This window comes from Pelobates fuscus, chromosome 1 (genome assembly GCF_036172605.1).
Source record: "Pelobates fuscus isolate aPelFus1 chromosome 1, aPelFus1.pri, whole genome shotgun sequence".
NCBI lineage: Eukaryota > Metazoa > Chordata > Amphibia > Anura > Pelobatidae > Pelobates > Pelobates fuscus.
Genome location: NC_086317.1, coordinates 392585483 through 392657571, shown reverse-complemented (window position 1 = coordinate 392657571; position 72089 = coordinate 392585483). Strand labels below are relative to the sequence as shown.

Below are 72089 nucleotides of genomic sequence, written 5' to 3'. Positions count from 1 at the left end.
GGTGTGTGAAAATCAACTTGAATTGTAGGTGAGATGGTGGAGCTACACTGTGTGCAGAATTATTAGGCAAATGAGTATTTTGACCACATCATCCTCTTTATGCATGTTGTCTTACTCCAAGCTGTATAGGCTCGAAAGCCTACTACCAATTAAGCATATTAGGTGATGTGCATCTCTGTAATGCGAAGGGGTGTGGTCTAATGACATCAACACCCTATATCAGGTGTGCATAATTATTAGGCAACTTCCTTTCCTTTGGCAAAATGGGTCAAAAGAAGGACTTGACAGGCTCAGAAAAGTCAAAAATAGTGAGATATCTTGCAGAGGGATGCAGCACTCTTAAAATTGCAAAGCTTCTGAAGCGTGATCATCGAACAATCAAGCGTTTCATTCAAAATAGTCAACAGGGTCGCAAGAAGCGTGTGGAGAAACCAAGGCGCAAAATAACTGCCCATGAACTGAGAAAAGTCAAGCGTGCAGCTGCCAAGATGCCACTTGCCACCAGTTTGGCCATATTTCAGAGCTGCAACATCACTGGAGTGCCCGAAAGCACAAGGTGTGCAATACTCAGAGACATGGCCAAGATAAGAAAGGCTGAAAGACGACCACCACTGAACAAGACACACAAGCTGAAACGTCAAGACTGGGCCAAGAAATATCTCAAGACTGATTTTTCTAAGGTTTTATGGACTGATGAAATGAGAGTGAGTCTTGATGGGCCAGATGGATGGATTGGTAAAGGGCAGAGAGCTCCAGTCTGACTCAGACGCCAGCAAGGTGGAGGTGGAGTACTGGTTTGGGCTGGTATCATCAAAGATGAGCTTGTGGGGCCTTTTCGGGTTGAGGATGGAGTCAAGCTCAACTCCCAGTTTCTGGAAGACACCTTCTTCAAGCAGTGGTACAGGAAGAAGTCTGCATCCTTCAAGAAAAACATGATTTTCATGCAGGACAATGCTCCATCACACGCGTCCAAGTACTCCACAGCGTGGCTGGCAAGAAAGGGTATAAAAGAAGAAAATCTTATGACATGGCCTCCTTGTTCACCTGATCTGAACCCCATTGAGAACCTGTGGTCCATCATCAAATGTGAGATTTACAAGGAGGGAAAACAGTACACCTCTCTGAACAGTGTCTGGGAGGCTGTGGTTGCTGCTGCACGCAATGTTGATGGTGAACAGATCAAAACACTGAGAGAATCCATGGATGGCAGGCTTTTGAGTGTCCTTGCAAAGAAAGGTGGCTATATTGGTCACTGATTTGTTTTTGTTATGTTTTTGAATGTCAGAAATGTATATTTGTGAATGTTGAGATGTTATATTGGTTTCACTGGTTAAAATAAATAATTGAAATGGGTATATATTTGTTTTTTGTTAAGTTGCCTAATAATTATGCACAATAATAGTCACCTGCACACACAGATATCCCCCTAAAATAGCTATAACTAAAAACAAACTAAAAACTACTTCCAAAAATATTCAGCTTTGATATTAATGAGTTTTTTGGGTTCATTGAGAACATGGTTGTTGTTCAATAATAAAATTAATCCTCAAAAATACAACTTGCCTAATAATTCTGCACTCCCTGTATGTAACAATGTGTTGCATCCTTTCAGTGTTAAAAAAAAACAGGAATATTCACATGTAGGCAGGGCAAGCTAGCAGCAGATAATAGCGGTCCTGACACACCAGTAATAGCAGGACAAGGGCCACCACAAAAAGTAAAAACAAAAACTGAGAGTGTCATTCCTCTGGCTGAGTGCTCAGTTTTGATTTTTTAACTTTTTGTGGTAGCCAGATATAATGCACTAGTATTAAACAAACCAGACATTCTCCTGGAACACTGGCTCTGAGGGGCATCCTTTTATGAAAAGGTCTCGCTGACCAGCCAAATGCCCTCTCACTGCTGTGTTTTCTGTACGTTGGGCGGGGCAGATCACTGCAGACACTCTCTCGCAGTTCAAGACTAGTAGGAATGCTTACAGTGAACTGCACCTGCCACAGGTGGAGACCAGATGCTCCACCCACTTAACCACAAGAGAGTCCATAACCTACTGGACCACCGGGGAATATAAATTGTAGCCCCCCCCTCCCTGACTAAATATTTAAATGTGTGAGAAGGCTGCACTTAAACACAGCCTCCCTCACAGCTGGTTACACACTGTCACACTCATCTCATACAGATATTCAAACACAACCAACCAAATACATCACAATAAGCCTCACATTTCATACGTGGTCAACCACACACATTACACTCAGCCAAACTCACACACTGTCATAATACACAGCCAACACACTCCTGGATAGGAGTGCAGGGGGAGTCCGGGCCCATCATTTGCCTAGGGCACCAAGACAATTTGTGACACAGCCTCTTTAATTGTAATGTTCCAATTGAGACTTCACAGCTCATAATATTATATAACATTGTGGAAAGATTGCACTTGACACAATGATCTGTGCCTAAAGTTAATTTCATTATTTTTCAGGAGGGAGCTCTCCAGCTTTGGTGTTAAGGTTTCCATTGTGGAACCAGGTGCTTTCAAAACATCCATTATAAGTTCGCCTGCATTTGAAGGTTTGGCGCAAATATGGAAGAATCTTCCTGCTGAAATTAAAGAGAGTTATGGAGAACAGTATTACAAAAAATGTGAGACTCTGTTTCTTTTTATTTGGGGTTAGAGGTTAGTAAATTGTAGCCTGCGCTACTCGGGTCATTATACTTGCTTGGAGGCTTCTTTCTTAATTTCTCCAGATTAGTGTGACTTAAAAAGGTTGAATTGGCACTGTCACATAGTCACTTTGAAAATGTAGAATTTCAAAACTTAATCCATAAAGCCCTAACCTTAAAAGGATACTATAGCTCCCTCAACCTCTCCCCCCCCCCCCCCCCCCCCTCACGCTCCCCATGGCGCTAGGTCACGACTCTGCCTACTCTGATCTTCCTCGAAGAGCGGGCACTAATGCGCATGTGCTGTGTGTGCCACATGAGCATTAAACTTCCCCATAGGATAGCACTGGGCAGAGCATGAGGACGTCCAGCATCAGATAGCGGACAAAAAGTCTGTTGGGAACCAGGAACCGCCTCCAGTGGTTGTCTGGTAGACAGCCACTGGAGGCAGACTTAGTGCTGCAATGTAAACATTACAGTTTCTCTGGACAGTGCACCCAAACCATTTCAATTAGTTATTTGGGTGCCCATAGCGCTCTGTGAGTGGGGTTGAACAGACACACAGAAGGGCTGGGGGAGAGACACACAAAAGGGAGGGGGGAAACACACACAAAGGGGTTAGAAATAGATGCCTGCTGGCGGAAGAAAGAGGTCAGTCACAATTGCCAGCGCCAGCCTGCCGGCTAGCCACAGCAGCCAGCCTACCTGCCAACCAGCCACAGCAGCCTGCCAGTCACAGCAGCCAGCCAGCAACAGTTATTAAGGTTAGAAGAGACAGCTTGAGTTGGGTATCACAGAGCTTTGTTATATCACTATATTGTTAATGGGGGTACCATTTTAGAGAACACAATCTCTAGGGGACACTTATTAACATGCAGTTTACATATTTGTGGAATGAATATTTTTTAAAATATTTTTTAAAATTGTGGGTGTTTTTTTTACACACACTGCATTCCCTGCACAGACGCAGACACACACTGCATCCCCAGCACACACTCAGACACTATTCTATTCACTACACACACTGCAAAGCATAATGGATGTAGTCGTGTTTTGGTGTGCATGCCATTAGTGAGGAGGGGGGGCAGCATTTCATCAATTTTTATTTTTTATTTTTTACGGTACACCTGAGGTGGAGTATTGGGCAAGCTTAATTTCAATTATAGGAGGGGTTATCAAATGTAATTTGGGGTTAAAGTCCGTAGTCCACATACCAACGGCCCCTGGGGATGGGATCGAGCCAAAAGTGGAAGAGAGTGGTGAGATAAGTCACACAGGGACATTTAGAAAAATAAACAAACATACTGCTGAAAACAACAATGCATGCACACACAGTAATGTTCAGTAAAGGACACTTATACATACACACACACAGCTTACAAATACTTTTTTGCACTTACTAACACGTCATAAAAATATTTAAAAACTGCATCTGTACACATTAATATTATACACAAATGTTCATTTGAATTCACACACATCTGTAAATACATTTCTGAATTACAAATACATTGATTCTCTGCAAAATACACCCAGCTTACACCCATATGGCATTGGTGAGCTGTTTGGAAAAAGAAATGTCACTGATTAGCAATTTTGGGACAACAATGGTGCACACAAATTGCACTATTAAGTTATTTGGACACAAAAGTGGCACTGATAAGATGGGGACAAAGATATTTTGAGACTAAGATGGCACTAATTAGCTATATTGGGACAGAGATATGGCACTGATTAGCTATTTTGAGACAAAGATGGCAAGCTGTATGTGGACAGAGGCGACACTGGGAAGCTGGGCACAAATATGGCACTAATAAGCTTTTTAAAGCGGGCACTGTAGGAAGTGGGTGACATGTGACCGGGGTTGGAGGTGGAGTGATTTCCTTAGAAAATGGGTGTGATTAGAAGTCTTATGTTTGTAAAGGGGCAATATAGCCACACCCATGGGGGAGGGGGGCGCCAAAAATATTCTTGCACCCAGGCGTCAATGACCCCAGGATCGGCCCTGTGGGTGCCTATAGTGTCCCTTCAACCAAGCCTTGATATGTTATTTTAATACAGCCATCTTTGTCTAGTCATGTGTAATACTAGACTAGCAGAATCTGAGTATGTACATTTTTCAGTACTAATGTATTCTTTTTTGCTCATATAGTTGCACAGACTTTTCAAGCTCTGGCTGACGCAGCGAGTTCGACATTCTACAAAGTCTCAGACTGTATGGAACATGCATTAACTGCTTGTCACCCGTGGACACGTTACTCTGCTGGATGGGATGCAAAGTTATATTTCATTCCTCTTTCCTATTTGCCAACATGCATATCAGACCTGTTATTATCTGTGTATTTACCAAAACCCTATCGGAGGGTGGAGTAGAAGCCATATTTACTGGAATCTTTTACGCACAAAATTGAACGCACAAAATTATTTCACAGTCTATTTGTCTATGTTGCCTTGCAGGGCATAGAACAGTGTTACAGACACATTACATTTTTTACAAGCAAGTATACTGGATGTTAACTCAGAATCATATAGTAACACAGTGTTTCTTGTTACTGTCAACCTGGCTTTGATAAACAAAGGTAAAGCATCAGGGCTAGTGCTAACTTGGAGAGAAAATAGAGATGAATAAATATATATATATTTAAATATTTTCAAAATATTAAACTATCAAAAAATATATAATACAAAAAAAATCAATATTTTACAAACAAATATATTAAAATATTTTCAAAATATTAGAATACAGAAAATGTTCACTCTAGTTTGAGAAGTCCTATTAATGAACATGTTATCAAGCATATGTTTCTGATCAGTAGACAAACAGGGCATGTAGCGCTTTTAAACATAGCCATTAATTTTTTACATCTTTTTATACTGATGGAGCTATATTTTATGTCATTTTAAAACATCAACATCAATTTAGGTTACTTTCTACAGTTAACCATGCCTTATGCCCATAGCTATTGTGATGTTGGTTTTGATGTTGTTTTCTTAAACCATTGCATTAAAAAAATATAATATAGTCAAGTGACAACCTAGTAACCTAGAGATTTGATACGTTTTGGTAGCCTAGTAAACATGTATTGTTCTTTCATGTCATATGGCTTTTGTGTGGTGTGTGTGTTAATCGTTGGAAATAAAAAAAATGATTTGGGGGTGATTACCTACTTTTCACATAAAGATGGTACTAGGCTATAGTCAAATTGTGTTTTTAAAGGGCAATTACCTTTTCATGTCAATAAATGCAGTCTATTATTATCATAATACTGGTATCTATTTTTATTGGAACATGTTGGTGTCTTCATTTGCTTACCCCCTACTATGAACATACTTTTACAGTATTATAATATCCTCTCCAAGCATTTTTTTGTGTGCAAATCATTATATGTTTTAAAGTTTCTTCATAAATAGTATAGGGCAAGAGTGTCTGGGTGCCATTTTGCGTTCATGGCTAGCCCCCTCGCTTCTTTCCTCCAGCTACCATTGACTTCATTAAAGTTTGCCTGACAGTAGGTGATATGGTGAGAGCATAAGCTGAAGCACTCAGCCTACCACTGGCCACCCTTTGAGATAAAAACACGTACTATTACTTTAAATGGGCAACAAGTGATAGGCGTACTATTGTCTACCATTGCCTAGGCTGCATTACCCATTGTACAACGCTACGGAATTTGCTGGCGGTACATAAATAATAAAATAATAATAATAATTAGTTATACTCCCTGAAAGAACTAGACCAAGTTTCATATAAATGATGTTAATAAAGAAAAAGCGGGTTTAAGTACTGGTGGTATAAAATAATACTCAATATAGTGCGCTGGTGACACCATCTGGTGGTTTTATGAACAGCAGTTAGACCCAAATTATATTAACAAATGTCTGTCTATTTTTCTTTCAGCTCATTATGTGGCTATGGAATTTGCAATTCCTTTATCAGGTCTCCATAATTCCCTGTTTAATTAGCTATAGCTGACTTCTATTATGTGCTATGAGCTTTCTTTTAATCAGTTGTTTCAAAATGTGTATGTTTTTTTTTTGTTGTTTTTTTTTTTTTCAATTTAGGCCATGGTTCAAGTAAATATAGAATTAAGCCCAGAGAATGGGGCATGAATAAGCAGGCATTGACACTGCCCTCCTACAAATTCCTCTCGCTCACATTATTAGTGAGTTTCCATTGGCCAGGCTCAATATTTTTTACTCACTTTTAACATTTTCTTGTTTTAAATAAATCTAGTTGAGTATGGTGGGCATCTGAGATACATTACCGAGCACCCTAGCAAATATTTATTTGGTGATAGTAATAAAATATAATTAACAAGAAAGTAAAAAAACAACTTCTAAGTATATATATACTGCATTGGGTAACAAATATAAAAGAAACAAACTGAAACCAATGTGGGGTATTCCAAGAAATGAATAATGAGAAAATTGCATTTAAAACCTTTAAATTAGACAGACCAGAGGCAGATAGTGCATGTAAAAATATAATGAGCTAAACTATAAAATGAGAAAATGATAGCCAAAGAGAAAAAACAAACCAAAAGTACATGAATTTAAAAACAAAATGATAGGTGTGTTAGTAAATGTAGTTCAGGAGAAGGCAGAAATTCTATTTTTTCTGAATTTGAGATAACAACACAGGAGAGCGATTTGGGAATTGCTATAAACAATAAACTAGGCAACAATGTGCACTTTCAATCAAGCAGTTACTAAGGTCAGTAAGGTATAGTCTCAGGGCCGGTGCAAGGATTTTTGGGTACATAGGCGAAGATGTATTTTTCCGCCCCCCCCATTCAAAAATAACATCTTCACCTATGTGCCTCTTAACCAGCCCCTCTCCCCGTCCATTATTGGTCCCCTCCCTTCCCTGTCCCTTAGTGTTCTTCTGACAGTCACACACACTGATTGACACTCATTGACAGACACACTGATAGTCACACACAGACTCAATGACAAAGATACTCTCACTGATTTGACAGACACTCACAAACACACACTGACAGACACACACATACACTGACACACTCACATGCAACACTCATACAATCACTCACAGACACACATACACTCACTCACGCACACACTCACAGTCACTCACAGACACATACACTCACTCACGCACACACTCACAGACACACATACACTCACTCATGCACACACTCACAGTCACTCACAGACACACATACACTCACGCACACACTCACAGACACACATACACTCACTCACGCACACACTCACAGACACACATACACTCACACACAGTCACTCACAGTAACACATACACTCAGACACTCACACACAGACACTCACACACACACTCACAGACACACTCAGACACACAGACACTCACTCACACACTCACTCACACAGAGACACATACACACTCACAGACACTCACTCACACACACAGTCACTCACAGACACACAGTCACTCACAGTAACACATACACTCACTCACGCACACACACACACACACACACACACAGACACATACTCACATACACTCACTCACACACACACACACACAGACACATACTCACAGACACTCACTCACACACACACTCACACACACACAGACACTCACACAGACACTCACACACAGACACACAGACACACACTCACAGACACACACTCACAGACACTCACTCACACAGAGACACATACACACTCAGACACACAGACACTCACTCACACACTCACTCACACAGAGACACACACACTCACAGACACACAGACACACACAGACACTCACACAGACAGTCACACACACAGACACTCTCACACACAGACACTCTCACACACAGACACATCACATACATTCACAAATTATTTTAATACATAAATCATATCCACCCAGCCTCCCTACCTGGAGAGCTGGTGTGGATCATTCCCTGGGGTCCAGTGGGGCTGCAGGGCGGCGTGCGGCAGGGCTGCGATCAGGCACTGCGAGGGAGCTCTAACCTCTCTGCTCTGCTCCCTCGCGGGCTGTCTGCTGATGCCGCGGGAGCCAGAATATGACGTCATATTCCGGCTCCCGCGGCATCACAAGACAGCGCGCGAGGGAGCAGAGCAGAGAGGTTAGAGCTCCCTCGCAGCGACTGATCGCAGCACTGCCGCACTGGGGGCGGAGATGGTGGCCGGCAGGAGGGAGAGCTTCCCTCCTGCCGGTCACTGAAATCTTGCGCCCCCGGAGCCGGTGCGCCCTAAGGCGGCCGTCTGTGCCGCCTTATGGACGCGCCGGCCCTGTATAGTCTAGCATAGAAAGGGGCATTAATTATTGAAATGAAAATATAATTGTGCCACTTTATAAATTAATGGTAAAATCACACCTTGAATATGCTGTACAACTTTGGACACCTGTTCTAAATAAGGGTATTATGGTACTAGAAAAACCTCAACCAACTTTTTTAAACTTTAGACTTTAAAACTGTAATTCAGTCCTTCCAATATTTGTTTTATAACTTTTTCTCCAATTTATTTTGTATATTTTATTCCTATTTAATATTCTTATTATTAGTATTATGTATACATATAGGGTATCAAAGGAAAGCCCTATTTCTCCTTATTAAAATATGTATATATAATATGTATGAGTGCAATTAAACAAAAAAGATGAAATTGCAGCTAAAGTGCAAAAAAGGTCACAAAAATGTCTTATTAACAAAATAGACTTAATATTAAAGGGGTTAACCACATAGCTCTTTTATATAATCTGGTTGGTAAATAGCAGTCACAAGCTGGTGCTATTAATAACAGCCATTAGATGACCGCATAGTTCCTGAGTGTAAACAGAGGCCTGATGGGGTCCCTGTGTGGACCTGGAGCTCTGGCTCTGATCTCTCTGTACACTCCTAAACTCCCTCATTTCATTGAGGGAAGTTGTGATCTGTACCAATATCAGGTACAGACCACTTTAAAAGCACCCTCCCAGTCCACCCACCCCACCTCAATGACTCAGAGCACGACAGCCAGAGACATGAGCAACAGAATCATGAAGGTGGTCTGTACCTGATACTAGTACGGACAATGGAGCTTAGCCACCGGACCACCAGCACCAGCATGCCTTCCAATATTGGGCCATGGGGAGAGCAGGGGGAAATCCGAGGGCAGGACTTCCTATTGCACCACTGGTGATGCCCATAATGGGCCCACTCAGAAAGTAGGCCACTGAAGGCCTGGCATCCTAGTGCCTGCTGTACAACACTCACACGTTGCATGAAGTACTCACACTGTACTGCCAGAGGACAAAATCAGGATAGTGGCACAAGACCAAAAAATTGGGACTGTCCCATTTTGGCAGGCAAGCACCAGGGATCCAGCTCACTCTTTATTGGCCCACCAGGGTCCTGCTCATGCTCCACTGGACCACCAGGGAAAGTAAGCAAGGGGGAGGGGGCAAAACATACATGTACACACAAAACACAACATACAACATTCATACTCCCCTACAGACACACACAAAAAATTTATCCACCACACACAACCAGCTCACACAGACACATTGTCAGGTCCCCAACGAATACATTCTACTACTGCCAATCACCACAAACTACTCACCATCTCTGCCTCCTCTACTGCATCTCCACCTACTTTATTGACATGGCAACAGTGCGCTAATGTCATGACATGTCATTCAGCGCACACTTCCATTTTGGAGGTGTGGTTAAAACACATAAATAAATGCCAGAACCAATGTTCCTTGTCCTGTTGTGGTTCATTGCTCCCAATGGTGACTTGGCTATATCTTTGACTATTCTGACCTGGCTTAGTTTTCTTGCTTGTCTGATTCCTAGATACAGTTGACCTTGGCTCATTTATCTGTTATTCTTTCCTACATGAAGCCCGACCACCTCCAAGGATTGGTAACAAAATCTTTTGTCTGATTCCACTGAGTTGTATGCTCTGCATGTTTGGGTTCCTAATCATAACACACATTCAGCCTTCCCTCTTACAGCTATCAGCCTCCTTAGCATCCTTAATCCAGCTCTGCTAACAGCTAGTAGTTTATAACTGCTACAAATTACTAAGAATGTTACAATATTGTTGCTAAAGTTTTGTAGGCTATTGTTAATCGTAGCTACCTCTACAGATAGCAACCACTTGGCACTTGCATATTAGCGGCTTGATGGTAAAACACAGAAACTCATGTCTGAGGATGCAAACTTCACTCTGTGGGGCAAATAGTGACAGACTAGTAGCAGCTGGTTATTAAAAAGGTGATGGTTGTAACAATACTTTTTGTTTCAACAGAATATCTAGGGATTTACAGGTCCACCTTATTAATTTATAGGCACATCCTACAAGTAATGGGGTGTGGCCTGTAGCAACTGGGCCGCAATAGCTAAGTATTTTAAACCCCCACTAAATTTCTATGCAGTGTTCGGAATATGGGGTAGGTCAGAAACAGGTCTGCTCTTATTCCCATTAGTATAGTACCCCATAATATTGCCATGGGGTGGGGTATTAACAGTAGAGCAGCTGCTGGCTTCTCAAAAACCTTTGATTTTATACCTACAAATAGTTACATGGGTGTCGGGTTGATTATTTTATGGTTTTTATTTTTACTTTTTTTGTGTCAGCTGGGTTGTGACAACCCCAACCCACCAGACACCTCAATCTCATTTTACATTTTATTTTTATTTTTTTTACTATTTGCATGCTGTCAGCAGGAAACTAGTCCAGGTTTCAGTAATTTCACCTGCTACATAGCAAGTTCATTTATTTCCCTGTTTTGCCTTTGGGTAAGATCTGACAGAAATCCTGTGTAATTGAGAGTTTGATGCATGCAAACTAGAGTCCGAATGTTACCGACTAAATGGTGCTTATAACTTTTAACTTATTTTGAGTGGCTCTGCCATTAGTAAATATGAGAATCTTGAAATCCTGTAACATTACTTTCATTTTAGATGAATAAAGACATTTTTTATTCTGATCTGGAGTACCAGACAGTTCTGTCTACTTAAAAATATTGATCTGTGACACATCAGCGCCCACTGCTTTAGCTCTGATGGCTGTGGGAGTAACAAAAGTCAATGTCAAAATACAATCATACGCAAACATAAGCAATCAGACAAGCAGAAAAATAGCTGGGTCTGAGTCAAGTTTTGGGGGTAGTCAAATAATCGACAATTTCAGATAAGCCAAGGTAAGGGTCAGGGGAAAATGGCTGGGTCTGAGTCACGTTTTGGGGCATGTCAAATATTCAGCAATGTCAGGTAAGGTAGGGGTCAGGGAGGGTATCAAAAAAATTACCAGACCTGGATCACGCATGAAATCAGTCACAAGTAAAATGCTAAAGGTAATGTATACTTATGACCCCTTGTTTTTAATTATTTTTATAAAGATAAAAGTGTGCAAAAAAATTAGACGTGATACCTTCTCAAGCCAGATTTACATGTCATATCTTGCAGACATAGTATTCTAAAGTGTCTCTCTCCTGCCCCCCCCCACACACACACACACACACACAAAGAAATAAAGTGAGTTTACTAAATGTATTAACTTGACCAAGCAGACATAAAACCCATATATTCATTCTTAATAAGCATATATATATGTATGTGCAGGTTTCTGCTCATGTATTTTGCTTCAATATGTGAATGTAGTGAGTGTATGCAGCTGTATAAACACAGGGGTTAAAGATTATGGCCCTGATTTAATAAGCTCTCCAAACGATTCAATACTGTAAGAAAAACTTTACAAATGATTTATCTACAGAAATCACCATGAAAGCCTATGGGAAATCTTGCAGATAAATCATTTGGGAAGCTTATTAAATTGAGGCCATTGTTAGGAGTGGTTAGGGTAAATGGGGGTTAAAGGACCACTCTAGTGCCAGGGACCCCCTCCCGCCCGACTCTGGAGAGGGGAAAAGGGGTAAAACTTACCTTTTTCCAGCGCTGGGCGGGGAGATCTCTGCCTCCGATCCTCCTCCGTTCCGCCCCATCGGCTGAATGCGCACGCGCGGCAAGAGCTGCGCAAGCGCGGCAAGAGCTGCGTGCGCATTCAGCCGGTCGCATAGGAAAGCATTTGCAACATAATTTTCAATGGTGTGAATGGTTTGCGGAAGTGACATCACTAAGTGATATTGCCAACCATCTCCATCCTCGATTTTAAATGGTAACATAATTTTAAATAATTTTAAATATCCAATGGTGTGAATGGTTGGCGGAAGTGACATCACTAAGTAATATTGCCAACCATCTCCATCCTCCATTTTAAATGGTGACATAATTTAATGGTGTGAATGGTTGGCGGAAGTGACATCACTAAGTGGAGGATGGAGATGGTTGGCAATATCACTTAGTGATGTTATTTCCGCCAACCATTCCCACCACTGGATATTTAAAATTATGTTACCATATGAAATGGAGGATGGAGATGGTTGGCAATATCACTTAGTGATGTCATTTCTGCCAACCATTCACACCATTGGATATTTAAAATTATGTTACCATTTAAAATGGAGGATGGAGATGGTTGGCAATATCACTTAGTGATGTCACCTCCGCCAACCTTTCAAACCATTGGATATTTAAAATTATGTTACCATTTAAAATGGAGGATGGAGATGGTTGGCAATATCACTTAGTGATGTCACTTCCGCCAACCATTCACACCATTGGATATTTAAAATTATGTTACTACCAATGTACATTACGTAACTAAACATCACTGATGATTGACAATTTTGTCAACAAATGGAAATTCTCTACCACAGATGTTTTCTCTTGTAACATATAATGTAGAGTGTAACCCGTTTTCCAATTTGTGATTAATTCCACACCATGTGACTTCAAGAGGAGGATCCACAAGGACTTTCAAACATTTAAAAAGAAGGATTCCTGAGGCTATCATGCAGCTACTGAGGAAGCTCATAGAGTGAAACGCGTTTAGCTGATTATTCTGGACTTTTTATTGGACTTTTATTGGATCTTTTTACTTTCCAAGTACCCATTTATTTTGTTTTTAATGCATTGTTAATAAATGTATATTTACTATTTTATACTTTAGTCCAAAGTCCTTTCTAGCCACCAGGAACTCCATTGGGGAGAGTGCTATTCCCCCTCTAAAGTAGCACATTGTTTATCAACCTCAGAGCCGGGATTTCAGGGCTCTGCAGAAGGTGAGCACAACTATTTATATCTCATAATACCATTATAGTATGTGTAATTCTACACAGTTGTTTTTCTGCTTTTCCTCTCGTTGTATACTCCTGGAGGGATACTACCTGGGATAAAGGGGTGTGTTGCTGCCCTAAGAGCATAAAGGATCCTTTTTCGGAGCCAATACCATATAGGCTCCTGTCCATGTGAGTGGTTTCAGTCATTACTTACTACCAATTATCCATTTTTGGAACATCTGCACTATATTTTTTTGTTTCTTGTTTTTTTGTTTCCTTTTATATGTACATTCAAGTTTTTCAAGACTGTCACTGTACCAAAGGGGTGAGTAAACCCCTCTACTGTTTAGAGCGCTCCACTTGTTTGGTATAATTTGTATACCTTATTTCTGTATATTTGTTTTTTATTGTGGGTAAGAGGTATTCCACTTTTAGTGTTGAGCAGCTTTTACATTTTGGGCACTGTAAAGAAACACTTTCTATCTCTTTTATTGAGGTAGTTTTCTCTATTGATTCAGTAAGTAATATGACCTATTCCCTGCTTGAAAGCAGTAAAAATATTAGTTTATAAAAGTGCCAATTTCTATTGAAATATGCTTTTTTTCTGAAAAATGTAAAAGAGAGAACACACTTTTCACACATAGAGCATTTTAGCAAGCTAAAATTATTTTTGGTCTGGAGTGTCCTTTTAAGGTAAAAAGTTTTGGCTGCAAATGTTTAAATGTGGGACTAAGGTATGGATTAGTTTAGGTTTTGTGAGGGTTAATTTAGAACTATGGAAAAGGTTTGTTATGGGCATGTGAGGGGTTAAGGGTTATACTCAAAGAACAATTGGAAAAACAAACAAAAACAAAATAAATCTCCACAGTCCTATCTGTGTGAGTGAAGGTATTAATTAGAGGGGCTCTGGTAGCTGTCCTCTTACTTATTGCCACATATCTGATCGCGGAACTGACACCTTGCTACCACCAGCGATATCTGATCTAGCTTCCACTGAGATTTGCTTAGCCTCAGATCTATAGCGGCTTAAGCGTTTAGAATCTTCTGCACCTTGTCTATGTAAATCAATATAAGCGGCAATATACAGCTATTTAGCCAGGTGCTTAAAATATGTATCTGGGTAATTTGGGCAAGGTGGGGTACTAGTGAGAGGATAGAATTTTGGGTAAGGGGTGCCCTCGAAGGCACTTTAGTTTGTACTACATATCCAGATTAGGCATATCTATTATCTCCCTTCCCTGTCTACTTTCTATTGACGTATAGTTACTATTTTAGTAATCTCTTTAAGTCCTACATATTGAGAGTATTTAATATCTTTTCTTTGCATATCAATGTGCCTTCATTCTTTCACATAGTACTATAACTACTTTAGGTACTACCAATTCCTCATGTAGTACTATAGCTACTTTAGGCACTACTTTAGGCACTATGTGTAGTTAGCAGTATTTTACTCCTTTAAAGTGGAAACAATTTTGTTTATAATTACTTTTTCTATATATGAGGTTTATTTTAAACATTGCGTATTAGGTGTATTTATTACCTATTTTACTGGAGCAATAAAAGTTAAGTTTGAATTAATACCTTCACTCACACAGATAGGACTGTGGAGATTTATTTTGTTTTTGTTTGTTTTTCCAATTGAATTTACCATTAAGGTGTTATCTCCAATTTTTTCACAAATCTCCCATTATCTATCACTATTCCTACAAGTGGCTCTTTCTTTTCTTTTCTTTTTGTATTTATACTCAAAGTAGTCACCCTCCTATATCTTCTGTAGTCCAGTCAGCCTACTACAATTGATACAAGAGCTGTAGGAGATGTTATACAGTGTGTATCACTCAGTGCTGTCCCCACTCCTCCTGCATTTCCTATTTGAAAGGCTGTTAATGGGCATTGGGGATTAATTCCTTCCACTTCTTGTCCAGCCCAAGAGTTTGACTGGACTACATAGACAACGGCCAAGGTTCTTAATACTTATCTTTGTCGGTCCGCAACAGCTCAAAAAGGTACATTATAACTACTGAAAACAGGCACCCCTACAGGACATTGTTTTCTAGGCAGGTGCCTACCTGCTTGTGCTATATTTCATTTGAGGATCATGACAACTTAGTCTATGTTCCATATATGGAGGTCCTAGACTTACCCTAAACCAAGGAGCTGAACGTTCCCCAAAGAGATGCATTGATTTAATTTATCTCAATGAGGAGATGCTGATTGGTGCAGCACAGCTTTTTGCTGCACGTGCGAATTAGCCTCCCAGTGCTTTCCTATGTGAAAGCATTCGATTTACTAAGATCGTAATTTCTGAAGATTTCAGAGCGAAGTGGACGAATCAGATTCAATCAAACTTCCTAAGGGCAAGCAAGTATATTCTTTATATGTCTGATTAAGGTTTGAGTGTGTTTCAGTAGAATAAGCAAATGCATGGAAATAGGGTAAGAAATAAATTCTGAATGTTTGGAATAATAAGGAAAATTTATTTCAAACTTACCATAATTTTCTTTTCCTGGCTATTTCTTGTGGCAGCATTACTTATGGGTAGCTCCTCCCCAGTCGTCACAGCACAGGAATTCATTAAATAAATTAATCAGACTGCTAGGGATAAAAGGTCCCTCCTCCCCTATACCCCAAAGTCTATTTATAAAGCTGAAGAACAAAATAGGTGGAAACATGATGCCGCCATGAGAAATAGCCAGGAAAAGAAAATTACGGTAAGTTTGAAAAAAAAAATTCTTATTCCTGGCTAATCATGGCAGCATCACTTATGGGTAATACCCAACCTAGAAATTTACAGGGAAAAAAATATTTAACGAGTCAAAGATAAGACAAAACACCTCTACCAAAAGAAGTGGAAGGAGATGCTACATCTAGCTTATAATGTTTTATGAAAGTTATAGGAGAAGACCAGGTTGCTGCCCATTGCATGGAACCTCTGCCCAGTTAGCCTATGAAGTAGCCAGAGCCCTTGTGAAATTAGTTCTTGTTATGTCCGGAGGTGACAGATTAGGTAATAAGCCTTTTAAATAACTACTGCAATCCAGTGCTTTAGAGTAGATAACAAGGCCGGCTCACCATTTCTTGGTCATGAAGGAAGGGGCAAATAGTTGATCAGTCTTCCAAAAGGACTTGGAACATGATAAATATTGCATCAAACATTCTCTTACATCTAACTTGTGATGTCTTATTTTCTCATCAGATGCTGGATTGGGATAGAAAGAAGGTAAGACCACTTCTTGAGACATGTGAAACTTAAATACCACCTTAGGCAAGAATTCCTGGTTGATCCTAAGCTTCACCCCATCATGAAAAATTTGTGACCAGGACTCGGATTTCGGAAATTTTTCTGGCAGGAGTTATAGCAATTAAGAAGAATGTTTTGTAGGTGAGAAGTGTAGTATTAAATATATCCAGTGGAGCAAAAGGACTCTCTGTTAGGGCGTTCAATACAACGGGTAGATCCCAGGGAGGAGTACAATTTTTCGTGGGAGGTCTGATTCTTAAAGCTGCTTTAAAGAATCTAGCAATCAACGGATGTGATGACCAAGAAACGTTACAAAGTGCTGCAAGTGCTGAGGATTGAACCTTCAAAGTACTGAGACTAAGACCCTTGTCCAGTCCTTCTTGAAAGAAAGGATCTGATAATGAGAAGGATGGAGAAAATCTATGTTTTTACTAGACACCCAGATCTTGAAGGTATCCCAAACACTATGATAGCAATCTGATGTAGACTTTTTTCTAGATTTTAGAATAGTATTTACAACTGCTTCTGAAAGTTCTAACTGTTGGAATCTCTCCTTTTCAAGAGCCATGGTCGCAAGTTGAGGTGTTCAGGATTGGGGTGAAGAACTGGTCCCTGGCTCAATAAATCCTTTCTTGTCGGAAGCTTCCAGTGCTCTTCCAGACTCATCTTGCTCAATCTTGGCCATATGGGAATGATGGGTTTTACCGTCTTTGCTTCTAACCACATCTTTCTCAGAAAACAATGAATCAACGGTAGGGGAGGCAACGCATACCCATATCGAAATTCCATCTTAGTGATAGAGCATCTTGACCCACAGATAGATGATCCCGATGCAGAAAGTAGTATTTGGCGCCTGATGATTTTCTGCTGTTGCCATAAGGTCGATCTGGGGTACGTCCCACCGATGAATAATCTTCCTGAAAACTGTAGGATGTTTCCACTCTCCTGACTGTATTTCTGACCTGCTTAGATAGTCTGAGATTTTGTTCTCCGATCCTGTCAAATAAGCTGCCTTCAGACCCTGAAGATTGACTTAAGCAAGTTTCATCATGGGTTTCAGCTCTTTCAGGAGGTGTCTGGTTCGGGTGCTGCCTTGATTGTTTATGTAAGAAGCAACCGCTCGGTTGTCTGTTTTTATCATGACCAATGAATTTATGGTGCCTGGAAGGAATTCTAGAATGGCTTTGTAAATGGCTCTTAATTCCCTCAGATTCTAGTGTAAGCGACTTTATTTAAATGTCCACTTTCCCTGCTTCCATATTGAATTGTAATAGGCTCTCCATCCATATGCACTTGCATCTGTAGTAATTACTTGCCAATTTTGTTCTTTCAGGGAGAATCCTTAAATCAGATTCTTGCTGTTTCTCCACCAGTTTAAATCCTGTTTTGTCGAAGGAAGAATTGTTACCTTCTGTTCCCAATTTGGTCGGCATGGGTGGTCGGGCTGGCCGCGCTGTCTGAAGAGCCGCGATCTGACGCAGTGTTCCAATGGAGGAAGAGGGAGACGTGGTATGGAAGAGCGAGGTAGGTGATTGTGGGAGCAGGAACCTGATACATTTTGTGCCTCTCTGTGTAATTTTGTAACTGTGGGCACCCACACTATATCTGTCCAATGTGTCCATATAGGCTTCATGACAGCAGCTATGCCTGATGGGAGTAGGTATACTTCATTAAAGGTTATGACAGCCAAGTGCATCCTTCCACTGAAATTGGGCACTATTGCATTTATTCTTTGTCTTAAAAGGAGAAGAGCACTTTTTTTTAAGAACCCACTGAATTCCATATACATATACATACATTAACATTTTTTTGTAAGGTTTCTTTGTTAGTTGGCTTGTTATTGATGGGTAGTAGTGACACCTTAAAAAATCCCTCTGATGTGGAGTTTAATAAGTTAATATCTCATCAGATTTCAACATCAGGTCTTTTTCTGAACTCACATGAATGCAAATATTGTTTTATTTCAAGCCACCTGGAACACAGGCACAAAGGACAATTCCCATCTAAAATAAACCTAAATCTATCTCTCAGGTAAGAGCAAAACGTTTAATTTTCTACATGTTACGGGTCTTCGTGCTCCTTAGTATAAAAGAGCTAATTCTATGTTAAGCATTTTTGTTTATATACACCCCAAACAATTTGTGTGCATGGACTTAGCAGAACAGACCACATAAAAAGGCTCACAATTAACCCCATATTCAAGTTTACTTGCTGCATATTTCTTTTCAAATACTTTTTATTGAACATTGTGGGAAAATAAACTAAAAACACAGATACAGAAGAAAAGAAAGGGAAAAAAGAGTAAATATAATTTTCTCCTTCCACAACAATGCAAATACATAGAAATGATAATATTTCACTGTAAATATACACACCGTTACTAATTTCTGTTCTTTCATTTTACAATTGACTTGTCAATACGACTCAGTAACATTATTATTAATGTCGTTTATTGGCATTTATAAAGCACCAAACGTTCTGCAGCACTTTACAATATTATTAAGTGGACTTTAACATTAAATAAAACAAACTATATATTTTGACAGGAACAATATGTTGATAAGGAACACATGAAGAAGCTTACAATCCAGTGGAGGTGGGGTATAAAACACAATAGAAAGGACAGCATGGACAAGTAATAGGGTGGCAAAGTAGCAGAACTGGAAGGTCACAATAAAGTGGAGAATGCCTACTAATTAAGTTGAGAGAGTAATGTACAATTACCCCGGGAGTCCATAGGCTATTCTGAAGAGGCTGGTTTGAGGGACTTTGTAAAGGATTGAAGAGTAAGGGAGCGTCTGATGGGGGAGACAGGCTGTTCCATAGGAATACAGCCACACACGAGAAGTCCTGTAAGCACGAGTTTGGGAACAAGCAGGAGACAAAGTCACCGATAAAGTGGAGCGGTCTAGGAGAGGCTTACCTATAAATTTAGACAAATGCAAAATAATGGTGAACAGCGCAATAAAGTGAAATAACAGTGTATCACAAGTAACAAGTAAATACAATAAAAATAAGTATATACTCTTAAAGGTTTCCTGGGTATTTCCTAGGAAAAATCAGAAATAAAATCTCATAGGGCAATACAGCTAGTAAAATCAGAGAATGTAAATAAAAACACTATAGTTGTCCCATATTTTCCAGAGCCTATATATGTTACTGGCTCAGGTAAGTACGCTTTGAGTTTAATGTATAGGAAAAAATGTCTCATGATCTTGTAGGATCTTTATTGATTGGAGCTTCCACCCTCAGGATAAAACATCAGAGAGAGGCACCAATGGTAAGATAAAAAGTTAAATTTAATTACATAATAAATATAAAAATCTTACATTCCATTTAGTATGGTGCCATAGGAAGTTCACAGGTTAAGCACAACGCGTTTTGACGTTGAATATGTCTTCCTCAGGTGCAGGATGCTTGGTACTGTGGCTGTTCACTTTTAAAATGCCAAAATTGGCGCCAAACGTACCAATCACGCATCAATTAAAATCGTTTTGTCGTCCGGATCTCGCAGCCATCTTGGTGCACCCTAAGGTGTATCTCTGCGTTTCTGGTTTCCATCGGGAGGCGAACTTAGTCTGTCACTTTCCCCACATCACATAGCCGCCATATTGGTACACTTAATGGGTGTATCACGTCTTTTCCGTGTTCTGCCGGAACATCACTATGAGCCATACCTAGGCTGCTTTACACTCTCATCATAGCCCCTTATCGGCATCTGTAGTATCTGCCGGAAATGACCCGGCGGCCATCTTGGTTCACCTCCCGATTTTTATATTGCTGATTACACATCATTATCATGTGTGGACTATATTATCAAAAAATATACAAATAGAGTCCCAATATGGTTGATAATATGTGTAATCAGCAATATGAAAATCAGGAAGTGAACCAAGATGGCCACCGCATCATTTCCGTCGTCATTTCCAGCTATATTGGCTATAATATTTGGTTTACATTTTAAATACATTTTACTTAATAATCCTGTTTGTGTTGTTACACACTAGAATTCAGTGATGATTCACGTGCATGGATTACTGAGGTTACCATTCTAAATGTGGCACATGTGAGAAAAGATCCATGTCTTTACTGGCCCCAATTATCTTTTCTGTCAACAGTCTATCTCAATAGAAATGTATATCAATAAAAGTAAAACTAGAAAATCCACAGAATTTCCCTAGGAATATTTAAACATGTTATAAATATAGATTAAAGGAGCAGAAATGAATAAGGTACCAAGGGGAATTATTCAAGTGATTGACAAAGACACCTCCTTCCCAATACTACAGCTTATATCTCCCCAAAACACACAAGCCTCTATTCCTCAACACTTGAGTCCCTATCCCCCAACACTAGAGTTCCTACGCCCCAACACTAGAAATCCTATCCCCAACACTAGAGTTCCTATCCCCCAACACTAGACTCCCTATCAACCAACACTAGAGTTCCTATCCCCGAACACTAGAGTTTATATATCCCCCTAACACACACAGTGACCCCTATCCCCCAACACTGTAGCCCTTTCCCCCACACATACATGCTGCAGCCACTATTCACATGTGAAAACACATACTCTACTGCAAACAGCCTCATCCACACATGCAACCAAAAAAGCACCCTCCCCACAAGCAGCATCAAACCTACAACAAACAGAGTATGCACAATCATACATTAGAAGCAGCCTACCAACACACGACACCAGAAACAGCATCTGCACAAGCATTTAACACCACAAGCAGCATACACACATATACACACAGTCACACACACACACACACAACACCCTCTCCCAGCCCTGTCCCAATTTTTAGGGTTATTTACTAAAGTGAGAATTCAAAGTTAATTTCAAACTTAAGGCCAGAGTATCTAAACTGAAAGTATAGCTGACATAGATAATGTTTCCAGTTTAGATATTTTGACATTACATTTGAAATCCACTTTGAATTCACCTTGCATTATTACTTTAGTGAATAACCCTGTTTGTCCTCAAGTGTTGATATAGAAATTTATGATGGATCAATCATCCAAGAGACATAACCAGATGCTCCGAATTATTAGGTGTTCGAGCGCTCGGGCGATAATAAAACCACAGCCTTACTCAGTTTGTAGTCAAAAATTGTCTTCTCAATCTTTAATGGGAGAGCATCGTATATATAAAATGGCAATTAGTCTACTACGCGTGTGTGCATAAAAAAATACCAAAGTAACAATGGCTTATTTGAAAGTGTTATCTACTAGGTTAGAGCAAACTTAACATTTCATGAGAAAGAGAACCAGCTGCAGTAACTGCTGACTGAAGCAGAATAAATTATCTTTAACCCCTGTAGATGTGGAAGGACTTTACTAAGACGAAGACTGTAACCCTTTATGTACCTTTTATCTACGACAATTCCCCTCTTTTGGGGCCACAGGTGAGAGTTATCCAGGTGTACTAGTTACACCTGTGGGACTTTAATTAGATCTTCACCTCGGTTCCCTTGCCATCTCACACCAAAGGAGCCATCAAAGAAGACTTGTCCAGATATCTGTGGGTTACAGGATAATATGTGTTATTAAATCCATGTCTCATTTGTCAATACATTATTATTATTATTGTCATTTATACAGCGCCAACAGATTCCGCAGTGCTTTACAATATTATGAGAGAGGGGATTTAACTATAAATAGGACAATTACAAGAAAACTTACAGGCACAATAGGTTGAAGAGGACCTTGCTCAAACGAGCTTACAGTCTATAGGAGGTGGGGTATAAAACATATTAGGACAGGAAATATCAATCAAATAGGGTGAGAGTGAATCAGGAGAGAGTAGAGTGCTGCCCTTTAGGAGAGAGCAAGAGAGAGAGACAGGTATGTAAGGTAGAGGTTACTCTGGGAGGCCATAAGCTTTCCTAGAGATTGGTTTTGAGGCACTTCTTAAATGATTGAAGACTAGGGGAGAGTCTGATGGGGGTAGGCAGGCTATTCCATGATGACTTTTATTAAAATGTATTTCAGTTTAATATTAGATATGAATTGCTGTTCTTTTGTTTTGATTTTCCCAAAGACTACAATCAGAAATTGAAGAAAACCTGTGGCAACACATAAACCTGGTAATAAAATCTACCCTAAGGTGTATGCCTTCTGCAATGTAATTATGAGTCTGTATAATAGTACAAATAAACAAAGGCATGGTTTACCTTTACAGTATATAATGGGTAGTGGTATTATGTTCCTTGTTTTTTGCACGTATTATGCCCCACCAGTGTTAATTTTGGCAACAAATTTCAATTTAGTGTTAGTCATAGTATTTTGACAAAAAAAAGCCATTTTAGTTTTAGTTGTATTTTAGTCATCTGAATTGTTTTAGTTTTAGTCAACTAAATCTCCAGTAGATTTTAGTCAACCCTACTAAAATCTAATGGGATTAGTTAAAGCCTCTATCTGCCTCTTTTGCCCCTTCCCCAGCCCCTCTGTGTCTCTTTGTGTCCTCCCGGCCCCTCTAGGTGTATATCTCCCAAACCCTGGTTAGTTTTTGTCATAGTCTTTTGACTAAAAATCTATTTTAGTTTCAGTCGTATTTAAGTCATCTGAATTGTTTTAGTTTTAGTCTAGTTTTAGCCGACTAAATCTCAAAAACTTAAGTCGACTAAAATTTGACTAAAATTGTTAGTCAACAAAATGAACACTGTGCCCCACCAACTAAACATTCTATCAGTCAACAATGGTCCATTCAATGATTACTGCTCACAAACAGCTAAATTTCCTGTCATTGATATCTCATTAACTTTCTTATATATTCAGAGCAAGAATCATGTGGATCCCTCTGCTGGTAATACTGTTGGTGCTAATCTTCATGTACAGATGGCACAGGCAGAGCCAGATATTGGAAAATCTTTCTGATAAATATGTGCTGATCACTGGATGTGACACTGGATTTGGGAACCTGTTGGCAAAGCAGTTGGACCGGCGTGGGATGCAGGTACTTGCAGCCTGTCTTACAGAGGAAGGTGCTGAGGATCTGAAGAAGAATGCTTCCAGCAGACTGCAGACAGTAATCCTGGATGTTACAGACAGTCAGAGTGTGAGCTCTGCTGCCAAGTGGGTCACTCAAATCGTCAGAGATAAAGGTCAGATATCAATAATTTTTAGTAGACACATGATATTAGAATATAAAAGGATTTTTAATACAGGCATTCGGATTGTAGCTTAAAGAAACACTATAGGGTCAGGAACACAAACAGGTTTTTCTGCTCCTATAGTGTCAACCTAACTATTTAGACCCCTGTATCCACCTTACCCTCCTTAAATAGTGTAAAAACTTACCCTATTTCCAGTGCCACGTAGGTTTGCCAATGTCGACCCCTGCCCCTAATATGCCTCTGTGGTTGACATCGCCAGAATTGATGATTTCAGCCAATCACAATGCTTTTCATTGGAAAGCATTGGATTGGCTAAGATCATCAATTTTGATTATCTCAGCCAAGGAGGAGGGCCAGTGGCAGAGCCAAACCCGCCTTGGCCAATCAGCCTGAGAAATGACTAACCAAAGAGCAAACTATAATGGGTTCTCGGGGCTTTTGTTCTCATATTCTCATGTTTTGTTGCAATTTTGACATTTCATTTTATCTTTCACCTCACTAATACATGGTGGACCAAAATTCAGACTAGGGTTTGAAGAGTCAATATCGTTTTTATTAGTAAACCAATTTCAATTACATACAATGAATGCTTAAAGTATGGAGATTTGTTTGACTACGTATGGAAGATGACCAATAATGATGGCGGCAATAAAGTAGAGAGGGCCCAGGTGCAAGAAGAACTTTTTGGCCGCCTCCAGCTCAACAGTGGCCAAAAGGTAGATCTCCATCTTTGTATAACCCCCACAATGCTTTGCCACTGGAGATCTACCATTTGCCCATCCTTCCAGGGTTGTATTTGGGAGCAGTGTTTGCGCATTTGTATGTAAGCATGTTTTTTGTATAGAGCAGTCGTCCAAAAACCGTCCCGTGGGCCATTTGCGGTCCGCGTTCCGGTTTAATACGGCCCCACAGTTAATTTATTAAATCTATCTGGGATCTCTGGATCTTTGAACGCCGCGGTCCTGAGCGGCGCTCGAGGATTCACTGGGGGCCAAGAGATCGCGAGAACGCAGATGGACATGCAGTGACCTCAGTCTGCGTTCTCACGATCTCTTGGACGTCACGGATTCGCGGCATTTGGTATGCGCGATCGCGGGATTTGGTTCCTTCTCCCTGCTGGGACAGAAAGAGAGAATGGGCAAAATAAAAAGGTACAGAATAAAGAGAATGGACAGAATAAAGAGGGACAATTTAAAAAGGGACAGAATAAAGAGAATGGACAGAATAAAGAGGGACAGTTTAAAAAAGGACAGAATAAAGAGGGACAGAATAAAGAGGGACAGAATAAAAAGGTACAGAATAAAGAGGGACAGACTAAAGAGGGGCAGAATAAAAAGATACAGCATAAAGAGGGACAGAATAAAGAGGGACAGAATAAAGAGAGAAGAGACAGAATAAAGAGGGACAGGATAAAGAGGGACTGAATAAAGAGAGTAGAGACAAAATAAACTAATTTTTAAATTCAACCCCCCCAGTCTCCTTGCCTTTGGAAATGCTGGGGGGTGGTTCTCCCTGGGGTCCAGTGGGGCTGCTGGGCGGGCGGGCGGCGCTGGCGAGGGAGAACTGATTAGTGAGCTCTCTGCTCAGCTCTCTTGCGCGCCGCAGAGTGATGCCGGGAGCTGGAATATGGCGTCATATTCATCACTCTGCGGCGCGCGAGGGAGCTGAGCAGAGAGCTCAGGGGAAAGTGGTCCCTCGCCAACCAATCACACTAATGAATGGAACCGTCCTAAGGTTTCAAGCACGAGAACAAGAGAACCACATGTGTCGAGGCCATATATCCAAGATAATATCAGAACCCCAATAAGAACAGAAAGAAGGGCAAGATCTGACGAGTTTTTAACGGCCCAAAGTAAAATCCGAAAAAGTACAAGGAGGTTGTCACATATACCTATCTCCAATAGATTCGAGACCTTAGCCAGAACCCCTCAGGAAGGGGATTTTTGGAACCTGAGGAACAGAGTCAAACACAAACCCCAATACCAACAGAGATCACCACAGAAGAGACGGAGAAGTATAGAGGAAGGGGAGTTAGAGGAGGAGCGAACCTTCAGAGGAGAAAAAAGAGACAGACGAAACCAGGAAATATGAAAGATAGAGAAAAACAAGCAGGGATTTTCTTGAATTGATGTCTTGAATTTTCCTCAAATCAAATTGTTACAGAAGGGTTTGAAATTCGCACCAACTAAAAAGCTAAATAAATTCGAGACATATGTTGATTTAAATAAATTTAAGAGGACATTATGTCTAAAGAAATTTTTCCACAAGAACCCCATTTTAACTAATTCCGAAGATCCACAACATGATGTCTATAAACATACTAACTTGAAAGAAAAATCAAAGTTCTATCCCAAAAACTTAATATCAGGTGAAATGGTAACATTTGAAAAATTAGTGATGAGAGATATAAATAAAATTAAAGAACCAAATAAACATCAACAGAACCTCACCAGGAAAGAGTGTATGGCCCTGACGAAATTCCAGAAAGATAATTCAATAATTATAAAACCAGCCGATAAGGGGGGAGGTGTAGTTTTTTGTTTTTTTTTTAATTCTTTATTTTTGGTATGCAGGTAGTAACAACAGTGCCTGTGTCGCCACAATAGCATTGACAGGCTCGATTTTCATATACATATGATATCAGTATTGTGACAAGTTGGGTATGCATACATTTTTTTTTTTTTTAAGTGTTCAATGTTAACGATAGCGTCATACAAAGTTATGGTAAAGTAAGCAGCTCGTTTAGCTTTTAGATAGAACAGGTTTAGTGTACGCTGATAAAACTTTATAACTGAGCTATACATGCTTATTTGAGTAGGGATGCTACAAGTAGTAGGTTACAGGCTTACATAAATTCGTGGTACAAGTTTCTTCACACTGCTTAAGGTCGACCACCAGGGGGCAGCGAGTCACTGGGCTAGTCAGGTTTAGTTGTCAGGCAATACAGGCAATATCTATGCGGATTAGCAGTAGTACTAGCATTTACATCAGGGAAAATAATAAAAGGGGTATGCCTGGTTCAATAATAAACAGTGCTCTGCTAAAATGATAATTACATGCATATATTGATATATATATTCAGCCGCTTAGCCACCCTTGCTGCTGCGCTGGTTCGGCTGGCATCCTGGACATCGTCAAGTCCAGTATAATTCCCCGCTTGGTGCTTGATTACTTTGGGGCTTGCTAGCCATGGTTGTGCTTGCGTTTGTGCTTCTTCCAGCTTCTGCTTTGGGTGCAGAGTACTGCCTGTGTGCTGTGTCCGCTGCTTTGTGTGGGCAGAGTGCGAGTCCAACTAGAGACCCCTTGGGGCCACTGGCAGTGCGTGTAGTCATGGCTTCCGATTGAAATTCTCCTGTGTGCCTGCATCATTGCCTGAAGAGCAAGGTCGTTAGCCCGGACGGCATTAGGTGGGCTTGGTGAGGAGGCCGCAGCAGCTCTTCGCCACGAGGTAATGGACTCGTTAGTGCGTTGCTAATGGTTATGCCGCATGGCTGGGGGTCGGCCATCTTGGTGCGCGCCATCCGTTTCACAGTGCTCGATCCGAGTCGGAATGTAGCTGTGTGCGGTGGTGGTCTCCTGTGGGGACCGGGATGACCCCCCGGCCCAGAGGGGGGGGGTGGCAGTCCTCCGGCTAGAGAACTGGGTGAGCGGCCGTCCCACCCGAGCTCAAGCCCGTAGGCCTCAGGCCTCGATCGGGTGACTTTGAAGCCGTTGGGGGTCCTGTCGGGTACCCCTCGAATCGCCATCGCCTGGGTGATGTTGTGATTGCTTTTTCGGGCTGGTATAAGCCCATGGCCCGCAGTTTGCGCCGATTTACCAGCTCCGAGGCAGGAGCTCAGACAAAACGTGTCTGATCCGGCCGGCGGCCAGGCCCCGCCCCCGGGAGGTGTAGTTTTAATGACATTAGATGACTATAATAAGGAATCATACAAATTACTGGAGGACCAATGCTTGTAACCAATTGTTCAAGGAATACCCAGCTATATGAAGGATACTGGGGATATATTAAGACACATAGAAGAATCGCTGTGGAACGAAAATTATTTTCTGACCACTGCTGATGTGAGCTCCCTTTACACCAATATTGCACATGATAGGGGCTGTATGGCCACCAGGTTCTTTTTAGAGCAATCAGGTAATTTCCCCCCTGACCATATAGATTTTATTATGCAAGGGATTCTTTTAATTTTAACCAGCAATTACTTCTGGTACGATGGACATTTTTATTTACAGGCCTGTGGAACGGCGATGGGAACGAGGTTCGCGCCCAGCTATGCCAATCTTTTTATGGCATATTGGGAGCTCCAGTTTATCCATCATGAGGCAGGCTGGGCGACGGGCCTCGTTACCTATCGCCGTTACATAGATGACCTGTTTTTTATCTGGGAAGGCACAGAAGAATCACTAACCAACTTCCTTAATACATTGAACAATAATGATTGGGGCATAGCCCTCACTACGGATTTTAACAAAACGAGAGTGAACTTTTTAGATCTTGACATTTTTATTGAAGATAATAAAATCAAAACTAGCACTCATTTTAAAAAAGTAGATGTAAATAGTTTTATTCACACCACGAGCTGTCATTTTACACCTTGGCTTATGGGAATCCCCAAATCCCAATTTATCCGGATAAAAAGAAACTGCACTGAGGAGACTAAATTTATTGAACAGTCGCATAAATTAGAAGGTAAAATGTTGGAAAAAGGATATAAACAAGATGATCTAACCAAAGATCTTAATCAAGTAATGGCAATTAAGAGAGAAACCCTATTAACAGATAAAGGGATTAATGAGAATATAGAAAGATTTAATGATAATGACAACATACCTATTTTGTGTAATTACAGTCATGGTAACCGTCATTTAAAAAAAAATATTAATAGACACTGGTCAATCCTAAAGGAAGACCCAGTCCTGTCCACCATTCTACCAGACAAACCCAAGGTGATCTTTAGAGGGGCACCTAACATGAAAAAATTACTAGTAAGAACCACATTAGAAAACCATGCAGCATAAAGCCAATTGATACTAGGAAAGGTTTCTTTGGTTGTGGAATATGTTTGGCGTGCAGGAACACTGGAAGCAAAAAAAGACATGTAGGGAAATTCAAAAGTACTAAAGAAAATGAAGAGTTCAACATAAACAATCTCATCACTTGCCATTCAACCAATGTAGTGTACCTATTGGAATGTCCATGCGGCCTCAAGTATGTGGGCCGCACAAAACGTAATTTACATATTAGGATAGAAGAGCATATAAGGAACATTAAGAAGGGATATGAAGGACACAGTGTATCCAATCATTTCAAGATTACACACAACAGCAATCCTCAGGGGCTCATATTTATGGGCATACACAAAACTTTAGGAAATTGGAGAGGCGGTGATTTTAACAAAATTTTAGCTCAAAATGAAATGAGGTGGATTTTTAGCCTTGGGACTTTACAACCCAAAGGTCTAAATATAGATTTTGAACTCTGTCATTTCCTTTAATTATCCTTAACATATTTAACACTATCATATTATATCTGCACCATCTGCAAATTTATGCCATTTGGTTTTATGTCCTTTTAAAAAATGAAGTCTTGAATTCCAATGGGAGGAGTTTGTTTTGATTGCACTCTCTCATCCAGTAAGTTTTTAATCGACCCCCATTTTGGTAATCCCTTTTATTTTATTTTATATTTGAGGGATACCTCTCTGTTATTGTACCCATCTATTTATTTTACTTTGTTAATATTCATTCCGTTTTTTTTTTTTGTTTTTTTTATTAACAATGACATTTGGGAAGATGTTGGAGGGCGGAAGTGATGTCACTTCCGCCAACCACTGCCCATAATGGTTTTTTTTATTTATTTATTTTTTTTTTTATTAACAATGACATTTGGGAAGATGTTGGAGGGCGGAAGTGATGTCACTTCCACCAACCACTGTCCATAATGGGTGCTATGCATGACAGCCCCATCCAACCACCAATAGAATTTGTTCTAATCAAGTTTTTTAATTGATTGACAGGCAATTCAGCCAATGCAAGCTTTTTTACCACAGGTGATCAATATAAGAAATTTGAAAAAGAAAGCCCCATCCAACCACCAATAGAATTCGTTCTAATCAAGTTTTTTAATTGATTGACAGGCAATTCAGCCAATGTAAGGTTTTTTACTACAGGTGATCAGTATAAGAAATTTGAAAGAGACTCTGACCTTATGATTGGATAATCACACTTCCTGTGACCCCAAAGGGAGGATCCGAATTAACTTTAGAACACTTATAAAGTGGAAGATTCCTGAGGCTACTTCACAGCTACTGAGGAAGCTCATACAAGAGTGAAACGCGTTTAGCTGGAGTTTGGACTTTTATACTTGGACTTTCTACCATTTAGCTTATATGCTTTTGAGAAGTCTTAATATTGTTTTTATTATTTTTTATCTCTACAATAAATCGTTATTTTTTTATATCAGTCCATATAGTCCTTTCTAGCCTCCAGGAACACTATGTGGGGAATGCTATCCCAATAAATTAGCATATTGCCAACAAACCTCAGAGCCAGGAATTCAAGGCTCTGTCTAAGGTGAGCATAACCATTACTATCTCACTATTTTGTATACACTATCTGTACAATACCACCTATGAGGTTCTCTCTCTCTGCTTGTTCCATATCTTCGGGAGAACATCGTTTGGGATAAAGGGGTGTGTTGCTGCCTCAAGAGCAAAAAGGAGTTTCAACCAATTGCTACTATTATTAATTTTTTATTTTTGTAAACCATCTGCACTATATTCTCTCTTTTTGTTGTTTTACTTTGTATGTACATTTGGACACATTGTATCACTATGTTGGGTGATTATACCCCCTCATTATTTATATTAATATTCATTATAGTGCTCCACTCGCTGGTATATTGTTTATACCTTTTTATTCTTATAACCAGACATTTGCCCTGGGAATTTGGGGGCGGCTTTTTTTGCCGCCCCTGGAAAATGCCGCCCAAGGCAAATGCCTTGTTTGCCTCCCGGCTAATACGTTCCTGGTGTCAGTGTGCGTATATGTGTGTGTATATGTATCAGTGTATGAGGCAGTGTATGTGTGTATGTGCATACATCCAAGCAATCAAACACCACTTCATTACTATACACATTTAAATGTCAACACTATACACAAATGCACAACTTCATTCAGACACCAACACTACATACAAAAACACCCCTATATTCAGTCACACATACTCCTTACAAAACATGTTTACATTCAAACACTGCTTAGTGCTAAATACAACCCTGCAACAGGCAAAGCATTGTGGGAATTATACAGCAGATGAGGATCTACATTTTGACCACCCTTGCGATGGGGGGCCCAGAAAAGTGTGTGCACCAGGGCCCTCTCTACATAATATCTGCCACTGTGTATTAATATTATCATTTATTAATAAAGTACTATTGAATTACATTGCACTAAATATAGTGCGTAAGGGAAGTTACAAGTGCAAATACGTATTCCAATACTGAAGGCAGAGGGTGATACAGGATAACCTCTTCCTTTTAGACATTCAAAAGATAAATCCAAATTAGTGGAACCCTAAATTCATAAAGATATATTATTAATATTTGACTCTTATTAGGGGTCACTTCATGATCATCCTATTTCATGGTACATTGTTTATTGACAGTTTTTTCATTGACAGTTTCTTGTCTTCTTTTATAAATATTTTTATTTTATATAGGACTATGGGGCTTGGTAAACAACGCAGGAATTCTGGTCCCTATAGCCCCTAATGAATGGCTGGATAAAGAAGACTTCCGGAAAATACTGGATGTGAATCTCTTTGGGATGGTAGATGTGACACTGAATCTACTTCCTTTAGTCAAGAAAGCCCATGGACGTATTGTTAATGTATCCAGCATCGCGGGACGTCTATCCCTCTGTGGAGGTGGCTACTGTATTTCAAAGTTTGGAGTGGAAGCTTTTTCAGACAGTGTGAGGTACATCATGACATATCCTCTTTTTCTAACAAAAACATCGTTACATATAGCTTAAAGGAACACTCGAGCACTCTGTAGTGGTTATGGGGTCTTCAGTGACCTGTAAATTAATCTGTTAAGTATACACACACTACATACACTAACACAACACACACACACTACATACACTGACACAACACACACACACAGGGCCGGCGCTTCCTATAAGGCGAATTAAGCAGCCGCCTCGGGCGCCATATAGGAGGGGGCGCCCTGCGCCCCCATCGCCAGCCCTTTAAATGTTGCAGCCGCCTGAGCGTGGCCTCTCCTCTCCAGAGAGGAGCTCGGCCACGCTACAGGAAGGGGAGGTGAGGTTAGGAGGAGAACTGGGGGAGGGGGGTTAGAAGAACTGGGGGAGGGGAGGGGAGGGGAGGGAGATAAGAAGAACTGGGGGGGTAAGAAGAACTGGGGGGGTAAGAAGAATGAGGGGAGGGGGGTAAGAAGAAGAGGGAAGGTGGGGGAGTAAGAAGGAAACAAGGGAGGGGGGAGTATGAAGAAGACAAGTGGAGGGGGGGAGTAAGAAGAAGACAAGTGGAGGGGGCTAAGAAGGGGGAGGGGGAGTATGAAGAGGGGTGGGGGGAGTAAGAAGAAGAGGGGTGGGGGGAGTAAGAAGAAAGGGGGGGGAGTAAGAAGAAGACAAGTGGAGGGGGGAGTAAGAAGGGGAGGGGGGAGAAAGAAGAAGAGGGGTGGGGGGAGTAAGAAGAAAGGGGGGAAGGGGAGTAAGAAGAAGACAAGTGGAGGGGAGGAGTAAGAAGAAGAGGGGAGGGAGGAGTAAGAAGAAGAGGGGAGGGAGGAGTAAGAAGAAGAGGGGAGGGGGGAGTAAGAAGAAGAGGGGAGGGGGGAGTGTAACGGACCGTTTCAGCATACAAGAGGATAAAACCCAGTTTAGGCGATAATCCCCTTTCCTCAGAAAGGCACAGCTACTGCAGAACATCAGAACTCACGAACTGGATATAGGTGAATAAGGTAGCACTCCAGCTGGAACCTCACAAATAGCTGCTAGCAGATGAATAGGAAAAGCAGACATCAGCTTACACTCCTAGCAGTCAAATCTCCAACAGCATACAGTGAATCCCACCGCTGCCACCACTGTAACGGAGCTCCGTGTACTCCGACCGAGTACCCTCCGTTGATGGATGCTCCTAGCGCTCTCAGAGGACTCCAAGCACTGCAGACGACACCACAACCACCGCAGGCTCCACAACCGCCATAGCTATCTGGGGGGGTATCACTGCTCACACAGGGCAAGTACCGAATGGCCCCACTGTATTTAAAGGGCCAGAATGAGTGACATGCACTCTGTTAGGGCCGAATACTGTTTGTAAAGGGCCCAATCTCCCAGGGCCATAGTCCAAAGGCAGCAGGCGGGCAACCAGGCTTCTCCAGTTCTCAGTGGCGAGGTTGGTTTCGTCACATCTCTCCCCCTTTCCAAAAAGACTAACAGGGTACCTGACCTCCTGCCGGTCAGTGCCCTTGTTAGTCCAGCAACCCACCCACAAAGCAGAAACACCAGTACAGCCCACCCACAATAAATGGTTACTACACCTGGATAGAGGAGAAAGTTGTCCATGTCCAGGTGCCTCACCCCGGCTGTGCAGGGGACTGGTAGGCTGCCTTGGTGGGTTGCTGAGTGGGTAGAGACCAGCGGTACTCTGTCCTGATGCCAGCACTACCACCGGAGTAGTCTGGTTGGAGCCTGGTTGCTGGAGACGGATTGTCTCCCCCTTCGTTGCATAGCTCTGCTGCTGAATGGGGAGACCGGTTGTCTCCCCCTTGGATACATAGTTCTGTCGTGGGGGGGTAGGACCGACCATCCCTACCCCCTGTGTGGTAAGTGCAGAGACCACGGTCCCATCTGCACCGGTGGGGGGCTTACAGTCTCCCCCTGGTACATTAAACTGCCGCTGGGGAGAGGGGGTAACAAGCTCCTCTCCCGATAGAACACTCTGCCCATTAATAATCCGCCGCTGGGGAGAGGTGGTAATAAGCTCCTCTCCCATGCATACTTCCATCATCTGCGGAGGGAGACCGACTGTCTCTTCTCCTAATACAGTGTCCTGCTGTTGGGGAAAGGAGACTGGGCTCCCAATTCCCAAAAAGTCACGCTGCTGCTGGGGGGTAGGACCAACTACCTCTGCCCCCTGTAACTCAGCCTGCCGCTGGGGAGGGAGGACGCTGCTCTCCTCTCCCTCTACTTCACACTGCCGCTGGGGAATGGAGACTGGGCTCCCAATTCCCAAAAAATCATGCTGCTGCTGGGGGGTAGGACCAACTACCTCTGCCCCCTGTAACCCAGCCTGCCGCTGGGGAGGGAGGACGCTGCTCTCCTCTCCCTGCATTTCACACTGCCTTCCCAGCATTTCACTCTGCTGCTGGGGGGTAGGACCAACTACCTCTGCCCCCTGTAACTCAGCCTGCCGCTGGGGAGGGAGGACGCTGCTCTCCTCTCCCTGCACTTCACACTGCCTTCCCGGCATATCACTCTGCTGCTGGGGGGTGGGACCAACTACCTCTGCCCCCTGTAACTCAGCCTGCCGCTGGGGAATGGAGACTGGGCTCCCAATTCCCTGCAGGGCCGGTGGAGAGACCTCGGTCCCATCTCTACAGGCCACCTGGGGTTCTTCCCAGTAAATCTCTACAATATCTTCCCAGCGGAAGGGGTCTGGATCTGGGTCTGTCACCTTACTGTCCTGCTGAGCCTTCCCAATGAAGCGGAAGAGATCTTGGTAGTTTTGCTCAAGTTCCCACTCCAGGGCTGCTAGGTGAGCCAGGTCTTGCTCTACCTCATGGGGGTCATCCCACTCATGCCTAGCCTCCCTCTCATAGAAAATGTCCTGCAGTCTGGTTTGCGCAGGGCTCCCGAAGCCAGGCTCTGCAAAGGACTCCCATAACAAGCCAGGACCATCAAACTCCTCTCCCTCTGGCTTGTCATGTTCGGCTGTCCAGGGTATATACTGTGCCATATACCACCAGAGCGCCTGGTAGGCATCCTCCAGCCATAGCTCCTGCCATACCCGGTGCTCTAGTTCCTTCACCCATTCCTCCAGGGGCTGCTCTCCCAGGAAGGGCATCCGCAGGGCCACTTGCTTCTGCAACCGCTGCTCTTCACTGGGGAGACTCTCACCCCGCTGGTATTGTACATTATCCAGGGCCTGGTACCAGATGCCTTTCCTTATTGCATCCCGGTCATCCATGTCACCCTTATTGTACTCCACTGCTGGTTCCATCCTGGTGCTGTCAGGGTCGCTGTACTCAGACATGCGTTGCCCTCAAATTGTAAATCCAAAGAAATGGTGTTCTGTAGCTGTCCTTCTGGCTGTAGGAACGATCCCACCGCTGCCACCAATTGTAACGGACCGTTTCAGCATACAAGAGGATAAAACCCAGTTTAGGCGATAATCCCCTTTCCTCAGAAAGGCACAGCTACTGCAGAACATCAGAACTCACGAACTGGATATAGGTGAATAAGGTAGCACTCCAGCTGGAACCTCACAAATAGCTGCTAGCAGATGAATAGGAAAAGCAGACATCAGCTTACACTCCTAGCAGTCAAATCTCCAACAGCATACAGTGAATCCCCCCAAGAACGAGACAAGGCTCCGTGTTGAAGGTCAAGCAGTGGTCTGAGGTGCTGGGCACCCAGCCTGGTTTTTATTACATGAGTACACATACAGGCCACACCCAGGGGGAGGCATAAAATAACCAATAACATAGATGTTACCTCCCACACATCCCCTCCCCTTAGTGTGACACTTAATCCCATTATGTGTACAGTTCAAAATATACTTTTACACAACTTTCATAACTTTAAAACCATACATCACATTCACATAAAAATACATATCCACAATCAATCCATTCAGGGGAACAACATATTAAAAAATGGCATGAATCCGACCAGGGGTTAAAAAGTTACTAAAAGTATCTTTTGTTCCTTCTGGCTCAAACAGTAAAAGTAAAACATCCCCACAATGCATCCTGGCTTCCTCCCTTCTGCCCTGGAGATAATTGGAGAGGAAATCTAATTATCCAGGACTAGAGGCAGACTCCATTAACCACATGGTTGCAAAACAACATAAAACTCTTTAAAATACATAAAGTCACTTTTTATACATTAAACACATACATTTAACATATCCCCAGATAGCTCAGGTCTGCGTGCACATTATTAGGTGAATGTCACGCAGACCACACAAATACAGTTTAATTGCCATGGAGCCAAAGTCTTTCCCATAGTCTTTCATTATATGAATAGGCTCCATGGCATAGCTATCTGGGGGGTATCACTGCTCACACAGGGCAAGTACCGAATGGCCCCACTGTATTTAAAGGGCCAGAATGAGTGACATGCACTCTGTTAGGGCCGAATACTGTTTGTAAAGGGCCCAATCTCCCAGGGCCATAGTCCAAAGGCAGCAGGCGGGCAACCAGGCTTCTCCAGTTCTCAGTGGCGAGGTTGGTTTCGTCACAGGGAGTAAGAAAAAGAGGGGAGAGGGGAGTAAGAAGAAAGGGGGAGGGGGGAGTAATAAGAACACAGGGAGGGGGAGTAAGAAGAACACAGGGAGGGGGAGTAAGAAGAACACAGGGAGGGGGTGAGGAGAGGGGGAGGCGAGAAGAACACAGGGAGGGGGAGTGAGGTGAGAAGAACACAGGGAGGGGGAGTGAGGTGAGAAGAACACAGGGAGGGGGAGTGAGAAGAACACAGGGAGATGGGGTGAGGATAAGGGGAGGTGAGGAGAACACGGGGGTGGTGAGAAGACACGGGGGGAGGTGAGGAGAAGGGGAGGTAAGGAAAACACAGGGAGGGTGGGTGTGAGAAGAGACCCCCAGGGGAGGGTGGGGGGAGAGGAGAGACCACTAAGGGGCAGGGAAGAGCTCTAAGGGACAGAAGGGAGAGCTATTTCACACTACACGCACACACACACAATGCATCCCTATACATACACAGAAACACACAATGCATCCCTTACACACACATGCAAACACACACACACACTGCTTCTCTTACATACACACAGAAACATTGCATTTCTTACACACACTCAATGCACACACTTACAGACACACACCTAGCATCCCTTATGCATACAAACACAGATTCACACAATGGATCCCTTACACACAACCACAAACACACACTGCTTCCACTACACACAAACACACTGCATCACCTACACAAACTGGTATGCCTATACACTACATTCCATAAGCACACACATTAGATCCTCTACAATAACACAACACATCCCCTACACACTACACTCCCTGTGAGCGAATTTAATGGGTGGAACATATAGGTGGACTTATGGGTGGGCCTTATGGGAATACTCACCGTCAGGCCCTGGGGCCCAGACCTTGAGCTGCTTCCTGTTCTCCCAGAACATTGAATTTTGTGACCGCAATTACAAACAGCCTCCAGAGATCCGGTTCTACACCAGACCAGTGGAGCGAAACTGCAGCCAGTGCCCATCACCATCTTCATCTGGTTGTAAGTAGGCAATCTAGTATATTATTAGTGACACTAATCTCTAATTAACCTCACATTAAAGGGACACTATAGTCCCCAGAACCACTGCAGCTTAATGAAGTGGTTCCGGTGTCTATAGCGTGTCCCTGCAGGCTTTTTAATGTAAACACAGTGTGCAGCACTGGTTCATATGGCAGATAATATGGGTGGGGCATTGTGATGTCACATGGGGGGACAAATTTTTCTTCAATCCTTGCACCGGCCCTGCACACACACACTGCATACACTGACACAACACACACACACTGCATACACTGACACAACACACACACTGCATACACTAACACAACACACACACTACATACACCAACACAACACAACACACACACTGCATACACTAACACAACACACACTCTGCATACACTGACACAACACACACTACATACACCAACACAACACACACTGCATACACTAACACAACACACACTCTGCATACACTGACACAACACACACTCTGCATACACTGACACAAAACACACTGCATACACTAACAACACACACTCTGCATACACTGACACAACACACACACACTGCATACATTAACACAACACACTCTGCATACACCAACACAACACACTCTGCATACACCAACACAACACACACTGCATACACTACCACAACACACACTGCATACACTAACACAACACACATTCTGCATACACTGACACAACACACACTGCATAATAATACGTTCCTGGTGTCAGTGTGCGTATATGTGTGTGTATATGTATCAGTGTATGAGGCAGTGTATGTGTGGAGTAAGAAGAAGAGGGGTGGGGGGAGTAAGAAGAAAGGGGGGAAGGGGAGTAAGAAGAAGACAAGTGGAGGGGAGGAGTAAGAAGAAGAGGGGAGGGAGGAGTAAGAAGAAGAGGGGAGGGGGGAGTAAGAAGAAGAGGGGAGGGGGGAGTAATAAGAACACAGGGAGGGGAGAGTAAGAAGAACACAGGGAGGGGGTGAGGAGAGGGGGAGGCGAGAAGAACACAGGGAGGGGGGAGTGAGAAGAACACAGGGAGGGGGAGTGAGGTGAGAAGAACACAGGGAGGGGGAGTGAGAAGAACACAGGGAGATGGGGGTGAGGATAAGGGGAGGTGAGGAGAACACGGGGGGGGGTGAGAAGACACGGGGGGAGGTGAGGAGAAGGGGAGGTAAGGAAAACACAGGGAGGGTGGGTGGGTGTGAGAAGAGACCCCCAGGGGAGGGTGGGGGGAGAGGAGAGACCACTAAGGGGCAGGGAAGAGCTCTAAGGGACAGAAGGGAGAGCTATTTCACACTACGCGCGCACACACACAATGCATCCCTATACATACACAGAAACACACAATGCATCCCTTACACACACATGCAAACACACACACACACTGCTTCTCTTACATACACACAGAAACATTGCATTTCTTACACACACTCAATGCACACACTTACAGACACACACCTTGCATCCCTTATGCATACAAACACAGATTCACACAATGGATCCCTTACACACAACCACAAACACACACTGCTTCCACTACACACAAACACACTGCATCACCTACACAAACTGGTATGCCTATACACTACATTCCATAAGCACACACATTAGATCCTCTACAATAACACAACACATCCCCTACACACTACACTCCCTGTGAGCGAATTTAATGGGTGGAACATATAGGTGGACTTATGGGTGGGCCTTATGGGAATACTCACCGTCAGGCCCTGGGGCCCAGACCTTGAGCTGCTTCCTGTTCTCCCAGAACATTGAATTTTGTGACCGCAGTTACAAACAGCCTCCAGAGATCCGGTTCTACACCAGACCAGTGGAGCGAAACTGCAGCCAGTGCCCATCACCATCTTCATCTGGTTGTAAGTAGGCAATCTAGTATATTATTAGTGACACTAATCTCTAATTAACCTCACATTAAAGGGACACTATAGTCCCCAGAACCACTGCAGCTTAATGAAGTGGTTCCGGTGTCTATAGCGTGTCCCTGCAGGCTTTTTAATGTAAACACAGTGTGCAGCACTGGCGTTAGTTCATATGGCAGATAATATGGGTGGGGCATTGTGATGTCACATGGGGGGACAAATTTTTCTTCAATCCTTGCACCGGACCTGCACACACACACTGCATACACTGACACAACACACACACACTGCATACACTGACACAACACACACACTGCATACACTAACACAACACACACTGCATACACTAACACAACACACACTGCATACACTAACACAACACACACACTACATACACCAACACAACACACACTGCATACACTAACACAACACACACTCTGCATACACTGACACAAAACACACTGCATACACTAACAACACACACTCTGCATACACTGACACAACACACACACACTGCATACATTAACACAACACACTCTGCATACACCAACACAACACACTCTGCATACACCAACACAACACACACTGCATACACTACCACAACACACACTGCATACACTAACACAACACACATTCTGCATACACTGACACAACACACACTGCATACACTGACACAACACACACTGCATACACTAACACAACACACACTCTGTATACACTGACACAATACACACTGCATACACTAACACAACACACACACTGCATACACTAACACAACACACACTCCGCATACACTAACACAACACACACTCTGCATACACTAACACAACACACACTGCATACACTAACACAACACACTAACACAACACACACACTGCATACACTAATACAACACACACACTGCATACACTAACACACACAGTGCATACACTAATACAATACACACACTACATTCACTAATACAACATGCACTCTGCATACACTACACACTAACACACTCACTGCAACCACTATACTGACACACACTCTGCATTCGCTACACATTAACACACTCTGCATTCAATACACTAACACACACTCTGCATCCGCTACACACTAACACACTCTCTGCATTCACTACACATTAACACTCTGCATTCACTACACTAACACACACTCTGCATCCGCTACACACTAACACACATGCTGCATTCACTACACATTAACACACTCTCTGCATTCACTACACACTAACACACTCTCTGCATTCACTAAACATTAACACACACTCTGCATTCACTACAAATTTACACACACACTACATTCATTACACTGACACACTCTGCATTCACTACACACTAACACACACTCTGCATTCATTATGTCACGATTCCGGGAACCCAACACGCTAACAGACACACACACACACACAGAAAAGGTGCCGTACCGGACCTTAGAGTGGCCGGGCTAAGCACACACAGAATAGTCAGGAGACAAGCCGAGTCAGGATAACCAGAAGACAGGATAACGATAAACAAGCCGAGGTCAAAGGGTAGGAGAAAGTCACAAAGTCAGTTTAACAAGCCAGAGAGTACGTAACCAGAAATCACAAGTTCAGAATAAATACTATACAGCAAAGACCACAACAGGGCAGGGAGGAACAGGAAAGGTAAGTATAAATACCCTAGGTTTAATTCTGATTGGATAACTTCCAATCAGAATTAACAATCACACGTGGGAGATATCTAAGCCTCCCACTGTGATTGTGGTACTGTTGCTTTAACGCCGGGTCACTCACGTGACCCCGGCGTTTGCATAAATTAACGACCTTCCAGCGTGCAGCGTTATACATGCTGCCGCTGGGAGGCGTGAAGGATGCGAGCGGCGAGCGGCGGAGAGGAGACGCCGCTCGCCGACAGGTTGGAGGAGGGGAGACCGCGGGCGGCGATGGACTGAGGGTGAGTGCTGCAAGGACCCCTGACATAACACCCCCCTCAAGGACCGCCCAATGGGCGGGAAGCTGAAGGCTTCAAAGGAAACCGCGCATGAAAGGAGCGGACCAAAGAGGGCGCGTTCACGTCAGAGGCAGAAACCCAGGACCACTCCTCAGGGCCGTATCCCTTCCAGTCAACCAGATACTGCAAGCGACCCCGAGAAAAACGAGAATCAAGCCAGGCAGCCACTTCGTACACATCACTAGAGACAGCGCGGAGGGAATCCGGACGCCTGAGAGGACCAGAGAATCGATTACAAAGCAGGGGCTTCAAAAGGGAGGTGTGAAAAGTGTTAGGAATACGCATGGAAGGAGGTAAGGCCAGGGAGTAGGACACAGGATTGACCCTACGCAATACCTTGTAGGGGCCAAGGAACCTGGTCGCGAATTTCATTGAGGGGACCCTGAGGCGGAGATTCTTAGAGGACAACCAAACCCTATCACCCGGAAAATAAGAAGGAGCAGCACCTCTACGACGATCAGCAAATTTCTTCTGAGTAACAGCCACTCGAGAAAGAGTAGCATGGACCTGATCCCACATCTTCCGTAAGGAGGTTAGGTGCTCGTCCAAAGCGGGTATTCCCTTGTCGGAGAATACGCCGGGAAGGACAGAGGGTTGGAACCCATAAGCAACCAAAAAAGGACTTAAGCCAGTGGACGAATGAGTCACAGTGTTTCTGGCGAATTCAGCCCAGGGAATGAGGTGAGACCAGTTGTCCTGGTGTGCATTCGTGAAGCAGCGTGAATACAACTCCACAGATTGATTCGCCCGTTCGGCAGCTCCATTGGATTGTGGATGATAGGAGGAGGTAAATGACAAGGAAATCCCCATCTCAGCACAAAAGCCCCTCCAAAACCGAGAGACAAATTGAGGACCCCTGTCGGATACGATATCCTGTGGTATACCATGCAAGCGGAAAACCTCGTTGGCAAACACCCGAGCCAACTGAACCGCAGAAGGTAGTTTTTTGAGTGGAATAAAGTGTGCCATCTTAGAGAACCTATCAGTCACAGTCAAAATTACTGTCATTCCATCGGATGAAGGAAGATCAACAATAAAGTCCATGGATAAGTGGGTCCATGGTTTCTTGGGTACGGACAGAGGCATCAGGAGGCCCGGGGGTTTAACAGTAGGGGACTTACACTGTGCACAAACACGACAAGCCTGCACATAATCCACTACGTCTTGCTTAAGTGAAGGCCACCAGAATTGTTGAAGGAGACCCTTGTATGTTTTGGTAACCCCTGGGTGACCAGCCATTTTGGCGGTGTGAAATAAAACTAACAATTTCTTTCTATCTTTTTCTTTCACGTATAATCTATCAACAGGTGTCTCAGAGGGTGCTTGGGTTTGGTATGCCTTGATACCATCCAGGAAAAGGGACGAAATAACCAAACGGGTAGCGGCTATTATCTTAGACGTGGGTACAATGGGTTCAGGAGCGGGGGAAATAGACTCCAAAGGTTCGTATTGTCGGGAGATAGCATCAGCCTTGACATTACGGTACGCAGGCCTATATGTGATAATGAACTGAAACCGTGAAAGAAATAAGGACCATCTGGCTTGACGAGAGGACAACCTTTTAGCATCAGCTATATAGGAGAGATTCTTATGATCAGTTATAACCAGGATTTCGTGTCTGGCTCCTTCTAATAAGTATCTCCACTCTTTAAAAGCCATCACAATAGCTAATAGTTCCCTGTTCCCGACGTCGAAATTCTTTTCCGAAACAGATAATTTTTTAGAAAAGTAACAACAGGGATGGAGGGGTTCGTTATAGGATAGTCTTTGTGATAATACAGCTCCCACACCTGATTCTGAAGCGTCTACTTCCATTACAAAGGGAAGGGAAGGATCGGGATGGTGTAGCACAGGGGCAGTGGCAAATGTCTTTTTGAGAGTCTCAAAGGCTTTAATGGCTTCAAGAGTCCAAAACCTGGGGTGCAAACCCTTTTTAGTCAGTTTAGTGATAGGAGAAATGACTGATGAAAAGTTTTTAATACACCTGCGATAATAATTGGCAAAGCCTATAAATCGCTGTATTGCCTTAAGGCCTTGAGGAAGAAGCCAAGACAACATGGCTTCTAATTTTGAAGGATCCATGCTGAACCCCTGTTCAGAAATGATGTACCCTAGGAATTGTACTGATTTTTGGTCGAATAAACATTTCTCCAATTTACAATAAAGACCATTTTGTAGCAATCTCTTAAGTACCTTCCTCACATGGGCATGATGAGACTCCAGATCAGGAGAAAATACAAGTATATCATCGAGATAGACCACGGCACAGACGTGTAGTAAATCTCTAAGGACATCATTTATGAGGTCCTGAAAGACAGCAGGAGCATTACACAGTCCGAAAGGCATAACTAGATACTCGTAATGCCCACTGCGTGTATTGAACGCTGTCTTCCATTCATCGTTTTCTTTTATACGAACCAAGTTATAAGCCCCCCTGAGGTCTAGTTTGGTAAAAAATCTAGAACCTTTGACACGGTCAAACAACTCAGTAATGAGAGGGATGGGATAAGCATTTTTAACTGTTATATTATTCAGGCCTCTATAGTCTATACATGGCCTTAAATCGCCCTCTTTCTTGGCAACAAAAAAGAAACCAGCACCAGCCGGAGAGGAGGACCTTCTGATAAAACCTTTACGTAAGGATTCCTGTATGTACTCCTCCATGACCTGGTTTTCTTTCTCAGAAAGCGGGTAGACCTTGCCCCTAGGAGGCATCGTTCCAGGTAACAAGTTTATGGCACAATCATAATCCCGGTGTGGGGGTAGTCTATCAGCTTCCCTTTTTTCAAAGACCAATGCGAGGTCTGCATACACAGGAGGGACAGAAACAGAAAGTGGTTTAGCTGCAGGCACATTGAGTAAACAAACGGGACGTAAACGGACCATACAGTCTTGTTGACAGGATTCCCCCCAGGAGAGTATATCCAAACAACCCCAATCAAGTACCGGGTTATGCTTAACTAACCAGGGGAAGCCCAATATGATGGCAGCTGTAGGGGAGTCAATTATTTGGAAGGTTATCCTTTCTTTGTGTAAGGCACCCACGGCCATAACCATTTCTTGGGTCTCATGGGTCACCAGAGGTTTCTCAAGTGGTCTACCATCTATGGCCTCAACGGCCAAGGGTGTGGCCTTTTGGATCAGATTCAAGGCTGCGGTTTTAGCAAAGTTCTCATCGATAAAGTTATCTGCAGCACCTGAATCGATCAAGGCTTTAGTTGTAACCGTGGTTTGATTGACCAAAAGAGTAACCGTAATGAATGGTCTGGAGATGGATACATGAGGGGAAAAAAATATAACACCCGAGGCCGACCCCTCTCTAGGCCTTAGGTGCTGTAGTTTCCCTGTAAACTAGGACAGTTACTTCGGAGATGCCCCCTCTTACCACAATAAAGGCACAAGCCCTCCCTTCTGCTGTACGTTCTTTCAGCTTCAGATAAGCCTACAGCACTTAATTGCATGGGTTCGGGAGGTGGTTGATTAGGGGGAGGTAATGCTAGTAGTGCAGTACTGGGTAAAGCAGGTAACCCCTGTGTATTCATCCTTCTTTGACTACGCCTCTCTCTTATACGGTTGTCAATTAGAATGATATAATCTATTAGATCATCCAGAAGAACAGGCAATTCCCTGGATGCTATTTCGTCTAATATGTAAGCGGCCAAACCCTCCTGAAAAGCTGTTACGAGAGAGTCGTTATTCCAAACCACTTCAGCTGCCAGAGTGCGGAATTCAATGGTATAATCCGCTACAGATCTACTGCCCTGTCGGATCCTAAGCAGAGCTTTGCCAGCAGAAGCAAACCGGCTGGGCTGATCAAACGTAGTACGTTGTAGAAAGTCTGCAAAGGACATTGGGGACGTGTTCTCCCACATGGGGTTGGCCCATGCTAGAGCTTTCCCTGACAAATGGTTGATCAGAAAAGCAATTTTGGTTCTGTCAGTGGGGTAGGAGCGCGGATTCATCACCAAATGAATATCAATTTGGTTGAGGAAACCACGGCACGATGCTGGATCACCGCTATAGCGCTGAGGTGGCGTCATGTGAACCACGTGAGCAGGAGCGGTTACTGGATCAGGACTGGGTTCTGGCCCAGCAGCAACAACTTCTTGAACGGCAGGTTGCAAGTGGGCAGTACGAGCCAGTATGGTTTGTAAAGCCTGGGCAACTGATCCATACAATGGTCTAAACCATCCATTCTAGCCTCCTGATTAACTAGGAGCTGTGGAATGTCAGCAGGTTCCATAATGGCCCTGTTGTAATGTCACGATTCCGGGAACCCAACACGCTAACAGACACACACACACAGAAAAGGTGCCGTACCGGACCTTAGAGTGGCCGGGCTAAGCACACACAGAATAGTCAGGAGACAAGCCGAGTCAGGGGAACCAGAAGACAGGATAACGATAAACAAGCCGAGGTCAAAGGGTAGGAGAAAGTCACAAAGTCAGTTTAACAAGCCAGAGAGTACGTAACCAGAAATCACAAGTTCAGAATCAATACTATACAGCAAAGACCACAACAGGGCAGGGAGGAACAGGAAAGGTACGTATAAATACCCTAGGTTTAATTCTGATTGGATAACTTCCAATCAGAATTAACAATCACACGTGGGAGATATCTAAGCCTCCCACTGTGATTGTGGTACTGTTGCTTTAACGCCGGGTCACTCACGTGACCCCGGCGTTTGCATAAATTAACGACCTTCCAGCGTGCAGCGTTATACATGCTGCCGCTGGGAGGCGTGAAGGATGCGAGCGGCGAGCGGCGGAGAGGAGACGCCGCTCGCCGACAGGTAGGAGGAGGGGAGACCGCGGGCGGCGATGGACTGAGGGTGAGTGCTGCAAGTTGCGAGCAGCCTCCCCTCCTAGCCGCCCGCGGACCCTTGACACATTACACACTAACACACACTCTGCATTCACTAAACTATGCACACACTCTGGATTCACTATACTGACACACACTCTGCATTCACTACACTAACATACACTCTGCATCAACTGTACACACAGCATCCACTACACAAACATCCTGTATTCACAGTACACACACTACATCCACTATACACAGACACTGTGTCTAATACACACACTACATCCACTACAGACACTGCATCCACTAAACACATTTCATCTAGTACATACAAACACTACATCCACTACACAAACACACACTACATCACTGTACACACACTACATCCACTACTCAAACACTCTCTGCATTCACTACACATTAACACTCTGCATTCACTACACTAACACACACTCTGCATCCGCTACACACTAAGACACCCTCTGCATTCACTACACATTAACACACTGCATTCACTACACTAACACACACTCTGCATCCGCTACACACTAACACACTCTCTGCATTCACTACACATTAACACACACTCTGCATTCACTACACATTTACACACACTCTGCATTCACTACACATTTACACACACTCTGCATTCACTGCACTAACACACACACTACATTCATTACACTGACACACTCTGCATTCACTACACACTAACACACACTCTGCATTCATTACACACTAACACACACTCTGCATTCACTAAACTATGCACACACTCTGGATTCACTATACCGACACACACTCTGCATTAACTGTACATACAGCATCCACTACACAAACATCCTGTATTCACAGTACACACACTACATCCACCACAAATTGAAACACTCTGCATTCACTATACACAGACACTACGTCTAATACACACACTACATCCACTACAGACACTGCATCCACTAAACACATTTCATCTAGTACATACAAACACTACATCCACTACACAAACACACTACATCACTGTACACACACACTACATCCACTACACAAACACACACTACATCACTGTACACACACTACATCCGCTACACAAACACACACTCTGCATTCACTGCACAAACAGTATCTAATACACACAAACACTACATCCATTACACACATTCTTATTCACTTCCACTATACACACCACATTCAGTTCCGCATCATTGTCAGATGACTAGGTAGGGTGTGGGCAGGCCCGGGAGGGAGGGGGCGGGGGGGACCAGGAAGTTCCCTCTAGTGGCTGTCTAATAGACAGCCACTAGGGGAGGACTTAACCCTGCAAGGTAATTATTGCAGTTTAAAAAAAACTGCAATAATTACACTTGCAGGGTTAAGGGTAGTGGGAGTTGGCACTCAGACCACTCCAATGAGCAGAAGTGGTCTGGGTGCCTGGAGTGTCCCTTTAAGCCCCTTCTTCACTAAGGCTTCATCACACCACATGGCAGCTGCTTTCTTCTGGAAGGAAAGAGAAGGTGATACAGCTCCCAGCAGTCAGTAGCACTGGATCACTAAGTAAGCCTAAAAATGTATTGTGCTGGGGAGAGAGACAAACAGGGATGGGAAGAGACATGGAAAGGAATATTTGAGGAGAGAGGTAGATGATTCTGGGGGGGGGGGTGAGGGTTGGAGCTAGAGAAAGAGGGAAATGAAGCTCGGGAGGAAAGAGGGACATGGAGCTTGTAGGGAGAAAGGGAGGTGAAAAGCATATTAAGCTATCAATACCTTAGCCCCCGCACCCTGATTCCTGTCTTGCAACTGTCATATAATGAATACTATTCTCACAACCTGTGATTTACATTAAGGACTAAGTGGGGCAGAGACATTGCACTCAGACCACTTCAATGAGATGAAGTGGTCTGGGTGACTGTAGTGTCCCTTTAAAAAGTACAGAATAGAGTCAAAGTGCAAATCACAAAGGAGGTTTATTCAATAAACTGTGAATTGTAGAAAATGTAAATGTGCATAGCAAAGTCCAAGCTAAAATAGTGAAGATGGGACTGTGGCTGCTTTGGAGATATTTTTCAGATCAGCTGTTTTTGCGTAAAGGTTGCTACTGAGTTTTGAAATCACTATAATTGGAGTTTAGTGATTTAATTGTAACAAATATTGAGAAAGCTGCAAGGTTTCCTCAGAATATTCATTAAAAACCATTCATTCCTTAAATATACATATATTATATGCATATTGAGATACAAGTCATGAAATTCCTACTTGAAAAAAGTGCAGAACAGGGTCCCAGAGTAAATCATGTTTCATCTTTGTCGATGCTGAAAACGGCAAAGCTTTCTCAGAACATATTTTTAAATTGTTTAATTTATTTTCACTACAACCATATTTATAATATTATATATTACACATTATTTTTTTTTATACTTTGTTTCTTTTGACTAGACGTGAACTCAAACCTTTTGGTGTGAAAGTTTCAATTATTGCACCAGATTTCTTTAAGACATCAATTTTGGATTCAGAGCGACATCAGGAAAATATAAAAAAAGTCTGGAGTAATGTTTCAAAGGAAATTAAAGACTGCTACGGACAACAATATTTTTATTCTTGTAAGTGATTTTTGTATTGTTTACATGAAAGGTTTGGTCAAGTGGCAATTAATACATTTTTACAAACTCTATTACTGTGTTTAAAGTCAGAGGGAAGCAGAACTTCTGAAAGGCTCAGTCTACTTTACGTAGATTGTATTACTAGTCTCACATATGTTTCAGGGAAACCTGTTAGATTATTATTATTATTATTATTATTTTATTATTTATACAGCGCCAGCAAAATTCTGTAGCGCTGTACAATGGGTGGACTAACAGACACGTAATTGTAACCAGACAAATGGACGCACAGGAACAGAGGGGTTGAAGGCGCTGCTCAATGAGCTTACATGCTAGAAGGAGTGGGGTATAGTGACACAAAGGGTATAGGTAGGTATAATGAAATAGGTTGCTAGAAAAGTATTCACTGGGAATTTAGTAGGTTAAATGTGATAGTTGCCGGAGAGGAGTCATGGGGTGGGGGAATGAAAATCCGTTAACAGTTTAAATGATATGCTTTCCTGAAGAAGTGTGTTTTCAAAGATCTTTTGAAGGAGTGGAGACGGGGGGAAAGTCTAATGGAGAAGGGAAGGGAGTTCCATAGAAAAGGTGCAGCCCTGGAGAATTCTTAGGGGCGAGCATCAGAGATGGGAGTACGGACAGAGGATAGACATAGGTCTTCGGCAGAGTTCAAGGGGCCTCGACAGGACATACTTGTGTATTAGGGAAGATATGTTGGCTGAAGTAGCATTATGTAGGGACTTGTAAGCAAGCACCAGAATCTTAAATTGAGCCTTATATCTAACTGGAAGCCTAGGTAGGGACAGACAGAGGGGGGAGGTGTGGGACGTGCGGCCAGACAGGAAAATGAGCCTTGCTGCGCGTTCATAATAGATTGCAGCGGTGCAATCTGGGAACACATAAGACCACTGAGAAGGGGATTGCAGTAGTCAAGATGAGAGAACAATGGCATGGATCAGCACCGTAGCTGCATCTGGTGTTAAATCAGGGCGGATGCGAGCAATGTTTTTGAGATGGAAGCGTCAGGATTGGGCGATCGACTGGACATGAGGTGTGAAGGAGAGGTTGGTCTGTTTTGGACAGGTTAAGTTTAAGGAAGTGAGCAGCAATTCAATTGGAAATTGTGGAGAGGCAGTCAGAAACATGAGTCAAGATGGGCGGAGAGAGCAGGAGAGGACAGGTAGATTTGCGTGTCATCTGCATATAAATGATAATGGAAGCCAAGGGAACTGATGAGTTTACCTAGGGAGGCAGTATAGATGGTAAACAGTAGGGGACCAAGGACTGAACCTTGGGGGACACCAACATAGAGGGGTTGGGGAGAAGAGGCAGAGCCAGAGAAAGAAACACTGAAAAAGCGCTGGGAGAGGTAGGAGCAGCACCAGGAGAGAGCAGTATCTCGTAGACCGAGATTACGGAGAATGAGAAGAAACGGTTGATGATCAACAGTGTCAAAGGCAGCAGAAAGATCAAGGAGAATTAGGACAGAGTAATGGCTGCGAGATTTAGCAGCAATTAAATCGTTGGATACTTTGGTCACAGCTGTTTCAATAGCGTGATGAGTGCGGACTGAAGTGGGTCAAGCAGAGAGTTGGATTTGAGGAAGTCTGTCAATCTCGCATACACAACTCTCTCAAGGATCTTGGAGGCAAACGGCAATAGCAATATAGGGCAGTAGTTGGATGGGGAGTTGGGATCGAGGTTGGGCTTTTTCAGAATTGGCGTTATGGTTGCATGCTTGAAGGGTGAAGGAAATGTGCCGGAGGAAAGGGAGAGATTGAAACTTTAGTGAGAGGAAGAGCAAGAGAGGGAGACAGAGTGCGGATGAGATATGAGGGAATAGGATTGAGGGAATAGGTGGAGGGGCGGGAGGACCGGAGCAGAGCAGAAATCTCTTCTGTTGTAGTAGGTGTGAATGAGCATAGAACAGTGAAGTGAATGGGGTTGGGTGATGTATTGGAAGGGGAGGGAGAGACATTAGAGACCTCTTCCCTAATTGTAGAAATCTTCTTAGTGAAGTGAGTTGCAAAGTTTGAGGCGGACAGGTTGGTAGGAGGAGGGGGAGCAGCAGGGCGAAGGAGAGCATTAAAAGTGTGAAATAGGCATTTGGGTTGTTGGGACAGTGTGCTTATGAGTGTAAGCCTCCGACCACTTACCTTATCAGGCCGCCAATCTGCTGACATCGGGATCGGTTGGACCACAGTTCCCATGCCAGGAAAGGATGCATTAAGTGGCAGGGATGACGGCCGCTATGCGCCCGCCCCTTTTAAGGATGCAGTGAATGTATACCGACTCAATGAGGTCAGAAGAGCTCTAAACAACACAGCTCAACGCACACGTACCTTTTGGGGGCGTGGTTATGATAATCACGCCCCCAATCATATAAAAGCCCAGTCTGCCTCTGTTGTGGTTCCTAGGGTGCCTTGTGTCTCTAGTGTCCCCTCAGCGCGTTCCTGTATCCTGTAGTTCTTCGGTTTTGACCTGGCTTGCTTTTGACTTTTCTGATTTCTGGTTTCCCTGACTCAGCTTTGTTCCTCGCTATTGTGTATTTCTGGCTTCCCTTGACCTTGGCTTGTTTCTGGCATTTCTTGTAGTTTCTATTTTATCCGGCCATTGTAAGGACCGGCTTAAGGACTTTCTTTCTCTCTCTATTATACTGGTGGTTTTCACTCTGCATATTGGGTAAAAACGTTACAATGAGGGTGTTGAAGTAATTTACTTTTGCAGAGGAAAGAGCCAGAGTGTAGGAGCGCAGCAAAAATTTATAGTGGTTGAAGTCAGGTGCAGAGTGAGACTTTTGGAGATTTCGGGTCAGCCTGGTGTGCCAGGGTTGTAATTGGGAACGCTTGCTGCGTTTAAATGTAGGAGGTGCCATGATGTCTAGTTGAGAGGAGAAAGTGGAGTTGTAAAATGAGGTTGCAGAGTTAGGGCAAGTGAGATTTGAGATGGGTAAAAGAAGAGTTTGGAGTTTGGTGGAGAAATGCTGGAGATCAAGGCTGTGGAGGTTTCTGCGAGATTGGAGAGTTGAGGATGGTGAGATTTGGGTATGGGATATGCCAATGTCAAAGTTCAGCAGGTGGTGGTCAGATAAAGGAAATGGAACAATGGAGAGATTAGAGGTGGTACAGATATTGGTGAAGATGAGGTAAAGAGTGTTTCCTGCTGTATGAGTTTCTGAGGTAGACCAATGTGTGAGGCTGAAGGACGAGGTTACAAAGAGCAGACGGGAGGCATCAGGGCAGTTGAAGTTGTTGATTGGCATGTTAAAGTCTCCAAGTATGAGGGAAGGAGTGCTAGAGGAGAGAAAGTGGGGTAGCCAGGAAGAAAAGTGTTCAATGAATATCCTAGGATTACCGGAGGGGCGAATGATGATGGCAATTTTTAAAGGAGTGGGCTTAAATATGCAGACAGTGTGAATTTCAAAGGAAGTAAAGCATAGGGCAGGGGCAGGGAGGATAGGTTGAAAGGTACATTGAGGGGAGAGAAGGATAGCTTCACCACCTATCTTTACAGTTGAGTCTGGGAGTGTGGGAGAATTGTAGTCCACTGAAACATAAAGAGGCAGGAGTAACAGTATCAGAGGGGGAAAGCCAGGTCTCTGTGAGTGCTAGTAGTGTGCGGGAATTAGAGATGAATAGGTCATATATGGCTGTTGATTTAATATTGCTACAAATGGAATGGGCGTTCCAGAGTGCACACTGAATGTTGATAGAGGAGGATAAACTGCAGGGTATTTGGATGAGGTTTGCGTTGTTTCTAGTTATTTTGGTGTGAGCACACGAGGTGAAAGGCCCTGGGTTGGGAGAGACGACACCAGCTGTAAGAAGTAGAAGGAGAGATAGTGACAGGAGATGTGAATGGGTTTTATATGGGCAGGGTCTAGGTTGAGATTGGGTGGGAGCAGGAGAGAACGAATAGAGAAATGAGTGCAGGGTATGAGATGAGAGAAGAGGGGAGTGTAATAGAGATGGATTAATGTGGATGTGATTGTGTTGTTGAGGGAACTGGGGTAAGGAGATATTTTGATGCTGAGGGAGAGGAGAGAAAAGGAAAATAGTAGAAGATAGAGCATTGCTCAGACGAGTAAGTACTTTGAGAAAGCAGAGTGGGCAGAAGTAAGGAGAATGAAGTGTTAGGGGTTAAGGGAGTGTAGGAGTGTTCAGAATGCAGGTAGTGTTTGTAGCTGTCATTTCTAATTATCTAAAATTGTATGTGAGATTCTATCTATAAATGGAATAAAGAGCTTGCGGTGGTGAGGGGAGGGGTGGGCGGGCAACTGAGAACTGTTCTGGTTTCCAGCAGGGAACGTTTAACTCAGACTGTGGAAGACAGAGATGATATGGTCAGAAAGGGCTGCAATAAAACTATGGAATGGAGATGCACAGAATAGGTAATGATTGGTCAATAGAGATGTCCCAAATAGTTCGCTGGCGAATAGTTCCCAGCGAACATAGCTTGTTCGCCACAGCGGGCGAACATATGCGATGTTCGGTCCGCCCCCTATTCGTCATCATGTAGTAAACATTGACCCTGTACCTCACAGTCAGCAGACACATTCCAGCCAATCAACAGCAGACCCTCCCACCTCCTGGACAGCATCCATTTTAGATTCATTCGGAAGCTGCTTTCTTTTTTTTTTTTTTTTTCTTTTTTTTTTATTCTTTATTTTTGAAGTGCAGTGAACATAAACGTAGTGGCAATGACATATGGTGCAATGCAAAACGTTGGAATACAGACTTAGAGTTATGAAACAAAATGTCAAGAGGAACTGCACATTTTTAAAATATAAAACAATCATGCTAGGTAAACTTGTCTTGATATAAGTGAAAAGCATGGCATAGGGAAATCGTCAGACATGTTGAGACTGTTCGTAAGTTTGAATACACATGCTTGAACTGAAGAGGGGTAAGGGGATTAACACCACCAGTTATAGATCAACATGTGTGAATCAGAATATCAAAACTAGAAATAAGTAGACTAAATAACCTCTTAGTTAGTGCTGTTAAATGCTAGACAACTAACTACACCTCATAACAAGGGCATTTTAGATTCTCAGCAGCAGAGATGTTTTAGCCAATCCTCTGACATGCTTCAGAGAGTGGTCGTCTCTACTCGCATCCATGTGCCGCTTAGTAGTGCTTCCACCGCCTTCCGGGTGCACCAGAGGTTCGCTCAGACCCCGAGGGTCAGCAGGTCGGCGCATCAGCACCCTTGCTCCCCGAGCCCAGTCCACTGTGGAAGAAGATGCCTGGTCGCCCCCCAGCCCTCCAGCTTCAGTATAAGTAACCTGTGAGGTTCTGGGATCGGCCGGTTGGCGTGCCATCCCCCCTGGCTCTCTGTTCCGAAGGAGAGCACAATGCTGGGGCACCTCTGGAGATCTCTTCCATCCTAGGTGAGGTGAGTAGCAAAGCCCTCTGCCGTGATTCAATCCGATTCCAGAAGGCTGCACAGAGAGCATCAAAGGCTACATGGAACTTAGCTTCCCAGTGTGGGCTTGATTGCTCTGTCGGAGTGGCGGCCATCTTAGCTGTGACACGATGGCTCGTTTTGTCAGGGTGAGTAGTGGCCATTTAGCCTTGTGGGTTACTTTAGCCTTTCCCTGGTGGGGACCGGGATAACCCCCACCGGTCCAGAGGGGGGGGAAACGGGGCTGTCGATATGAGGTGCAGAAACGATGAGAGCTCCAGGCCGGGAGATCGGCCGCTTCTCCCTGCCACAGAACCCCCAGAGCAGATAGGCCGCAGGACAGTGCGTAGTCATAGGCTGCTACAAACTTGATCGGGTAAGCTCCCTGGTGTTAAGGAACAGGTAAGTGTTCAGTGAGCAACCTCCAAAGGTATTATTCCCTCTGTGGGTCTCACTTTGCAGGCTGTATGCAGGGAGCTCACTTCATGCACGTCCGTCCGCCATGCTGGCCAGGCCCCACCCCACCCGGAAGCTCCATTCTTAGTGAGAGGAGGGACAGTGTAGCTGCTGCTGATTTAATAGGGAAATCGATAGCTAGGTTAGGCACCCCAAAAAGCCCTTGTTAGGGCTAGAACATCAGTCTGCTTTTTTTTTTTTTCCTGTGTAATCTAATTGCAGTTGCCTGCCTGCCAGCGTGTGTGTCAGGCTCACAGCGTATACTGTGCCCACTTGCCCAGTGCCACCACTCATATCTCGTGTCACAATAGCTTGCATTTAAAAAAAACAAAAAACTTTTTTGACTGTGAAATAATAGCAGTCAGTTTCCTTCACGCGTGTGCGTTTCAGGGCCTGCCGGGGCACAGTGTCACACCAGTGCAACTCATATCTGGTGTAACAGTAGTGTACATTTAAAAAAAAAATAAGATTTTGACTGTAATAGATTGAATAGCAGTTAGTTGTCTGCAAGCATGTGTGTCAGGCCTACAGCGTCTACTCTGCCAACTTCTGCTAGTGCACAGTGCCACTCATATCTGTTGTCACAGTAGCTTGCACGCATAGTACCACTAATCGAAAAAAAAAATGACAGGCAGAGGCAGGCCACCCCGCAGGGGCCGTCGTGGTCGTGGTGCTGTGATTCCCTTTGGCCCTAGAATAATGCGCAGTGTTCAGAGGCCACGTACCCTGAACTCAAAAAGTTCTGAGGACATAGTTGACTGGCTAACACAGGACACCCAATCTTCTACAGCTTCCGCTCGGAACCTTGACGCACCATCCTCCTCCAGCTTAGCTTCGGGCACCTCTCAAGTTACCACTTGCCCGCCTGCCGCCACCACCAACACTAGCACCACAGCCGCTTCACTTGATCTGTCAGAGGAGTTATTTACACATCAGTTGGAAGAAATGAGTGATGCGCAACCATTATTGCCAGAGGATGTAGATAACAGGGATATGTCTCAGTCAGGCAGCATTACACACATGGACGTACGGTGTGATGATGATGATGTTGTACCCGCTGCTGCTTCCTTTGCTGAGTTGTCAGATACAAGTGAAGCGGTTGATGATGACGATGCGTCCGTGGATGTCACGTGGGTGCCCGCTAGAAGAGAAGAAGAACAGGGGGAAAGTTCAGATGGGGAGACAGAGAGGAGGAGGAGACGAGTTGGAAGCAGGGGGAGGTCGTCGCAAGGAGCTAGTGGCACAGTCAGACAGCATGCATCGGCACCCGGGGTCAGCCAGACAGCACGCCAATCAACGCATGCTGTTGCCACCACCAGAATGCCGTCATTGCAGAGCTCAGCAGTGTGGCATTTTTTGTGTGTGTCTGCCTCTGACAACAGCGATGCCATTTGCAACCTGTGCCAAAAGAAACTGAGTCGTGGGAAGTCCAGCACCCACCTAGGTACAACTGCTTTGCGAAGGCACATGATCGCACATCACAAACACCTATGGGATCAACACATGAGTACAAGCAGCACACAAACTCAAAGCCGCCATCCTCCTACTGGTCCAGCATCTTCAGCCACGTCAACCACTGCTGTCCTCCTTGCCCCCTCTCAACCATCCGCCACTCCGTCTCTAGCCTTGAGCAGTTCCTGCTCATCTGCCCACAGTCAGGTGTCTGTCAAGGACATGTTTGAGCGTAAGAAGCCAATGTCACAAAGTCACCCCCTTGCCCAGCATCTGACAGCTGGCTTGTCTGAACTCTTAGCCCGCCAGCTTTTACCATACAAGCTGGTGGAGTCTGAGGCGTTCCAAAAATTTGTAGCTATTGGGACACTGCAGTGGAAGGTACCCGGCCGAAATTTCTTTGCCCAAAAGGCAATCCCCAACCTGTACTCGATTGTGCAAAAGGAAGTAATGGCATGTCTTGCACACAGTGTTGGGGCAAGGGTCCATCTGACCACTGATACCTGCTCTGCAAAGCGTGGTCAGGGCAGGTATATCACCTACACTGCGCATTGGGTAAACCTGCTGACGGCTGCCAAGCATGGAAGTGGCTCTGCAGAGGAGTTGGTGACACCGCCACAACTTGCAGGCAGGCCTGCTGCCACCTCCTCTACTCCTCCTACTCCATCCTCTTCCATAACCTCCTCGGTTGAGTCCTCTTCTGCTGCTGCGTCTTGCTCCACATCAACGGCACCCCCCCAGCTCCCCAGGTACTATTCCACATCCCGGATACGGCAGTGTCACGCCGTCTTGGGGTTGACTTGCCTGAAAGCAGAGAGTCACACTGGACCAGCACTCCTGTCCGCCCTGAACGCACAGGTGGATCAGTGGCTTACTCCGCACCAACTGGAGATCGGCAAAGTGGTTTGTGACAACGGAAGAAATTTGTTGGTGGCATTGAATTTGGGCAAGTTGACACATGTGCCGTGCATGGCACATGTGTGTAATCTGATCGTACAACGCTTTGTGCATAAGTACCCAGGCTTACAGGACGTCCTGAAGCAGGCCAGGAAGGTGTGTGGCCATTTCAGGCGTTCCACGCGGCAATGGCACACTTTTCAGATATCCAGCGGCGAAACAACATGCCAGTGAGGCGCTTGATTTGCGACAGCCCGACACGTTGGAATTCAACACTCCTAATGTTCGACCGCCTGCTCCAACAAGAAAAAGCCGTTAACGACTATTTGTATGACCGGGGTGCTAGGACAGCCTCTGCGGAGCTGGGAATTTTTTTGCCACGTTACTGGACGCTCATGTGCAATGCCTGTAGGCTCATGCGTCCTTTTGAGGAGGTGACAAACCTAGTCAGTCGCACCGAAGGCACCATCAGTGACATCATACCATTTGTTTTCTTCCTGGAGCGTGCCCTGCGAAGAGTGCTGGATCAGGCCGTAGATGAGCGTGAAGAGGAAGAGGAAGAGTTGTGGTCACCATCACCACCAGAAACAGCCTTATCAGCATCGCTTGCTGGACCTGCGGCAACGCTGGAAGAGGATTGTGATGAAGAGGAGTCAGAGGAGGAATGTGGTTTTGAGGAGGAGGAGGAAGACCGACCACAACAGGCATCCCAGGGTGCTCATTGTCACCTATCTGGTACCCGTGGGGTTGTACGTGGCTGGGGGGGAAGAACATACTGTTACAAATGGCTATTTGTAACTGGCCCTTTAAATGAAAAATTGCCCTGCTTCCCTGGATTGTGGAGAAGCCTATTTGCCAGCCTCCTGCCTCATGACTATGGCCCCTGGAAGATTGTGCCCCTGAAAATGTATTAACTTTTATTGGTGTGTATGGCCCTTTAAGAACCGTCTGGGGACATATTGTGACTTTGCTGAACAATGCCCCTTTAAGACTATGTCCCCAGACCTGTAAAATAACTTGCCCCTGGCTCTCCCACTTGGTTCAGTAAATAGGGCTTACTGAACCAAGTACCACACAGGCGGACCACCCAGAAGTTAAAGTGTGCAGGCAATTTACCTCCCATGCTGTGAGGTTACTGCAGGTTAATTGCCGAGCGCTGGGTGGCCGCCATTCGGCAGCCGAACACGTGGCGGCGGCCATTTTGGTCATTCGAATGCGGTCAGCGGTGTATGTTAAAGATTCTGTGGAACTAAAATCGGCTACACATTCTGCCGAACACCGCTGACCCTTACCTTCTCCCATACGGAACTTGCAGCTCCAGAGACTAAGTCCCGTTCGAAATGGGACTTTGTCGTTTTTTTCGCATGAAATTGACCGACCGCACAGCCCAAATCTATGGAACTGTTTTGGGCAGGAAATTGTGCTTGCGGTCGGTCATAAAGGACTTCCAGCTAACTTTTGATCCACTGGAGGGATTTGGCTGATTTTTGGAAGTGTTTATGTTTGATGTATGCTGAGTCTGAATATGCAACTTTTATTGAAATTGGATGTATGGTTTTAAAGTTACAGTGTGTGTGTAAAAACTGTATTTTTATTGTATGTAATAATTGGTTTAACTGTTTATCTGAGGGGAGGGAATGTGTGGGTTGCACCAGATGTGTGATTGGTGATTTTATGCCTCCCCCTGGGAGTGTCCTATTTGCATGTAACCTCAATAAAAGCCAGGCTGGGTGTTCCAGCATCTCAGACCTCTTCTGACCCTCTAACTTGCAGCCTCGACTCATGTTTGTAGGGGACAGCTATAATCACTACAGGGATTGCTATGCTCTTCATACTCCCTTAGCTGTTGAGCTCTGGTAAGAGCTCTTGTTCCTGATCCTGCTTCGCTCTACAGAAGGGAGAGGTTCACCTATTGGAACCTGGAGCCTGGTCGTAGGTCCAGGGCGCAGAGCAGACGGCGAGATACCAGCCCAGCAGCGGTGGTTCATGGAGTTCGCAGTGCTTATGGTGGCTACGGTGCTGATGGTCATTTGGTGAGCGCTAGGAGCATCCTTTTCTACGGTCCAACTTCCAGCCAGCCTGGAGGCAACCGTAACACATACCTTCAGTGAGATCACTGAGGACGAGGAACGGGACATGAGTATCCAACCTCGTGCAAATGGGGTCTTTCATGCTGTCGTGCCTGTTGAGGGACCCTCATATAAAAAGGCTGAAGGAGAATGACCTGTACTGGGTGTCCATGCTACTAGACCCCTGGTATAAGCAGAAAGTGCCTGAAATGTTACCGAATTACCGCAAGTCAGAAAGGATGCAGCAGTTCCAAAATAAATTAAAAAGTATGCTTTACACAGCGTATAAGGGTGATGTCACAGCACAACGTGAATCTAACAGGGGAAGAGGTGAAAGTAATCCTCCTCCTCCCACGACCACGTCGGCAAGGACAGGACGCTTTACAGACGTGTTGTTGATGGAGGACATGCGGAGCTTTTTAAGTCCTACGCATCGCCACAGCCCTTTGGGGTCCACCCTCAGAGAACGACTCGACCGACAGGTAGCAGACTACCTCGCCTTAACTGCAGATATCGACACTCTGAGGAGCGATGAACCCCTTGACTAATGGGTGTGCAGGCGTGACCTGTGGCCTGAGCTATCCCAATTTGCGATAGAACTTCTGGTCTGCCCCGCTTCAAGTGTCCTATCAGAAAGGACCTTCAGTGCAGCAGGAGGTATTTTCACTGAGAAGAGAAGTCGCCTAGGTTAAAAAAGTCTAGATTACCTCACCTTTATTAAGATGAATGAGGGATGGATCCCGAAGGGACTGACAGTGGGCGATACATTCGACTAAAAAAGGCCTGATTTCCTGAGAGTGCTATTTTTGTGTTTCTGATTTCCTGGTATCCTGATCTTGGCTTTTCCCTGGTTATTCTGATCTCTGGTTTCCCTGACTTGGCTTGTTTAAACGGTATTGAGTATTTTCTGGCTTCCTTGACCTCGGCTTTCCCTTTGACCATTCTCTGTCTCTAGTGTATTAGTCCGGCCATTCTAAGGTCCGGTTTACGCTCTATCCTGTTATTTTCCTTTTCTTACTTATGTATATGTTTACATAGTTTCTGCGTGCTGGACCACATTACTAGCCGTGACATTACTCCTATCTGGTGGCACATTAGATTGCACGTGCAGTGCCCCAAATTTGAAGTAGGAGGACCGACCAAGCATCTTTTGCCATCTCCCGGTTCCTAAAATCGATGCCATATACACGTCCCCTGATAGGGGACGTAACAGGGATTAAACTGATAGGAATAGTACTACTTAACACACCTTATAATAACGCAGAGAGAGGCAACACAGAGAGAGGAGTCTGAAGAAGAGGAGTCAGAGGAGGAAGGTGGCTTTGAGGAGGTGGAAGACCAAACAAAGCAGGCGTCCCAGGGGGCTTGTTGTCACCTTTCGGGGACCCTTGGTGTTGTACGTGGCTGGGTGGAGGAAGAGACCTTCAATGACATCAGTGAGGACAAGGAAGGGGACATGGCTAACTTGGTATCCAACCTTGTGCAAATGGGGAGTTTGCGGTTGTGCAAATAGACTGTTTGCGGTTGTTTGCGGTGCGTTAAACGGGGAGTTTGGTCTGTCACTGTGAAGCGGGCGAAACCCTTACACTACCTGATCGATACAACATCATACCTGATGTTTTAAAGCACGTTATTCCAAACAATTTAGGAATGTTAGGTGATTTATGCCCTTTATGGATTAAAACCAGACTCTGCGTCAACTATGTACTTTTCCATGGGAGTTTTGCCATGGATCCCCCTCCGGCATGCCACAGTCCAGGTGTTAGTCCCCTTGAAACAACTTTTCCATAACTATTGTGGCCAGAAAGAGTCCCTGTGGGTTTTAAAATTCGCCTGCCTATTGAAGTCTATGGCGGTTCGCCCGTTCTCGAACATTTGCGGAAATTCGCGTTCGCCGTTCGCGTACGGAAAATTTTATGTTTGCGACATCTCTATTGGTCAAACAAGACATTTGGGTGAGTATCAAAATAAGGGGGTAATGCGGAAATAACAGAGAAAGTCTTTAGAGGTAAGCAGATAGGTGAATAACATTTAAGTTAGCAAGCCAACAATGTTGAGTGGGGCTGGGAACAACTAGCTTTAGCATGCAGGGCAAGACAAAGTAAAACACATATGTATGAATAGACAAGCATACATACACACCCACAACTGTAGATAGATATATAGGGTATGAGGTGTGTAGATGTCATAATGTCATAAAGTTGCAGGCTACTTATCATGTTGTCATTTGGAGGTGACCCCTGGAAGTAACATACCTGCTTGATGCGCGATGGTCCTGTGTTTTCCTGGCACTATAATTTACAAGGCCCTTTAATATTGTGGTGAACCTGCCAGGAAGTACTTCAAAGTCATACTCTTACACATGCACAAGAATACAGCAGTGTTCTATGGAGGATCCAAGATTTTCCTCCATAGGCCAACTCTGGTAATGCACAAGAATATGTCTATTTCACACAGCCAGTGTTGAAAAAAAGACTATATGGTAAAGAGTATTCTTTTGTCAATTTCAGACTTGACCATTCTTTTGTCAATTTCAGACTTGACCATAGTCCCTAATTAATGTTCTGATATAACTTCAATGAAATTTCAACAGAGTCAATATGAAAAACTTAGGTTGCGTGATGACGTAGGAGGAGCATGCACACACGCATCCTGAGGTGGGGAGGCGGAGCGTAGGCAATGGAGTGTTCGTGAGCACCAAGGAAATCAGTTAGCACGAGTATGTGGCTAGAGAGACAATTTACGGCTACAAGGAGAACGAGGCAGTGTGCGGAGAGGGAACGGATGTTACTATACTTGAGAGGTTATTGCTTCATGCAGATCTGAGCTCAAACATTCTCACAATATAAGCGAATACTTGCCAGCAGAAGCCCGCAGCAATCAAGTCACTCTTCAAAGATAAGTACACACAAGAGATTAACTATTTCAAACCCACTAAAATGGCTGTTCAGTGTTAGTTTGGCAAGAATGCAGTAAGGATTGTAAAGGGAAAAAAAATAAAAGTGGCAAGTGAATAAAACATTAATTTGGCTGTTTATTATTACTTCAACAAGATTGCAGCAAATACTGCAAAGGGGAAAGAAAACAGGGTCATTGGCAGGAGATGAACTGTTTTAAAACAACTAAATGGATGTCCAATGGCAGTTTTTGCTAGATTGTAGCAAGTAGTGCAAAGGAAAAGCAGCACCTGCAATAGATTCATCACGAAGAAAAAGGACAAGCAGATAGGAGATGGAAGAGAAAAAAGTAAACACACTATCACATAGTTTGATAATCCCGAGAGAAGTAAACTTGAACCGTAAAAGGACAAAATTGTGAAGGGAAAAAAATAAAAGGGTAGGCGAACTAAACGAGCTACTTTTGTTACCTCCTGTTTGGCTTTCACCACTTGACTTCAAAGAAAGATCTATCAAATAATTATAAATTATGACAACTAAATCTATAGAGAAGATGCCTGCAAAAAAAATAAAGAAAAAAGGAACAAAAATCAGAAAAAGAACCATAAACTGACAAAAGAAAAAAACAAAACAATATATCTTTCTCTTCATCGAGATGTGAAGAGTCAATACAAAGTTAGTCTAGCCAAACTGAAAATTATATTACAGCAGACTTCCTGAAAAATTGTCTAGAAACGCAACTTGAAGCAATAACCAACCAAATTAATAAAAATTCTGAAGAGATTAAAAATCAGCTAAAAGATATATCTACAAGGCTAAGAGTAAATGATAGAAAAAAAATACAACTTTTGAATATAACGAAAAAATATTGAAAGATTGAAATGAACAATTGAATGATCAATTGAGAATTATGGAAGGTAAAATAGGAGACTTAGAGGATCACTCGACGCAATAACTTCAGACTCCGAAATGTTCCAGAGACCGTTACACAAGAACAAATTCCAGAGTTCTTAGAGAAGCTATGGTTAGCACTGAAGATAGAAGTATCAAAATATAATACCAACATTGGAAGATACCATCGGTTATTTAAACCGAAAGCTATATCACAACAACTACCAAGAGACATTATAATAAATCTTCAATCATTGCAGTTTAAAGAAGCAATATTACGAGCTATTTGAGCCAAAATAACTATGGAAAAGGAGTTTAAAAATCTAAATATATTCCAAACATTATCATTTTTTACAAGGTGACAGAGAAGAAAATTTTACTACGGTAACAAGTTCTTTAAGAAATTTAAATATAAAATATTCCTGGAGCTAGCCTAACAAGATAAAGATTGTGACAAAGCGCCCTTCACCATTTGGGCTTGGAGAGGACTACTTGCCAGCCTCTTGCCATGTGATTATGGTCCCTGGGAGACTTGGCCCTTTAAATACAGTATTTGGGCATAATGGATTTTTATTGTGCTGCTACTGGCCCTTTAAGAACTGTATGTGGGCCTATTGAGACTTTTTGGGGCAATGCCCCTTTAAGAAGGTGTCCCCAGTGTCCCCAAACCTTTAACATACTGTGTTCCTGGCTTTCTCCCACTTGGTTCAGTAAATGGGGCTTACTGAACCAAGTATTACACAGGCGGACCACCCAGAAGTGGAAGTGTGCAGGCAATTTACCTCCCAGGCTGAGAGGCTGCTGTAGGTAAATTGCCGACCGCTGGGGGGCCGCCGTTTGTACGAATGAACACGTGGCGGCGGCCATCTTTGTTCTGCCGAACGCGGTCAGCGGTGTGTGCATTCAAATTCATGGAACTGAAATCGGCTGCACATTTCAACGAACACTGCTGACCCTTACCTTCTCCTCCACTGAGTTTGCAGCCGCAGAGACTAAGTCCCGTTTGGCGATGGCACTTAGTCATTTTTTCAGTGTGAACTAGACCAACCGCACAGCCCAAATCTATGGAACTGTTTTGGGCATGAGAATGTGCTTGCGTTTGGTCATAAAGGACTTCCAGCTAACTTTTTAACCCCTGGAAGGAATTGGCTGTATTTTGGATATGTGTGTAATAAAAGTGTGCTGAGTATTAATATGTAACTTTTATGAAGATTGAATGTATATTTTTAAAGTTACAGTACATGTGTAAAAAGTGTATTTTTCCTGCCTGTGATAATTACTTTAACCCAGGGCCGGACTGGCCCACCGGGATACCGGGAAATTTCCCGGTGGGCCGTCGGCACCTGGGGCCGCGCAGACATGTGGGTATGCTGGCGGCCGCTGGAGGAGCAGGGTTGGCGGCCGCTGGAGGAACTTTTCTGGCGGCCGCAGGGGAAGCTGTGCTGTGTCTGCTCTCCAGCACGCTACTGAATGAGACCGAGGCCGGAATATGACATCATATTCCGGCCCCGGTCTCATTCAGTAGCGCGTGAGCAGACACAGCACAGCTTCCCCTGCGGCCGCCAGAAAAGTTCCTCCAGCGGCCGCCAACCCTGCTCCTCCAGCGGCCGCCAACCCTGCTCCTCCAGCGGCCGCCATCCCTGCACTGGCGGATCCAGGGGGGAGCAACAGGGCAATTGCAAGGTTCTCCCTCTCCCTTGCCGGCTAATGCAGGGCTGGCGCCAGCCCTGCAATGTGCCTTCATGGACCGGAGGGGAGATCAGAGATCTCCCTCTCCGGTCCGCAGGCACTGTTTGCTGGCCGCCGGCAGGGGAGGGAGAGAGAGAGGACCCGGGGGAGCTCAGTCTGCAGCTCCTCCAGGTCCTTCTCTCGCGAGCACGGAGCGTTGCCATGGCAACGCTCCGGATCTCGCGAGAGTGAAGAGTGAACTCTAGCCCTGGAGACCCTAGAGTTCACTCTCACCACATGGACCACCAGGGATTCCCCACCGGACCACCAGGGATCGAGAAATGTCCCCCCTCCTCCCTAAACAAAGGTAAGAAGGGAGGGGGGCCATTATGTATATTTAGGGAAAAAAAACATTTTATTAAATTAAAAAAAAAACATAAAAAAGCCCCACATCCTTATCACACACACACACACATACACTGCCCCCCCACACACACATTGTCCCCCAACTACATAGACTGCCCCCATACACACATATTGCCCCACATACATACACTGCCCCATACACACATTGCCCACCATACACATACACTACTGATCCCACACACATACACTGCCCACATACACACACATACACTTCCCCCATACACACACATTGCCCACATACTCTGCCCCCAATACACACACACACACACCCTACACACATTGACCCCCCCACACGCATACACTGCCTCATACTCAACTTCCCCCCATACACACAAACTTCCCCCCCATACACACATTGCCCCCCACTCACACTGCAACGAACACACACACACTGCCGTCCTAACACACACTGCCGTCCTCACGTACACACTGCAACTTTCACACACACACCCTGCTCACACAGTCCTTCTTACACAAACACACACACTGCATCTCTATGGGTACCTTCAGCGTCTCCAAAGCGTGGAGGACCTGAATGTAGGTGCTGCACACTGTGCAGCACTGACACAGGAAGCACCTCTAGTGACCGTCTGAGTGGCTGTCACTAGAGGTGTCACTTGGAAGCAATGTAAACACTGCCTTTTCTCTGAAAAGTCAGTGTTTACATTGAAAAGCCTGCAGGAACAGGCTATAGATACCAGAACCACTACATTAAGTGTGTGTGTGTGTGTGCGCGCGCCTGCTAGTGAGCTTGCTTGCTTGCATGTGTGTGTGTGTCTGCTACTGAGTGAGCTTGTGTTTTTATGTCAATGAGCTTATGTATATCAGTGAGATTGTTTGTCTATGAGGCTGTGTATCAATGAACGTGTGTGTGTCAGTGACATTGTCTGTGTCTGCATGTGAGTATGCTTATTGTATAATTAAACGTTTTACTATGAAAGGACCAATATTTTATATTAGAAAAAGCAATATATATATTTACTCAATCATCTGGGGTAGCAAGACATAGCCTTACATATTACATGCAACAATATATGGCGCATTGACTTATGGGGCTGGCATATATTTTTTTTCCAGGGCTGCTTTGTATCCCCAGTCCGGCCCTGCTTTAACCCATTGTGTACAGTATTATATCACATGCAGAGAGGAGGATTTGTGTGTAATTTCTGGGAGTGTTTTACTATAATGTACGTATTTTATTGGTTGCTTTACAAAACCCTGGGGGCTGTACTATGTGTGTAGAATGGGCATAAAAGCAGAATGTTTCATTAAAAGCTTTAGTTCTTCTTCACCCTCAATCTGAGTCCTGTCTCTTATTGGGGGAATCTGGTACAAGGGATTGCTATGCTCATCATACTCTCTTGCTATAATCACTGAGCTCTTGTAAGAGCTGTTCTGTTCCTGCTACGCTCTCTGGGGAAACAGAGTTTCACCCACTGGAAGCTGGATCCTGGCGTTGGGTCCAGGGTGGGTGAAGACGGCTAGACCCTGGCGCAGCTGCATCGCTCGATGTGGGGTCTGCAGTGCTAATAGTGTGGGTTGGAGTGCTTGGAGTCCTCAGCGAGCACTAGGAGCATCGATTGGCGGAGGTACTCAGTCAGAGTGCCAGCGGTCCGTCACAAAGATTATAATAGATTGACATACTGAGACCTTCGATTCCCCAAAACATATTGAAGATTGCCTTACAAGGAATAACAAGGTTACATTACCCCCTGCATAATTAAGAATAGAGAAGAAGACATGGAGAAAAAAGATGGAAGACAAAGATAAAATGTTTGAGATGAAAAGGAAGAAGAGAAAAATTAATAAATGGACGATATAAGAAGAGAAAAGACCAAAAGAAAGGAAATGGAGGACTTTAAAAAAATGTGTATATATATATATTTTTTTTATAATTGTTATATTTTTTGTTTCTTATCTCTTTCTGACTTAAAAATTGTACTCACAATGATAAAGTAGAGACAGAAAGAGTGAATATTGAGAGAAACCGGAAGTAAATGGGTAGATAAAGGGAAAGGTAAATAGGTTAGAAAGAAAATTGAAATTCACACAAACACTATATATTTTAATAATAAAATATAAAAATTTAAAAAAATTATAATAATTCGGTGAGACATATATTAAGCACAATAGTTAATGCATGTAGATCACTAAATAGATGGGAAAGAAAAGAGAGAGCAATACGCAGAAAGAACACAGAAAGGAACAAGGAATATAGATCTAAAATAGGAGAAAAGAAATACACAAAAATAGATAAAAGAAATCACCATATTTCTCAATACTAAATTATAGGTAAAACGCAATTATGTAAATTATATATCAAGTAAATTAATGAATGTAGGAAAGAACACGAATAGATAGAGAAAGAGCAGTAGGTGCAAAGAACACAGAAAAGATAATACGGTTAAAATCTACAGGGTAAGAAAGGAAAGAGAAAAGAAGAGGAAAAGGTAAGGGAGAAAGAAAAAGGGTGAAAAAAAGAAAAGAAAATATATTTAATGTTTACACAGTTCCCTTTGCCCCGATATGTCATCATGTCCTCCTTTAATCGAATCCCCCTTAAGTTGATAGAAACCCATTTTAAATTGATCAATTTATGGTATATGACTCCAACAAGTCTATCGAAATTTTCTCCAGGAACGATTGAGGAATGTTGGAATTGTAGAGAGGAGAAGGGTAGCTATGTACATATGTGGTGGACATGTAAAAAAAGTGTCAGTCATATGGCAGTGGGTTCAAAATATTGTACATAAATGATGTGATATTAAATTATCAATAACTCCGGAAATAATGTTATTACATATGTATTGCCCCAATTTAAGGAAGACAGATCAATTTTTGATAATGCATTGCTTGTTGGCTGCAAAGATAGTGATAGCAAGAAACTGGAAAGGAGAATATGTTTTTACTAATAACCAATTATGTTCACAATTACCATATCAAATAAAAATGGAAAAGAATTACTCTAAATGGCCGAACAAGACTTCTGGTTTATGGGAAAATTGGGAAAAATAATTACGTATCATATCCAAATAAGATCAGAGGTGGAAAGAAATTGAGAAAGGGTAAAAGATAGACTGGGGACTCTCGTTGACAGAAATGGGTGGAGGTTGCATTTGTGCAGGAGGGTAATACAGGTTCATTAGGATGGTAACTAGATGGATGTAAATTGATCAACAGATGTATCTCTGTGTGCCTTTTTTCTGTACAATTGTTTGTGTCATGTTTAGTCTATTATTTTTATTTTTTGTATGTATTGATGTTGTCTGTCATTTGATATTGAAGAAAAATATAATAAAAAGAGGTTAAATAACTGAACAACTTAACTTAGAAATACTTAGACATGACATAGCTGTGACGGAGGCTCAGAAAGAGATGTTAACAAAAGCTGATATCAGTTTTATTGAGTTTTGTGGAGTAGAGAAAAGAAAAGGACACCATTGTCAGTTCTGCCATTTCGGTAAGTTGGTGGTCAGCATGGCAGTAACTATGTAATGCAGAGTTATAGTACAAGATATGAACTTCCCTTAAACTTGGTACACACAAAAAATGTATACAATGTTGGGAGAACATAAAATCGCAAATTACTGTAAGTGATATACATACAGGATAGATACTTAACATCTTATAATATTAACCTAGTAAGTTGCATAATAAATTACATTGTGGGGGCTGCTCTGCTTATTAAACGTTATTGCTCATACACCAGTGAAGACTGCTGAAAGCATTCTAGATATTGTTATGCCTTTTTCACAAATAATTAAAAGGACAGTCCTGTTACTTAAAAGCATTTCAGCGTACTAAAGTGCTTTATGGGTTAAAGGGATACTGTAGGCACCCTGACCACTTCAGCTAATTGAAGTAGTCTAGGTGCTGTGACCCTTTTGCACTTAGTGCTGCAATGTAAAACATTGCTGTTCCAGAGAAACTACAATGTTTACAATGTTTACATTGCAGCACTAAGACAGCCACTAGAGGGTTTCCGGAATCTGACTTTTGGTCTGTTATCTGACGCTGGACGTCCTCACGAACCTCCAGCGTCAGATTTTCCCCATAGGAAAGCATTGAATAATGCTTTCCTACGGGGAGGTCTAATGCGACCGTGGCTATTGATGCGCATTAGGTCTCCCCAGCCGGCTGACATCGGCGGGGGAGGAACGTGGGCAGAGCCTGACCCAGCGCCAAGTGACATCAGCGCTGGATTCAGGTAAGTGGCTGAAGGGGCTTTAACCCCTTCAGCCCCGCAGGAGGGTCGGCCCCAATGAAGGGGGGCAATCCAGGAGCCTATAGTGCCATGAAAACGGGTTTGTTTTCCTGACGCTGTAGGACCCCCTTAACTTCATGCCCCTGCAGTCATGGTTTCAGCTGGACATCCCAATTTCAGTAGCAAAATGGGAGAGTGACTGTAAGCTATAGAGTTTAGAAAACACTACTATTTTGGGCTAAAATATAATTCTTGCTTTAGTAAGGCAAACTTATTATTTATGTTTTAATAATGTATGGCTAATAATAAGAACTGATTTGCACCTGTCTTTCCCTGCCCTACTGTAAAGGTATCCAGTAATGACAATGTTACAATGTGTGGCTCTGCAGGATACATTAGAGAAATGGGATAAATAGCAAAACAAAAAACAAAACAAAAAAAAACTGTTGCAAACACTTTTTTTTTTTTTGCAACAGTGTTTCAGGTGGGTCAAACAAATCAAATGCCTTTTAACCCCTTAAGGACCAAACTTCTGGAATAAAAGGGAATCATGACGTGTCACACACGTCATGTGTCCTTAAGGGGTTAAAGGACCACTCTAGGCACCCAGACCACTTCAGCTTAATGAAGTGGTCTGGGTGCCAGGTCCAGCTAGCTTTTACCCTTTTTTTTTTATAAACATAGCAGTTTCAGAGAAACTGCTATGTTTATTCTGAGGGTTAAGCCAGCCTCCAGAGCATTATGAATGCTTTCCTATGCGACCGGCTGAATGCGAGCGCGGCTCCTGCCGCGCATGCGCATTCAGCCGATGACGTCGCGAGGAAGAAGAGGAGGAGGAGTAGAGCTCCCCGCCCGGCGCTGGAGAAAGAGGTAAGTTTAACCCCTTCCTCCCCCCAGAGCCCGGCGGTAGTGGGTCCCTGAGGGTGGGGGCACCCTCAGGGCACTCTAGTGCCAGGAAAACGAGTATGTTTTCCTGGCACTAGAGTGGTCCTTTAATGTATGCCCGAATTAAACAATCCATCTGTGATTTACCTCTAGTCTTGTTCATTGAATAAAACTTCACAGATCAATCCCAGATGGATCGATTTGAAACACATTTGGGCACAAGTCAAATATTTATCGCATTCATAACAGAATTTGATTATATAAGCCATATAGTCTATTTACTTCCCCACTGACAAATCAATCCCATTCCAGTCTGTAAAATCCTATTGATTATATAAATTGTGTGTTTGTGCAGATTGCAATTTTCTCAGGAAGACATGTTCTTTGGGAAGCTCCAAGTTAACAATTGTCACGGACTGCATGGAACATGCCCTGACCGCAGTGCACCCGTGGACCCGTTACTCTGCTGGCCTATATGCCAAGTTGTTCTACATTCCTCTGTCTTACTTGCCCACATGTGTGGCTGACTACATGCTTGATTCATCCCCCAAAATACGTACCTAAAAAAAGAACCTGTGCAGAAACATAAATAAAAGTATATCATAATCTTGTGAACTCTTGCTGTGATATTTTTTTTCATCCATTTAGTTAATGATTATAACTGCAATATATATTAAATTTCAGACCCAAAGTGACTGGTCTGTGATATACTACTATCATTTGGTATTTTCTTGGACAAATCACTGCAGAGGCAGAGGGACACCTTATTGTTAGGGGTACATCTTTGTATTCCGAACACTAAAGTGTTCCTTTAACACACACTGCTATCTCTAAAATCTACTGCTCTGTACAATAATGTCTTTCCTGCCCTCTAATCAGGCCTAGACAAATTTAACAGATGCATTATGTGGTGCTAAAAACACAAGCAGGATTCAAAGTGAATTTCAAATTGAAGGCTACACTGAAAGCATGCGAGACTTCGAGAATTTTTTTATGCTTAGCAAATCTGACCTCCGTTATAGGGTTAATCACTAAATACAATATTTTCTCCGGTGAAAATGACCAAATTCCGACAGCATTGACAATATGCAGATTTACTAAAGCCAATTGCATTCAGGATTTGGTCAGTCCGATACTGTATAATTTATTTAGATGTGTTCAGAAAATCATATCTGATAATCATATCCAAACCAATTTACAGCACTGGAATCAAAGATTTATCATTGACCACATGTCAACCAAAATAACCGAATGCTTCCTGCAGGAGGTACATTCGAAAATTAGCATTCACTATTTTAATCTGCAGAAGAAAGGTGTGAGATGTTTGTCCTCATATGATTAAAGGGACACCATTATCACTATAGTAACCCACACAACTTCATCTCACTAAAGTGGACTGGGTGCAGAAACCCTGTCCTTTTAACCCTGCAATGTAAAAATTGCAGTTTTTGTTTTTCTTATACTGACAGCCACTAGGGACACATCCACTGCACTAACCTACTCATTCACATGACCCAGAGGCCAATAGGAAAGCATTTACTAGGTTTTTATTGCACACATGGGGGGGTAGGGGCTATAAGGGGCCAGGTTTGTATTCCGAACGCTATAGTGTTCCTTTAAGACAATAAAGAGTATGATCCAAATGCAATAAAAGCTGTGTGGTGGTAACCAGGGAGCATACCTTAGCACTCTTGGCAATGGCCACACTGAGTGTATCTGGCCAACACAGCTGCCCTTATTCCTGAAATAAATGCATGCCAGACTGACATACTCCATTTTGTGGGTGGGAAGCATGGCTTACCCTGTTGTGACCAGGTAACTCCTCTCCATTATGTCACTGTTTTGCCCTCTCCTAGGAATGTTGAAAGGCATGGAATACTTAAAAAATGCA

At 43.5% G+C, this 72089-nt stretch overlaps 2 protein-coding genes across 2 annotated transcripts in view; both read left to right on the top strand.

The window, feature by feature from the left end:
- Positions 1 to 5105, top strand: part of LOC134568537 (retinol dehydrogenase 16-like) — a 17574-nt gene extending 12469 nt beyond the window's left edge. The window contains exons 4-5 of the mRNA XM_063427178.1: positions 2486 to 2646; positions 4820 to 5105. Of these exons, the coding sequence (XP_063283248.1) occupies positions 2486 to 2646; positions 4820 to 5040 (382 nt within the window). The 3' untranslated portion in view covers positions 5041 to 5105. The remainder of the gene's footprint in view (positions 1 to 2485; positions 2647 to 4819) is intronic.
- Positions 5106 to 19028: 13923 nt separating this feature from the next.
- On the top strand, positions 19029 to 70762 carry LOC134596214 (retinol dehydrogenase 7-like). The gene is made up of 5 exons (XM_063444755.1): positions 19029 to 19061; positions 23816 to 24139; positions 31872 to 32130; positions 48784 to 48947; positions 70554 to 70762. Exons 2-5 carry the CDS (start codon positions 23824 to 23826, stop codon positions 70760 to 70762), a joined length of 948 nt encoding a protein of 315 aa, XP_063300825.1. The 5' UTR covers positions 19029 to 19061; positions 23816 to 23823.
- The last annotated feature ends 1327 nt before the right edge of the window (positions 70763 to 72089 follow it).

Coding starts and splice junctions, on each gene's coding strand:
- LOC134596214 (XM_063444755.1), top strand. CDS start 23,824: ATGTGGATCCCTCTGCTGGTAATACTGTTGGTGCTAATCTTCATGTAC. Junction 24,140..31,871: donor TCAAATCGTCAGAGATAAAG/GTCAGATATCAA, acceptor TATTTTATATAG/GACTATGGGGCTTGGTAAAC. Junction 32,131..48,783: donor GCTTTTTCAGACAGTGTGAG/GTACATCATGAC, acceptor TCTTTTGACTAG/ACGTGAACTCAAACCTTTTG.